Source organism: Pseudochaenichthys georgianus, chromosome 5 (genome assembly GCF_902827115.2).
Source record: "Pseudochaenichthys georgianus chromosome 5, fPseGeo1.2, whole genome shotgun sequence".
NCBI lineage: Eukaryota > Metazoa > Chordata > Actinopteri > Perciformes > Channichthyidae > Pseudochaenichthys > Pseudochaenichthys georgianus.
This window is the reverse complement of record NC_047507.1, coordinates 3,095,301-3,167,389: the sequence shown is the minus strand read 5'-3', so window position 1 is coordinate 3,167,389 and position 72,089 is coordinate 3,095,301. Positions and strand designations below refer to the sequence as shown.

The window sequence follows — 72,089 nt, the reverse complement described above, 5'->3', positions numbered from 1 at the left end:
GGTAGGGTTATTTAAAGCACAAATTAGTGGGTTGGGTTCTGGAGGTGTGGTTACAGCATTGTGCTTGGTTGGCGTGGCCTGGGCCTGGTGGTGGGCTCAATGTGATATCTTTTCATGGGGCCCAAAATCCCTGGCGGCGCCCCTGGCTGTCTCTAATCACCCGTCCTCTCCTTTTGTCTCGTCTGTTGACGTATTCCCAGTGATATCTTCTATTGTTTGCTCTGTGCTTTGTTAGACAACGGTTTGTTTACATACTTTGTTCTTGTCTGCCTGTTTGAAAGTTGACTGTAAACCCTTTTGCGTTTATTCAAGTAATTACCCACACTTCAGTGGATTTCATTTTATCAGAATCAGAACACCTTTATTAGTCCCACAGAGGGGACATGTGCAGCGTTACAGCAGGAAAGAGCCACAGACAGCTTTGCGTTGCATATCTTAAATGCGTTTAAAAAAAAGTACTAAGTTATAATATAATAAACAATATTATTACGTTCCCTACTGGGCTAGGGGAACCAAAGGGAAGCAACACAAACCAGAGTGGAATTGGTAAAAGTTATAAGTGGTTTTATTATAACTATTAGTCATGAAACAAAATAATAAGGCAAGCTTGGCACAAACAAAGGGCCAAACGCTGGTTGACAACAACCAAAATAAAGAGACTCCAAAAGAGAGTTTAACAGATGATACACAGTAATAATCCGTACCAAAGAGAAACAAAAACCTCACTAAAACTATACATGAACTGAAAAAGGCTGGAACAAAACACAGCTGATGCTAATTCACAGGCGCTAACCGCTAAACTAACCTGGATACTACTCACACAACACTAAACACAGAACACTGCTTTAACACGCGGCTACGCAGTATAACAAAACACAGAACATTCAATGGATTAACGAGCATAACAAATACGCACAACGAGTACGCACAACAGGAGGCGAGAGGCGTCTGTCTCACAACTCAGAGCCCCCTGAGTGATAATTGTTCCCAGGCGTTGTAGTCCTCTCCAGCAGGTGTGCGCTGGGCTTGCACAGCGATTGGAGAACGTCGGGCCCGGCGTGCTCCAATCAGTGTCCTCGGAAGTGGACCAGGAGATGACAGCCAATGACGTTGGGGCAACCACACAGCTCATTTACATAATCACACACACAGCTGCAGATAATCCCAGACAGGTTACCGAGCAGGCAGAAACAGCAGCCGTAACAAATATGCAACAAAAAAAAGATAAAAACTAAAAAAGTTACATCATTTTCAAAAATACAGATCAAAAACAAATCAAATCTACAAATCAAATCCTGTAGCAGTTCTTAGGATTTTAGGATTTAGCAGCCCGGTATATATTACAGTTATTAAAGATGGCATATGTATATAAAGTATATATTTCACATAAAGCACATATTTTGACGGTATTTAACAGCAGCAAGTTACACAATTTACAAAATACAACATTTATCCAGTCTTTCACGACTCCTCAAAGTGCTTTACATACATATAAGTTATCATTCACCCATTCATTCATACAGAGGCTAATCCATTCAAGGTGCGACACTCAGTTATGTTCAAGTTCTTGGGTTCAGAGGAAGTCCGGTTCGCCTTAAAGACCTCCACAGTTACAAAATGATGGCATCCACTTTTCTTTTACCTTCACCCATACTAAACTCAACACAAAAAGTAAGGAAATGTGTGTTTGGTAGATTATTTCTTTGTGGTAACAATGCTTCTTGGCAAAACATCTTCTACCGTTGGAAAGCCTGTTTTCTTACCTTTCCAATGGTACCACATGTGTGAGGAACAAGCATTTGTGGGATGAGCAGCAGAGTCCATGATAAAGGTGATAAATCTCCTCTGCCAACAGGCTTTCCAACGGTATAAGATGTATTGCCGAAAAGCATTGTTCCAACATTGAAATCGTCTCCACATACATGTCCTTACTTTTTGTGTTCATTAGCTGTTTGGAGGTCATGTACATTTGATCTCTAAACATGCGATCGAGAGCAACTAGGGGTTAAGTATCTTGCCCAGGGACACATCGACGTGTTGAGTGCAGGGGCTCGGGATGTAACTGACAACCTTGCGATTGGCAGACGCCCACACGACCTCACCTCAAATGTTTCCACATACCGCCAGTGCCAGAGAAACACTGGATACGTAACATTTTATGGTCCAATCTAATGGTCGCCTTGATTTTCAATTAACTTAAAAAATAACTTTTTATCTCCGGTGTTCAAACAGCGTCCTTGCAGTGTTAGCAACTAAAGCTCACCACCTGCTACTGTATTCAACGCAGCAGCCTCTCGTCCTTTTTACTGTGCAATAAAGCTTGAGTGTCTCTCTGTCCATCAGCGGGCAGCGAACACTTTACTGCCCTCTCCAATCCTACTCTCCTAAAGCAACGTTTCAATAACAATAATAATTCCTTACATTTATTATAGCGCTTTTTCAATGACTCAAACCGCTTTACATATACACACATTACACATATATCATACATGCAATGGTCAGATAATGTGGACAATACCCACAGGAGCAGGTTCAGGTGAAGTGTCTTGCCCAAGGACACACAAGTTTCAGCACGATGCAGAGTGTGCGATGAGGGTTAGGTAAGTTCTTCTATAACAGGGGTGTCAAACTCAATTTCATCGCGGGCCAAATCAACATTATGGTTGCCGGTTGTAACTATATAAATATACATATATAAATATATAATGTATATATAATGTATTATATCACATTATTGCCTCTGCATTGGATTATTATCGGATAGGATAATAACTTAGTAATCAACTATGTCTGAAAGCAGAAGTCCAGGTCCAAGTCTCTTCAGTGTGCATGTCACAAAACGAGATGCATTGTGGGACATGTAGTTTATGGGCAACCTGCTTCTGTAAAGCGGCATTTAACCGTATAATAAACATATTATATTCTTTGCAAGCTCTTGCGGGCCACATGAAATGAAGTCGCGGGCCGGATTTGGACCCCGGGCCTTGAGTTTGACACCCCTGTTCTATAACAGATTGGTTATCTGCAACAGCTATACGCCACATGAACCTACACACTGGTCCTTCAAGACAGACTTAATGTATTTGCATTGAGAGGAGGTTGCGATGGAGTCAGCATGGAGACAGGCACCTCATTACGCTTGTGGATGACTGTCCTTGTGTGGACGCGGCCCTGAAGTAGAGGACTGCCTGAACCGATGCTACGAGCTTTATACCTGAAGATGAATGTCACTAAAACAAATTAAGTGGTCATTGATTTGCAGAGAACATAACGGACTCCATCATCAGAGGACAAAATGTGGACGTTGTGGAAAGTTACGAGTACCATGGGAACAATCACTGACAAGGACTTGAGATTTAATATGATTATAGAGGCCATCTAAAATAAATTAAGGTTCAATGTAAAAAATAAATGAAAGAAAATTGATTATGTTTTAACCTTTGGAGTCATAGCATGGTTTAGTAAGACAGCAATAAAGTAGATAAAGGCAGCCCGGTGCAAAATGTGAAAACAATTATTTTAGTGTGTGCAACAAATAGCTTACACCCGTTCTAAAAGGACGGTCCCTTTCTTATTCTCTTCTCAAGTTCAACTTTGTCTTGTTTTGTAAATCATATATTACATTATTTTGTATTATTTTATTATTATTTATTATTATATTGTTAGCTTTATTATTATTATGATTATGAACTTAAATAGATTTGTATTTGATCTTTTTAAGGAAATGTAGGTTTACTGATTTAAAGAATTACTTCAAGAACAAATGCATCATATATAAGAAAGTAAACATATATATAAATATATATATATATATATTGTTGTAAATGAACTGTAATATTAACATCTTTAAATCATTGTATTATATTTTCTTCCGACTGTTGTATTTATGTATATCTTGAACTCATGTGCAAAGCCTTGTAAACATGCTGCTGTCCCAAAACCCTTTCCCATTGTGGTATCAACAAAGTAAATGTAATCTAATAAATCATGCCCCTGTCTGTAAGACATTTATAAATAGTGTCAGCGATCACAGAGTAACAAGGTGAGTCACCGGCTCAAGTCTGTGACAATGTCATTTAAAAGTGTGCGATTTAATCATCCAACGCTGTCACCTTGTGGCAGAAAGTACAACCTGCACTACATGTGGGAACATAAGTGTGTGTGTGTGTGTGTGGTGTTGTGTTGTGGTGTGTGTGTGTGTGTGTGTGTGTGTGTGTGTGTGTGTGTGTGTGTGTGTGTGTGTGTGTGTGTGTGTGTGTGTGTGTGTGTGTGTGTGTGTGTGTGTGTGTGTGTGTGTGTTTGCGTGCGTGCGTGCGTGCGTGTGTGTGTGTGTGTTTCAGCAGACCTGTAATGATAACTTGTTCTAGAAAAGTGCTGATATAACCCTTCTCACAGGATCAGCTGTTTTCTTTATCCTACCTACTGGTTTTTGATGTGATTTCGATACGCAGCGCATTGTGTGTGCATCGTCAATATGTATGTGTAATTGTGTTGTCTTCTGCCTGTGCGCATGCATCTGTGTTACAGCAGCAGCAGCAGCTCAAATCTCAGCTCCTTATAGCAGCATATTTCAGCGGGGGTTTTGTATGTGTGTCACAGAGCCTCCCTGTCCTCTCTTTCACCCCTAAAAACAGAAATACTCCCCGCTCTTCTTCTCACTATACACTTCCCCCCCCCCCATCTCCCTCCGCCTCCACCAGGCTTTGATCCGCCCCTGCAGCCACACTGGAAAGATGACAGAGGGAGGAAAGAGAGAGGGAGGGAGAGAGAAAGAGATGACAGCTCCTCAACAAGTGTGGAGAAAAAGGGAGTTAGAAAAAAAAAAAAGAGGAGAGTGCTATTCTGATGATGAGCTCCTCACCATGGGAGGGGGGAGGAGACACGCAGCATCAAGAGGAACCAGAGCTGGCTTACATGCTCGCTGCTCTCTTTTTACTCACACACACACACACACACACACACTGGGCTAACCGACTCTGTTTACACTCAATCTGGAATGTCAGAAGTCTCCGTTGCCATCTGCCCGGTTGACAAAGATGCTGAATTGTAACACATCCAGTAGTGATCAATCATAGAAAGGTGGATGCTATGAAGTTGTCGGCATCTGTAGACTACACACACACACACACACATTCACACGCACACACACACACAATGCTAGGTAGGCCTTCAATGGCTTAAATAATAATAATAATAATTTCTATTTATATAGCGCCTTTCACGAAACCCAAGGACGCTGGCGCAGATCAGGGGTGGGGAACCTCCGGCCCCCGGGCCGTATACGGACCGCGAGAACATTTGGTATGGCCCTGGAGGTAATTTATAAACACACGCAAAAAAGAAAAAATTAAAGGAATCTAGACCGCAAAATAATTAAACAAGCGAGCGCCTGTTTTTCCTGGCCAAGGTCCATGAACACAACACGAGCCTAACGTGTCATCACGTGGTATATGTCTCGTCTGACAGGGGTGCAGTTCTGACGGAGAGCACCAGAACGCCGCTTCACAAATTGCAGTATCCATAAGGAGCCGTACACATGCCGCAGTTTCTGCGTGGCTGTGTCTTTAGATGAAAGCCCAGTGGCGATCTGTCATACTGATCATACAGTCATAACTTTGTTGTTATTAGCATCTGGTTAGCTAGCTATGCTAACGAATATAAGAAGCTTTTCTACAACCAGTGAGGTAAAGGCACATCTTTATATGATCATTATAGTTAGAAAAAAATAAGAGAATAAAGTAAACAGGTATAAAATACTATATGACAGTAAAAAACAGTTATTAATAAACAAGAATATAGTTTGAAAGGAGAGTGATTTTTAAAATATCCATAAAGAAAAATAAAATCTGTTTACAGTTCTGTTTCATCTGGGTGTTGAGAGATGTTTCCATAGATCTCCTAATGTTGCTCTCAAAGTGCACCAGATTGATGCTTTTAACTTCAACATTTAAAAAAAAATCTTCCCGGGGGAGCATGCCCCCCGACCCCCCTAGAGGAGGTGAGGACCTAGAGGAGGTGAGGACCCCCCCTAGAGGAGGTTAGGTCCCCCCCCACCTAAATCATGTTCACATTGTGTCCATATCTTTCTGTTTTGGTGGTCATGCCACAACCGTGCACATACATGCATGGTAAGATATCTGGATTAAGAGGTTGCTTTTTCTTTGCACAGCCCTTGAGAGGAAAAAGGTTCCCCACCCCTGGCTTGAATGCATTACTGTCGATTATGAGTGTGTGATATTTGTTCTCCTTCCATGGGATAGAGCTATAAATAACAGATAAATGAGCATGGTGATGAGTTGCTTAATACACACCCACACACACACCCTGCAGTTCATTTTGACTTGATCCCACATTTAACATGCTGCCTAAATCCTCACTAAAGCTCTCAAAGTGCACTAATCCACCGCTGAAAGTAGATTCAAAGAGTTGTGCTGCCTTCTGTTTGAGTAACGTTTGCTATTGCTGGCGCAGATGTTTAGGAAATTACTCAAATGAATATTTTATTATTGCATCTTTAGTATGAGCAGAGAGGGAGTTCTCAAAGTTTGGAGAGGGACGATCAAGGCCCAGTCACAGCATGAAACGGTACAATGGAAATGTAAATCCTTTAAAAACAGAGTGGTGCAGAAACAAGCAAGGAAACCCGGGAATGAGTCAGCATCGTCATCGGTGATCGGTTTTTAGTTAGAAGCCTGAACTAAGGTTGGTTGTTAAAACACGTTGAAGAGATTTTCAGGTTGTGTTGTACTACATAAAATACATCAGTAAATACACCACTCGTGATTGTCTGAAGCTTCCATGTGTCATTAAAACAGCGGTTGCTAACAAGTGACTAAGGCTGGAGCCACACGAGGACGATAACGCAAACGGACCGCAATCGTTATCAAAAAAGTCTTCCGTCCACACGCAACAGGCACCAGAAACGTGTCCGTTCACACAAGACCGTATTACAGCGTCTCCAGCGCTTTCGAGCGGTCTCGTGCTGAAGTACAGCGCCACTTACAGGCCCGGCATATGTACTACAGCGTCTCCAGCGCTTTCGAGCGGTCTCGTGCTGAAGTACAGCGCCACTTACAGGCCCGGCATATGTACTACAGCGTCTCCAGCGCTTTCGGGCGGTCCCGTGCTGAAGTACAGCGCCACTTACAGGCCCGGCATATGTACTACAGCGTCTCCAGCGCTTTCGGGCGGTCCCGTGCTGAAGTACAGCGCCACTTACAGGCCCGGCATATGTACTACAGCGTCTCCAGCGCTTTCGAGCGGCCTCGTGTGAACAGACACGTTTCTGGTGCCTGTTGCGTGTGGACGGAAGATTTTTTTGATAACGATTGCGGTCCGTTTGCGTTATCGTCCTCGTGTGGCTCCAGCCTAAATAAACGACTAAACCGAACATTAGCCGCCTTTAGCTTAGCGGTGGTGAAACGCATGTGACTGTGATGCAGAGTCCTGCACGGGTCTGATTTTCAAGACCCGCTCCCGCCCCGCACCCGCGACGTGCAATACCGAACCCGCCCCGCTACCCGTCGGCAGAAGATCCGCAACCCGACCCGAACCCGCATATATATGAGCAGTGAAAATGTGCAATTATTAACATACACAGTGGCATATTTGTCTCAAAAAGCGTGAGATGTTGGTTATTTTCTCCATCTAGGAACCAAAAGCCTCCCAGACGTTGGATTTCGCTCTTGAGGAAGTGTTATTGAAAATGCTGTATTCTCCATAGAGAGCTTCACCTCAGCCATTTCGAATGTGGCGCACAGCAGCAGATTAATGCGCTGCAGAGGTTATGATTATGCGCGGTCCCGCGGGGGAGAGGTCTGAGGATTTAAACATTAAACTAAATTATTATTATTTTAATAAATGTATTATGCAGCACCCGCGACCCGACCCGCATCATCTTTGTTTTACCCAGAACCGAACCGTGCTGCTGTGATGTAGCTTGTTTATAGCCCTTGCTTTTTCTTTATGACAATTGCATTTAAGTGATGTTAGTACGGGGAGATTATCCTGCTGAACAAAACACTAAAATTACATAAACGTGTGATGGCCACAGAGTTTATTTTCTGCCATATTCCTAAATCCGAAGGAAAAACCCCATTCCTTTTTGTGAAAGGGAGCCCTATGCTAAAATACGGGATCTTTACCCCTCTATTCGGGCAGTGCTGAAGGGTTGTTGATATAGGGACTTTTGTAAAGGTTTACTGCATAGATGGCAAGCTAATGGCTTAAAAGCTATCATTTACAAGTATAACCAGAGAAATGTGTAAGGAGAGGAAGATCAAGAGAAGAGTAGTCATATATTTTTAAAGTTGTTAATCCTTTGGTTTTACCTTTTTATTAAGCGACCTGGAGTAAGGTGAGTGATGTGATAAAAAGATGCCCAATATCAATACATGTTTATATAAATACTGGATTACCAGTGGGCCAAATACTGCAGTTTAACGATGTACAGTAGGGGTGTAACGGTTCACAGAAGTCACGGTTCATGTGCCGAACCGTGACGTCCGAACCGTGACGGTACGGGACGAATACGGATACCGTTACACCCCTAATGTACAGTGTTTGAGTCGGGAGAGTTTTATATCAAATACATGCAAATAAGCAGCCAACAGTAGTTCCAGTCAGAAATGAAACAAAGACGAGGAACTGTCATGAAAGCTCACAAGTCCATGTCCCAGGTTGCATTTCTGTTTGACATCACCAATCCCTGGAACTGTCTTTACCTGCAACTCCAAGCTGGGGATTCATACAACGGGTAACTTCGGGACTTTTCCTGGCTGAGGGGAACACATCGAGACTTCCCCACACTGTGTGACACTATGTGCTGTCACCGTGACAGAATGGCTGAAAAATCTTGCAGACATCTTTGGTTCGGCAACTTCAAAATCTCTGGGCATGTGCTGCTGTTCATACCTGTTCACTGTCACTATGAGCAGAAACCAAATCTGTGACTGCCTGCAATCCACAAGGTCAGACTCCAGCTGTAAACCAATGATAGACATCTTCAGGGAGGAGAGCCTGTCTCAGAAACCTGACTGTAAAAGACTTGCTATATCGATTTTTGAAAATGTTGGACAATGGACAACCAACGTCAATAATTAATTGTCCTGCAGCTGATTTTTTTGCGAACTACTGACACTTTCCTTTAAGGAAGATGGAATTTGGTCTTGACAAGTCAGGAGTTGTTACCCATTTTACCATCTGCTCTCGGACAGGAAAAAGAAGGATCAATACAACCACAAGACCCACCTCAGACCCAGTCTTAAAGGGGACCTATCATGCAAAGTGCACTTTTTGATGTCTTTTATACCTAAACATGTGTCCCCGGTGTGTCGGGGAACTCACGCAGCATCAGAAAACAAAACCTTCTCTCTTTTCCTCCGTACCCAAATCTCTAAAAACGGGGGTACAACGGAGCTGATCCAGATTTGCATCCGATATGACGTAATATCGGAAATGCGGACCCACGGCCCTATCAGAAAGTTGCTATCAGAAACAATGCGCGACGTGTTTGGTAATATGGTCTTCGTTTACATTAGCAAGCATGCTAACACTCAGAGCTAACCTGTACTGGAGGGAGGATGTGTGAAGAAGCAGGATATCAAAAGGAACTCACCTTGTGGTAAACCGGCAAGGGAGAAAGCCTTTTAGCTCATTACTGTTTCAGAAATAACCCTTGATGTGGTTGGGAACATGATATGGCGTTTCATCATGGCGGTAACAGCCGGTAGAATTCTCCCGCATAAGCTCCGCCCCCTCTTTTTTTATATTATATTTTTTTTATATTTTTTTCCTTTTTTTTTATTCCTTTTTTTTTTTTTAAAGCTTTAAACTCAGAATCAATACTTTAGTAACAGGAAGTGAAATAGAGGGATATGAGGCATGGCAACAATGGGTGATCTGTTTTTATATATCTGCGACCTATGCTATTGCCTAAAAATAGCATGATAGGTGACCTTTAAGTTTAAATCATGAATCAAATCAAAATTAATAGAGAGTCTCCATCCCCAGAACTTATTCCAGTTGTCCCTCCTTTGGTCATCATACTTCTTAGTAAATGTTGTTTGTCATACCCCTAGTTTGGAGAAAGAGGAGTCACAGGAGCCATTTTAATGTAGTGCTGTAAGGGCACATGTGTTAATCACCTTAATTAACGGCTAACCTAACAAAACAAACTATATGTTTACAGCTGTTCCGTGCTGTAAGCTCTTTCCAGTTGGGAACTAAACCTGTTTGTCTACGCCCTCTTAAAAGCCACACACCAGAGTCCTTTGACAAAAACAATCCTTTCACCTCGCAGTTGGGCTGCCTCGATTTGATTACCTCAAACTAAACAAAGTCCATGCTTTGTTGTCAGATCAAGTTTGGAGTTTTTCTTCATCTCCATTTGCAACATGTTCAAATAATAAGACAACATACAAGGAACATTTAAATTTGACCAAACTTCTTTCTGCAAATTGATACGACTGCACTTAGTCCCTTGATCCTCCTAGCAACGGTCTGTTCTCCTTAGCAACGGTCTGTTCTGCTTAGCAACGGTCTGTTCTCCTTAGCAACGGTCTGTTAGCGAGAATGAACAGAACTCTGGAATGTCCAAATCGAGTATTCAACTAAGCCTTGTTATAGATGGACATAATGGCTCCATATCAGGAGACAACATGCTCTTCATGATTACTAAACTGATTTATGATGTTGTTGTTCCATTGGACCGGACATTTCTCTGCGCTGTGATTCATATCTGATCTGTTTGTTGGACCAATCCTACCAACAACACTGACGAAACGTTTTATTTTGGTGGTCTTTATTAACTAACAGAGCAGTTCATCTAGACATCACAGAGTCTCAATGTCCAGGAAGGATGCTCCAGATCCACTATTTCAAGCATACTGCGTCATCGAGTGCTGCCGAAGGACTGTTCCAATGTCCAGCATACTTGGAATTCTACCGAGCCCGGCCTACTTCGTTTGGAGAAATTTCGAGGCTGCACATGAGTAAACTCTGCGGTCTTAAAATCCCCACAATGCTTTGCGCATGGACCAATTTCCCCAAATCTGCGGCGGAAAATGTAATGTCTCATATGACGCACACCTGCACACTTTCTCGCCTGTTCCACTCTTTGTTTTCCGAATGCCAGGAAGTATTCTTGCCTCGCTTCTGAAGCAAGTGACTCGGAAGACATGTGCTACCAAGCAAGCGTCCTCGACATCGAGAAACACCCTCAGTTCATAGATTCACAAATAAAGAAAACTTTTTAACCATATCAACACTTTAAATATGGGTTGCACTATACGAAATAAGTTTGATTTCATTGTGACTTTCGAGGAGCTTTGTGAAGTTGGAGAAAACAATCTTGGCAATATCATCAGCGTGGTCTCGTCTTGAACCTGTTGAATTATCAGACGTGGAAAATAGATAAAGGGAATAAAACAAACTTTTGACTTTGTGTTTGATGAATCTGCAAAAGATCTAAATATTTTGACGCATGAACACATTCTGAAGTTTGAAGCGGTGTTGGGGCTTTGATACATTTTTCTGTTGAATTTATTTGAAGAGTTTTAAAGGATTTATAGAAGCGTTACGGATCACGTCTGGCCTTGAGCTTCAAAAAACTCCCACAACCCCCCACTCCTCCTCTTCGTTCTTCCTCACCCCTGCCAACAGGCATAAAAGGTTGCCAGATTAACACACTGGCACACATCCACGTGTGTGTGTGTGTGTGTGTGTGTGTGTGTGTGTGTGTGTGTGTGTGTGTGTGTGTGTGTGCGTGCGTGCGTGCGTGCGTGCGTGCGTGCGTGCGTGCGTGCGTGCGTGCGTGCGTGCGTGCGTGCGTGCGTGCGTGCGTGTGTGTGTGTGTGTGTGTGTTTGTGTGTGTGTGTCTGTCAGGATAATTGCCTGGATTTATGGGTGACAAGAACAGTTTAGTGTGTCATTTGGATTTTCAGGGACAAGGGTTCACCTACCGGTGAATGTGACAGACAAAGAGCCCTGGAAACACACACACACACACACACACACACACACACACACACACACACTCCTATAGCTAACTTGGGTGCGTAGGAGTTTTCACGGCTTAGTGTTTGCATGATTTCTGCTGTATTGAATGTGTGGGATGGAGAAGCGCTGTATGTAAGAAGACAGATGCTGAAGCTCCCAAACTAAAACTGCCACACGCACACACACACACACACACATACAGACACACACATATGCATGATGCCCAAAATCTGACAAACACTGCAGCGATGTGCTCAGCGCAGTGTGTCCCGCAGATGAACTCGTGCTACTGAGATTCACACTAAACCAAGGGGAGTCTGATCAAATACTGCAATTCCCAACTGTTACCCCCCCTATTTAAATACACACACACACACACACACACACACACACACACACACACACACACACACACTTGCACAGCCACAAAAACAGACTTTGGGATGAATACTAATGCTCAACCTATTTACATTTCAAGCCGCATGACTGTCAGCACATCTCTGTTCGGGGAGTTGTCAGGAACACACAGTTCTCGCTTCTTCTCTTAGTTTTACTGCAACCTTTAAACCCCCAAAACATAATGTTGGGACACAATGGTATCAATGGTAAAGACACCTCAAGTCAAACGGGGGGGGTAACTAATGTTTCATCTCTCATTTTGTTTACACGTGTTTCTCCTCTGAGAGAAAGCGGCACGAGGCTGCATGCTTTGGGTTTGTTTATGGCGGCTTCTCTGTGGAGCTTCACACTGACCCAGTAAAACTGCTGCAGCTTTACAAAGTCTAGACGCATTCAGAGCTTTTTTATTAAAGCTGTCCTTCACCGAGAAGAAAAGCTCCACCAGAGCTCTGCGGAGGGTTTTCTCTGAAGAAGGAAATCAAATCAGAAGGTAGATGTTGTGAACACTGGAGATGGCATCAAGCATCACGAGCAGCTGCAGCTGAACAGTCTGACCCAGTCAGCGAATGGGCAGAATAGATTATAATAAAGTCATATTAAATAATAAAACAGTGAATAGTGATAACAGTGAAATGTATTCATTCAATTATTATTATTTGTAATTTTTTTTATTTTCAAATGTCACAAGATAATACATAACAACACATTAGAGACAGAATTAATATAGCAAAACCCGCAAAAAAACGACAAAACAGACAATCAAAAATATAGATATCTTTAACTTAGTCTTTAGCAAATGCAAATGTGTTAAAATGAAATAAAACTCAATAACAAAGTGTATAGGGAGGTCAAGAGAGACTCAGTAAAAGACAGAAAATACAGTAATTTAGAGGCTGTGTGTGTGTGTGTGTGTGTGTGTGCGTGCGTGCGTGCGTGCGTGCGTGCGTGTGTGCGTATGCGTGTGCGTGTGTGGGATGGACGAGACTCTCTCACAGTAACACCATCACACACTCTATTAGATATATTACTAAAACTTATATAATAGTTACTAATTTAAAACTTAAATTACTTACAAAAAGCCCTCACAGCTCTTTTTTTATCATATAGATGAACGAGAGTTTTCCTGCTGCGTCGACCCACATTTAGACGGGCGGAGCGCTTCAAGTTAAAACCACACGTGTTAATCTGCTACTTTTACCCAAATTAAGTATTGAAAGCAGGACTTTTTAAAAGGGTGTTTTTGCGGTGTTGTATTAGTTTTAGTTTAGTCAATTTATTGAACATGTCAGAAACAAAAAAATATAACAATAATATATATATATATATTCTCTTTGTTTCACTCAGATTAATAATTATAACAAAGTACCAAAAAAACAAATAATAATAATAATTTTCAGATAGTGTTCAACATGATTCATGTTCAACAGGGGCAAGAAGAAGTTTAAAATAACTTTTCTGGTCCTACCCCCTCTAACATATATGTTTCTTATAAAACATTAGGTCATCGTCATCAGCGACATGTTTGTCTTGTTAATCTTTTTTTTTTTCTTTTTTTTTTTCACAAAACAATCAGAAAGAAATGACCTTAGTATGAATAGTGTTATCAGAGCTCTGTGTGCCTTATCTTTCACTTTCACTGCTAACATCTCGGTTAGAGGAAGGGTGAGGACAAGTCACAATGGAGATTTCTACATGAATGTTCTCAGATGTTTAGGACACTTAATTTTGGATTTCAAGTTGTCTGAAATGTTATGTTCAAATATGAAAATAATTCTTACATAATAATATAATAACATATCATAATAATGCGCTTAATGTATTAATTGACCTTACATTAACATGACATTTGATGGTTCATTTTTCTTTTCTTTTTCTTGCAAGAGGGCATTTTGAATATTTCACTAAATTCTCAATCAATACTTTTTAGCATGTTTTAACATTTTAAAAATCAACAACAAATATATATCTCACTACGGGTAAAGAAGGCAACATATTTAATTATAAGATAGCACCTTAAAACTTCTACTATATGATTTTGTTGTGGTTTTAAAGGGGATGTTACAGGATTGTATTCCTCACTGTTCAGATACAGAATACAGTACAGTGTCAGCCCAAATGTACAAGATAATTAAAAAGATGAAGTCGTGTGAACTTACAATTCCCCCAAAGGTTTTAGATACCTTTATTATGTTGAGTTCCTCTGAACTGTTCTTAGTTTTTTAAGTTAGATAATTTTTTTATTATTTCGCGGGATAAGTTAACACCGTTTCAAAGTTTAAATGTAACCCATCTTATTTCTTTTGGCGTCTTAATCAACTCGTGTTTTGGGTGCAGAGCGAACTGGATAACTTCACTTTGTTATCTCATTGGTCACATCCAGACTGAGGTTGTATTTACTCCCGGCAAAGGGTCAGCCGGAAAACACAGAGCGAAGGCAGAAAATCCTTAAATTCACCGTGAAATGGGGGGGGGGGGGGGTACAGTTTTATTTTGTTACGTTTTTATAAAATGTGTACAGCGGGCCGTCGCCAAATCCGATTTGCACAACACCATTATTATTATCACGGCCGAAGTAATTCACCAAAACAATATTAACTTAATCTCTATTGAGAAAGTCAAGGACAAATTAATCAGTGCTAACAATCAAATTCACATTTAACTGATTTAATTCATTTGCAAGTTAGTTACATTCAGATTAAGAAGCTCTGGATTATTTACGTGATAGTATTGAACTATTTTGCCATTTTTACGTGAATTAAATTAACTCAAAATGGGAAGAAAAGGGGGGATGTGTGTGCCAATGTATTTGAATTCACTGCACAGTAGCCCTTGATTTCCAACCTATGGGTCTCAATAACATTGTTTATTTTATGTTAATTAATGTATTAATTTGTATTAATTGTATGTGTGTGAAGTCAGAAGTCAAAGCAGATCTCTTTTCACAACGCTGACAGTTTGGTCTATGAGATAAAAAAATGAAAAACCGTTTTTAAAATGTCCAAATCAACCTTTTTTGGACTATTGATTTCCCCTTTGTTTGTAAAGAGAACTGGAGAAATGCCATTATTATCGTGTCCTTCCTCGCGCCCTTTCTCCTGCTGCGAGTGAGGGTGTGTGCCGGGGAGAAGCTCCGTGATCGGGAGGGAGAAAGTTATATAAGTGCTCTGATTCTAACGAGGGCTACTATAGGGTAACGTTGTTAACTAATAAATATCATAATTAACAAAATAGGTTTTGCATTTATACAAAATATAATAATATATAATAATTGTATTTACTTTCTCCTTACAGAAATATGACATTTAATAATTGCTTTGGTTCAAACTCTATTTGAACTTTCATGAAATTAAAGAAAATGGGGATTTTCTTTGTATCTACAGACAATTTATTTTAACGTTAGATTTGTTGTCATGTTTTAAGGCATAGAAAGTTATATCTATTAATAAACTATATAATAAAAACCTGCAGAATATAGCTAAGAATGAAAGTGGAGCAGTTTATGAGTGCTGCTGAATTGTATGCTGAATTATTGACTTAGTGTTTGGAGTACATTTAAAAAATATCCCTTTAAAAACAGGTATTGTAAAAATGCAATACATGTTTAACTCACTGCAGCTGAAGAGGACAACAGATAACATTAAAATAATTACTTTGAATTTCTCCAGTTGATTGTCTGCATTGAAAATATAATTAAAACAATTAAAAGTGGTCTAAAACTCAATGTGTAACAGGCAGAAGAGAGGCGCTCGGCAGCATCATGTCCTTCTTCTCCGACCCTATTTTCAAATCTTCAAATAAAGCTTTATTAAATGCTATAAGAACAACAAAGATGACCTTTTTTGTGTCTTTTATGGGGTTTGTTTTGGGTTCATTTAGGAGAACTTTACAGACACAAAAAGACAAAGCTAGTAACATAGACATCTTGGAGTGATGTTTTCTCTCCACTAGAACGTCGTGTTAAGGAGGCAAACTTCCAAAATGCAGCTATAATAATAATACACTTTATTTATGGAGCACCTTCCATGCAAGATGAAGAAAGTGCTTTCAAACAGAAAGAGTTATATCACAGAAACATGAACAGTGATGCCACTCAAATTGCCCCACATTGAAAGCCCAATTAAAAGGAATGGTCGTCAGGCTCTTCCATGAAAACAGAAAGCAGCCTCCCATTGGATTTTCTGTAGCTATACTTTCTGCACTTCTAAAGGAAATTCTTTGGAGGATCTGAGTGTCTTACCGGAAAACATGCCCAAAATATCATATTCTTCTTTAATGTGTTTGTTATGTTGTGGAAGCTACCGACACAAAGAGACAACGCTAGTTTTAACCCTCCTGTTCTGACCGATCCACTGCTTTCATCAGTCATAACTTTTTGTTTACATTAGATTGCATTCAGGCTTCATGGTATCCTTCACAGGAGACATTTGAACATGTGAAATGGCTGATCACCTCTTTCATTGCATTTTGGATGATTTAGTGAACTTTGTACCACCATGGTGTTCCCGGTGATATGACCGCCATGAAGAAAAGGAATTAGTAACCATCCGGATCGGATACAACCAGGGTCGGGTTGTAACGGAATACATGTCACGGCGTTACGTAATCAGAATACAAAAATCAAGTAACTGTATTCAGCTCGCGTTACATTTGAAAAACGAGTAATCTGATTACAGTTACTTTCGTAAACCTGAAGTGAATACATTTCGGATTACTTATTGGAATTATTGGTGGAAAGATTTCCTCTCAACATTTAATATTCATTACTAAAGGGACAGCCGATTCGAATCATCAGAGCCGCCGCAGATGGACCAAAAAAGCATTTGAAAAAAAATCGCGGGTCCGCTCGCTCAGTGAAACAATAACAACGAAACATGGAGGAACAAAAGTCTGCGTGTGTGTACTAGTGTGTGTGTGGTTAAAACACATCAGCCTGCGGTCGCTCTTTTAGTCTTTAGCCTTACTAATGATTATTTCTGAAGGTATACACAGTGAAGGCGGTGCGAAAGGCGGTGCGAGCTCGTCTTCTCAGAGGCTGAGTTAAACCTCCCGCTGGCGCTGCAGAGACTTCATGAAGTGAAGGAGGTGTTCCTTCTATAGAACAGCTGCGGGCAGCAGATACCGTGAGAGTCACAGACATGAATACATAGATCAAGGCAGACTGGTACCAAAACATACCAAGGAAAAAGAAAGTAATCCAAAAGTAATCTAAAAGTAATCTGATTACTTTTTTAAGACACGTAACTGTAACTGTATTCGGATTACTTTCAGAGCCATGTAATCAGTAATCAGTAACTGATTACATTTACAAAGTAACCCTCCCAACCCTGGATACAACACACACACACACCCACACACACCCACACACACACACACACACACACACACACACACACACACCATGTATACATCACTTCAGGGGACATTACATTGACTTACATGCATTTCCTGGAGACTTATCCTAACCTTAACCTTAACCAACACATGCCTAACCCTTACCAAGTCTTCACCCTAACATTAATGATCCCCTTATGGGGACCTCCATTTTGTCCCCATAAGGGGGGCGAGTCCCCACACGTGACTGTGTAAACAGATGTAGGTCCCCACAAGTATAGTAATGCTAGGCCACACACACACACACTCACGTACTCTAGATGTGTTCCCCCCCCTTATGTGCCCATCCCCCCATCCGAATCACACCCACACACACACACACAGAACCATTTGATACATTTCCCGCTCTTATGTGCCCCTCCCCCCATCCGAATCACACCCACACACACACACACAGAACCATTTGATACATTTCCCGCTCTTATGTGCCCCTCCCCCACATGGATCACACCTGGCAGTACATGTTCAGTGTCTGTTCTTTGTATATGTACTGCAGTGTTTCATGTACGCCAGTACTCTGATACGATATGCACAGTTTGAAAGGGTGTTGAATGAAATGTGGTGATGATTACTGGTTTTTGTGTAAATGCAATAGCAGTTAAAACAGGACCGGGCGCCGCGAGCACCAAAGTAAGGGGACGGGGGGACGAAGACAATAGGAGGGTTAAAAACCTCTAACAGTGTAGTTGTTATGATTTCTCTCCACTTGAGGAAGGCGTGTGTCCACATCCCACACTCTCACATTGACCGGAGCATGACGGCAAAGTAAACCGAATCAAGTGAAGCTCGTCACATGTCAAACACACTGCTCTGGATTACCCACAATCCTCCCTCTGAGCAGGAAGGACTTTCTAATGACAGCATGCTTGTGGATCATCCATGTCTGTGGACTGAGGACTGATCAGAGGAACACGTCCAGACCAGTATGTGCTGCAGTATTTTCTCCTGGTGTTTACGTATTTCAGCGAGTTAAGAATGGAGTTAAATGGATTCTATCTCTCACACACTTTGTATTTCTTGCTCCACTTCTCCAGCCTGCAGCCACTCATCTGAGGACAGAGAGGGGGGGAGGGAGGGAGGGAGCTCCAAAGTGGAGGAGGATGTGTAGGAACAAGTGTTTGTGCCAGGAGGCGCCACGAGGAGCCTTTGAATATACGAGCAGGTTCATCTTGTTCTTTTAGTCTTTATTATTTACCTACTTTTATATTCTTTTATTTATTTTATAGGTTTTAAAGGATTGGATCTTGTTTTATTAATCGAACACGCTTCAATAGCAATATTTATTTTTACGTTGGTCTTTTTTATTTCTTAGTCGTTTCACCTTTATTAGAATGATGGCATTTTTATTACTATTATCTTTTTATTTGTATTTCTGTTGAACCTATTTGCTCACTTTGTTTTATGGGGTGTTATATTTTATAGTGTTGCATCGACTCAGCTGTCTCGTGTCTTCTCTGTCCGAGAGAAACCGTTATTTAATCTATTTGTATCATCATACCTTTTATCTCCTCGTGTCTGTTAACCTGATAACATGTTATATTTTGCTGCGTGTACCTTTTAAAGTTCTTGTTGTTTATTTTGTGATGTGTCATCTTGTGAAGCCCTTTGAGCTGCACGTGTTGTATGAAAAGTGCTGTATAAATAAAGCTTTATTGTTACGGGGAGTTCTTAACGCTGTTTCTGTTTCTATTCTTGTGGTTTGTTTGCAGACCGTCAGACTGAGGGGTCAAGAGACATTTTAATCAGGCGTTCACACAGAGGCAGAGGTAGAGGCCGTTTCTCAATCGCGAGGATGCTGGCTTGGTAGTCGCGTACTTCCAAGTCACTTCCTTCAGAAACGAAACAAGTGTACTTCCAAGCCACGGCTTCGGAAAACAAAGAAGAATGGAACAGGCTAACAAGTGTGCCACTCTCTCTAACGGTTTCAACATAAACCGTACCGAAAATAAATACCTCACGATGTCTATCTAATTATGAACTTGCTTTACTTTCACGGAACACATTTATGGTGGTAACACATTTAACAAAGTAACACATTTACCAACACATGTTCTACGCCACTATACTTACATTTAAATGTGTGCTGCATCGGCTCAGTCATTCTCCGCAAGGGTTTTTGAAATTGGTCCGTGCGCAAAGCATTGTGGGGATTTTAAGGACGCGACGTCTACCCATGTGCAGCCTCGACATTTCCCCCAAACCAAGGACGCGGCCTCGGTGGAATTCCAAGTATGCTGGCGATTGGAACAGTCCTTTGGCGGGACTCGATGACGTAGCATCCTTGAAATATTGGCTTAGAAGCCAGTATCCTCAAGATTGAGAAACGGCCAGTGAGTCAAACATCTGCCAGCAGGCATCCAGCTCAACTGACTGGAATCACAATCAGCAACGTGCTCCGAAGCATTTGATAATTGCTTCGGTTCAAACTCTATTTGAACTTTCTTGAAATAAAAGAAAATGGGGATTTTTTTTTTTTTTTATCTAGACACTTTTTTTGGGTCATGTTTTAAGGCGTAGAAAGTTATATAAACTAAACTATGAATAAACTAAATAATAAAAACCTGCAGAATATAGCTACGAATGAAAGTGCTGCAGTTTCTAAATGCTGCTGAATTGTAGATTATTGTCTCAGTGTTCGATGAATAAAAGTACATCCCTTTAAAAACCAGTATTGTCCTCACTACAGGTGAAGAGGGCGAAACATAACATTAACAGAATCACCTGAAACTTCTCCAGTTGATTGTCGACGTTAGAAATGCATTGCCAGCAGGCGGATATCCAGCTGCTGACAGGAATCACAATCAGAAAAGTGCTCTGAAGCAGGCGTCCAATCATCTTGCAGTGCTGTGCTGCCCCCTACAGGAGGAAACTGGAAGTGGAGAGGACGCATTCATAATAAGGCCTTTACAGTTTTGTTCAGTTGCTAACACACAACAATCTTACATAAAGGCTAATTATTTAAACTCACACTCAAATCGCAAAACCTGAGCTCAAATCTAAAAAGAACTCCAAACACATGTTCAGCTCTGCTCCCAATTTGCAATTCAAACTTGGCACTTTTTGCAAAGACACTGCACACGGTTCTCAGGTGCCGTGTCTCATTTCTGGGATTTCCCCTCCTCGGCTCCTCCACTCGCATCTCCTGTGGGCGGGACTAAGACACGAGGATAGGAGTCGGGGATAGGAGTCGAGGAGGGGAAATCCCAGAAATGAGATACGGCCTAAGTAAGACACAGAAATCTGACATTTTCACTTGTTTGCCATTTTCAAAACACTGCTATTAAAGATGCTACACACATGAACCAATGAACAAATACACATGTCAAATGAACATAAGCACCATGCTTTGATGTTGACTCAGCAATCACATCACGAAGTGTTTGGAGAAAATGAGCCCTGTTGTCAAAAATGTGATGAAGCAATTGAAAAAAACGGTAAATCACGTTTAAAAACCCTGATTTTGTTAATTTTATGCTACTTTTTGCCTTTTTTTGTGTTTCGTTGCTGTTTTGCTGTTCACTTAAATCTCTGTTTTAATGTGTTCTGTTTTTACCTGAAAGTAGTTTTATATATTATATTTAATAGTATTTGTATTAATATTGTCATTATTCTTATCTTGTATTGGACATTTTACTTACTTTACTATTTATTGTTTATTATTGTCATTATTTGTAATATCACTATTTTTATTATTAATATTATGGTTTTATGGTTTTATGGTCCTACAATCCAACATAAAATATACTTTATCAATCCCAAATTGGGAATATGTTTCGTCGCAGCAGCGTGTAAAACAAAGTATTGCACATCATTATGAATAAAAAGTGTAGGAAATTAACAATTATACAATTTAAACATCTCAAAATTGAATGAAAATATAAAAGTGGACCGTGAAGATAAAAGTCTGTAAATTATCTGAGAAATATTACACGATTGAAGGGTTCAATTACAGCTAACACAATATAAAAGTAAGATATTATTTACATTTAGTGTGCAAGAATGGCATATTGAATTAAAGATATGAAAGTAAAAGTAATCGGTTTCATTGTTTATCTCTGAAATTAAGTAAATACATGTCTAGTGTGTGGCAGTAACACTAACCATGTTCAATGCACATAAAAACCTTCTGAATTAACTTCACAATACAATGTGTTTTTTAATGCACTGAATGGTGTGTTTATTCTCTGATAGATACCTTTCTATTCACCAGCTACCCTGCAGTCTACAAAGTACTTCAGACTAGCTGCACCTTCACCAGCTACCCTGCAGTCTACAAAGTACTTCAGACTAGCTGCACCTTCACCAGCTACCCTGCAGTCTACAAAGTACTTCAGACTAGCTGCACCTTCACCAGCTTTGAGAACACTTTCATGATCAATCATTATAAAACATATCATATATATTATTCTGAGATGGACCAATCTGCACAACGACTACTTTTACTGTCTTTCACTATATTTAGATGACAATACTTTTCTACTTTTACTTGAGGAACATTTTGAATACAGGACTTTTACTGTAACAGAGTATTCCTACACTCTGGTACTTATACTTTTACTCAAGAACAAGATCTGTGTACTTCTACTTTTACTCAAGTACAAGATCTGAATACTTCTACTTTTACTCAAGTACAAGATCTGAATACTTCTACTTTTACTCAAGTAAGATCTGAGTACTTCTACTTTTACTCAAGTACAAGAACTGTGTACTTGTACTTTTACTCAAGTAGAAGATCTGGGTACTTCTCCTTTTACTCAAGTACAAGTACAAGAACTGTGTACTTATACTTTTACTCAAGTAAGATCTGAGTACTTCTACTTTTACTCAAGTACAAGAACTGTGTACCTGTACTTTTACTCAAGTACAAGATCTGGGTACTTCTACTTTTACTCAAGTACAAGATCTGTGTACTTCTACTTTTACTCAAGTAAGATCTGAGTAGTTCTACTTTTACTCAAGTACAAGAACTGTGTACTTGTACTTTTACTCAAGTACAAGATCTGGGTACTTGTACTTTTACTCAAGTACAAGATCTGTGTACTTCTCCCACCTCTGGCTAGATAACACATGATACTACATATTAAGTAAACCATGTATTTGTATGTCCAGCTCTCATCGTGGATTTTAAAACTGAGTTGTTCTCAATCTCACACATTTGCTGAACTTCCACTCAGAACTCAAATCTGATACTAAACCTGAGTGACACGAGGTTGTGTTCGCAGGCCTTCTCCTCGCTTTAATGCAGTTTGATAATAGGACACAAGGTGGCAGTGCTGCACAGCTGAGGAAATGATCATGCCTGGCTGCAAGTGAACATTTTACAACAGGGTTAGATCACATCTTAACACCGCAGCAGACCGAGGCTAATGCGGGATTTGAGCGATACACACAGACATATATCTCGGAATTTGGTGCATGTAAAATTCTAAATAAAATATAAAATAAATATGATATATATATTCTATCGTATGTGCACATTTTTACCTGAACTTCTGATGTTGTTATAAAACTTGTATTAATATTATTTATGTATTTACATTTTGTATTGGACATTTTACTACAAATATCTTAATGTGTATATGTGTATATGAAACTTTAAAATGTATTTTCTTTCTTTAACAATAATTATTATTATTATCTTTAGATATTTTTACTCTAACCGTTTTTACATTTATATAAAAACATGTTTATTTTATTGTATCTTTTTATAGCACATACTTGCTTCAACTTTGTATTTTTATATAATGTATCTACTATTTGTATATATATTTTTGTCTTTAGCTTTGAGTTATTTCCTTCTCAAATGGGTACTGTCACAAAACCCAATTTCCCCCGATCAATTAGGTAGTCACTGTGAGTCTCCCTCTCTCTCTCAATGTAAACACAATGATGGTACACACACACACACACACACACACACACACACACACACACACACACACACACACACACACACACACACACACACACACACACACACACACTCTGTGAGTCTCTCATCAAACCCTGAGCTGGGCTGTAAAAATGTCTCTGAGCTTTCAAGGATGTTCCCATTGTGGCAGGATGAAGGGAGGCAGGAATCTAACCGGAGGAGCATCGGGAGGAAACTGTGCAGCCGTGAACAGAGAGGCGAGTCACTTTCCCTGGTTTCCATAGCAACATACCTGCTGCTCTCTTCACTCCAGCATCTTCACCGAGCTCGGAGACAGAAGTCTGTTCGATGTGGAAGAAGCAGGAGAGAGAGACACACACACACATATACACACACACCAGCACAGCATGATGGGAATAACTCACCTTCGAAACAAGCCCTCCGCAGCCTACAATTGGACAGAAACCACTCAAACTAACCACACGAGTGGGTGGACCTGGAATCCAAAAAGACAAAGGTTACCTCCACCCAGAGTGTTCACACATCAACAGGAATTTTTGTAAAAAAATGAGGCAGCATAACTACATGTTTTTGTAACAATTAATATTATTAATATCCTCCGAGAAAGTCATTATACACACACTCAAGGTTTAAAGGGGCCCTATTTCCCTAATTTCAGATCCATATCAGTGTGTAGTGTCTCTACTTTAAAGAGTCCTCTCCTGCTGATGTTCAGGTGTATATCAGTATGTAGTGTCTCTACTTTAAAGAGTCCTCTCCTGCTGATGTTCAGGTGTATATCAGTATAGTGTCTGTACTTTAAAGAGTCCTATCCTGCTGATGTTCAGGTGTATATCAGTATGTAGTGTCTCTACTTTAAAGAGTCCTCTCCTGCTGATGTTCAGGTGTATATCAGTATGTAGTGTCTCTACTTTAAAGAGTGCTCTCCTGCTGATGTTCAGGTGTATATCAGTATGTAGTTTCTCTACTTTAAAGAGTCCTCTCCTGCTGGTGTTCAGGTGTATATCAGTATGTAGTTTCTCTACTTTAAAGAGTCCTCTCCTGCTGATGTGCAGGTGTATATCAGTATGTAGTTTCTCTACTTTAAAGAGTCCTCTCCTGCTGATGTTCAGGTGTATATCAGTATGTAGTGTCTCTACTTTAAAGAGTCCTCTCCTGCTGATGTTCAGGTGTATATCAGTATGTAGTGTCTCTACTTTAAAGAGTCCTCTCCTGCTGATGTTCAGGTGTATATCAGTATGTAGTGTCTCTACTTTAAAGAGTCCTCTCCTGCTGATGTTCAGGTGTATATCAGTATGTAGTGTCTCTACTTTAAAGAGTCCTCTCCTGCTGATGTTCAGGTGTATATCAGTATGTAGTGTCTCTACTTTAAAGAGTGCTCTCCTGCTGATGTTCAGGTGTATATCAGTATGTAGTTTCTCTACTTTAAAGAGTCCTCTCCTGCTGGTGTTCAGGTGTATATCAGTATGTAGTTTCTCTACTTTAAAGAGTCCTCTCCTGCTGATGTGCAGGTGTATATCAGTATGTAGTTTCTCTACTTTAAAGAGTCCTCTCCTGCTGATGTTCAGGTGTATATCAGTATGTAGTGTCTCTACTTTAAAGAGTCCTCTCCTGCTGATGTTCAGGTGTATATCAGTATGTAGTGTCTCTACTTTAAAGGGTCCTCTCCTGCTGATGTTCAGGTGTATATCAGTATGTAGTGTCTGTACTTTAAAGAGTCCTCTCCTGCTGATGTTCAGGTGTGTATCAGTATGTAGTGTCTCTACTTTAAAGAGTCCTCTCCTGCTGATGTTCAGGTGTATATCAGTATGTAGTTTCTCTACTTTAAAGAGTCCTCTCCTTCTGATGTTCAGGTGTATATCAGTATGTAGTGTCTCTACTTTAAAGAGTCCTCTCCTGCTGATGTTCAGGTGTATATCAGTATGTAGTTTCTCTACTTTAAAGAGTCCTCTCCTGCTGATGTTCAGGTGTATATCAGTATGTAGTGTCTCTACTTTAAAGAGTCCTCTCCTGCTGATGTTCAGGTGTATATCAGTATGTAGTGTCTCTACTTTAAAGAGTCCTCTCGTGCTGATGTTCAGGTGTATATCAGTATGTAGTGTCTCTACTTTAAAGAGTCCTCTCCTGCTGATGTTCAGGTGTATATCAGTATGTAGTGTCTCTCCTTTAAAGAGTCCTCTCCTGCTGATGTTCAGGTGTATATCAGTATGTAGTGTCTCTACTTTAAAGAGTCCTCTCCTGCTGATGTTCAGGTGTATATCAGTATGTAGTGTCTGTACTTTAAAGAGTCCTCTCCTGCTGATGTTCAGGTGTGTATCAGTATGTAGTGTCTCTACTTTAAAGAGTCCTCTCCTGCTGATGTTCAGGTGTATATCAGTATGTAGTTTCTCTACTTTAAAGAGTCCTCTCCTGCTGATGTTCAGGTGTATATCAGTATGTAGTTTCTCTACTTTAAAGAGTCCTCTCCTGCTGATGTTCAGGTGTATATCAGTATGTAGTGTCTCTACTTTAAAGAGTCCTCTCCTGCTGATGTTCAGGTGTATATCAGTATGTAGTGTCTCTACTTTAAAGAGTCCTCTCGTGCTGATGTTCAGGTGTATATCAGTATGTAGTGTCTCTACTTTAAAGAGTCCTCTCCTGCTGATGTTCAGGTGTATATCAGTATGTAGTGTCTCTCCTTTAAAGAGTCCTCTCCTGCTGATGTTCAGGTGTATATCAGTATGTAGTGTCTCTACTTTAAAGAGTCCTCTCGTGCTGATGTTCAGGTGTATATCAGTATGTAGTGTCTCTACTTTAAAGAGTCCTCTCCTGCTGATGTTCAGGTGTATATCAGTATGTAGTTTCTCTACTTTAAAGAGTCCTCTCCTGTTGATGTTCAGGTGTATATCAGTATGTAGTGTCTCTACTTTAAAGAGTGCTCTCCTGCTGATGTTCAGGTGTATATCAGTATGTAGTGTCTCTACTTTAAAGAGTCCTCAAAGACCATATCAAATAAAACACACTACAGGGAAGGGAAAACCCCCAAAAGCATAATGTGGCCTCTGTGGTCCTGAACATGTATCCCCCAGTCCATTCAGATTTGTGAATAAATAGCATCCATATGAACATGGCGTACTTCCTGCTTTGAGTCTGGTGTCCTACTTAAAGAGGATTTGAGTTTGGAGGAAATGTATAAAGGTGCTGCATGTTCATCAGGCGGGTGGAAGGATGCGCCGAGGTCTGGACCACCATGAAAGGGTACACACTCCCGCCACCATGTAACAGCTAGCGTGTTGGAAACATTACTGTGTCACCGAGTCTGGGAAGAAAAAGTGCATCCTTAAGTCTAATCCGCTCACATCTGCAGCGTATGGACTCCACTGAATTAGTACTGTGTGCAATGACTCCTTCTGTAACAGAAAAAGAATACATTGTCGCAGTAATAATTCTGTCTGGATGGATAGGGTTGGAATTTCCTCCAGCATCGGTGTGTGAGTGTGTGTTAGCTTCCCTAGAGAAAGTGCTACTGCTCTGCACGAATGAAGTGAATGACACGTTGTGTGTAAAAGCGCGTTGAGGTCGAAAAAGACCTGATAAAGCGTTATTATTATTAATTATAAGTACAGTAAATGTATCATTTGTGACGAATATTTAAATAGTTTTGATACTCCAAGGCAAGGCAAGTTTATTTATAGAGCACTTTTCAACGCAAGGCAATTCAAAGTGCTTTACAAAAAAGAAAAAAAAAAATGAAAGACATTAAGCATTAAAAAAGAAAAGCTAATCAAATAAACATTAAGGAAAAATACATGGATACAAGTTACAGTGCAGTCTAAAATATAAATAGTTCAATTAAACATTACAAGAAAAAGTACATGGATAAAAGTTACAGTGCAGTTTAAGATATGAATAAAAATGTAAACACATCTAGCAGTGTAAGGTCATGTATGCACTGAAATGCATCTGTCATGTCTTTCAGATGTGAAATGTTTGATTATCCAAATCATAAAACATTTGCCCAAATAATTGCTTATTATAATAAAATCCTCAAATATGCTTTGTACTCTTAAACTGGCAATACATCATACTGAAATCCCTCTGTATTACAATTTCTTAAGAAACGTGTGTATTTATCGCATCAAAGATAAAAGATAACGCATGCACATTATCTCAAAGCCAGACACGTGTTTTGCTCCTACTTGTATCCTTCATAGCCTTGAGTAAGTGTGCAGTCATACCCTCATTCTTTATTGATGCTGTTTTTCTGACAGCCTTGAATCTTCGAGACATAAACAACCAGCTTTATCAAAGACAGGACACACGTCTTCAGTTATTTCACTCTTATTTAAGTGAAAATCTCATTTGAAAACCACAAAATAAATAAGGGATTAATACACAGAGGTCTAAAGTAACTAGATTGTCTCGAGTACTTCTGCCCCACTACAATTCAGAGGTAAATGGTGTACTTCTACTCCACCTTTAGTTACTTCACAGATGTGGATGAATGATGTGAAATCTAATCGAGTGTTAAATCAGACGTTAGTTCCACCTGGAGTAAATCCACCAGCTACCCTGCAGTCTACAAAGCCATTACAATGATCTCTTTTTCAAGGGAGACCTGAATATAATGTATCTGTAATAAATATATGGCAACAATATGTGAGTCATAGTTACTATTCCTGTCTTTTTAAATCCACTTCTCATGCTCTACTAATGTAAGGCTATACATGATTGTCCTAATATTAAACGATCATCCTAACAATGGACTTTAAACATCCAATTTTAAAAGCTTTCTGGTTTCAAGAAAAATGTTCCATAAAATGTCAATTCTAGTTATTACACAAACTCCAGTTTACCCTTTAGTTCTCCGCTCCCTGCGTTAACCCATGCAGGCCGGGAACAGAGTTTATACTGAATAGATGCTGACATGCAGTTGATCTGGATTTTAATGGGCGAGTTTATAGATCTGAAAGTGGTATAAGCAGTTTATGTAATGATTTGAGGGACTTTTGCAGGAATCCTTTCTGCATCTGACATCGGGGAGTTTCATGGCATAACAGCAGTGTCTGCAGTGCAGATTAAAGTAGAAAGATAGGCTAACATTTTATTTAAAAAGGCAAGCACACATGAATCAAATACAAATAAAAACACATGAACAATAATGGAAATGTTCCTAAGTACAAAATAAGATAAGGCAAGTTTATGTATACAGCACCTTTCAACACAAGGAAATTTCATAGTGCTTTTTTTTATTGATCACATGTTTTGATGTTGTTGTTGTTACAGTAACAGCAGCATTTTAAGACAAGGAATTGCACATCATTTGAAAATAGAAATAGCACAACAAAAATAGAAATATAAAACATACACATCTCAGAATAGAAAATAAAACTGAACTAAAAAGTCAAATATAGGCTACAAGTTGACTGAAAGATCCACATCTGTACAGTAGATTATCTGAAAAAAATGAAGGGCTAACGAAATGTAAAAGTAAGATCTTATTTACATGTGTGCTTCCCTTCTTGCGTGTGCAGCCTTTTAAAAGATGAATAACAGGCCTGATTTTGTCAAATGTAACACAGTATACCTGTAATGCTATTGCCACTGGTGTGTAGCTCACCTCCTGCTGCAGCAGTCTAGGAAGGCTAGTCTCAGTATGAGCAAGAAAACTGTCAATCATACCCTTAAAATATCTTATATTACATTATATATACATTATGTTTGAGCACGTTGTAACCCACACTTGCAATGTTGCTTTATGGTATTTAGTGACCCACTGAATTCACTGTTTGCATCCAACCTGAGGGCCTCTTTTTGTTTTCTTAAGAGTGCTAACGCAACCGAGCTTGCTAAGGGAGGCGGGGAACTGAATGCTAAAGGAGTTATAACGTGCAGCTCGATCAACCAATAGGAAAGAACCTCGTCGTTCAAACCAGCCAATCAGAGGAGCGGAATGCCGCGCTGCTCCTCTCAGAGACCAGAAGAGGGCTTGGCTTGTCTTCGAAGACCCTCCCCTTCGAGGCCGAGGGTTTGGTTGCACATAGGCTGCAGTTTCAGTTTGTTTTATTCACCATTTTGAGTAGCTGAAGGCACACAAAAAATAAGAATATTAGCGTTTGGAGGACACATCGGTGCAGTACTTTTATTTTTACGCGCTCGCTCGCACGGTGGAGTTGTGCTCCAACCTCGGGGTTTTTTTTTTGCAGAGCGGGAATCTATATTTCTTTTTTTCCCTTCTCCCCCTGTGTGCTTCTTCCCCCTTTTTTCTTACATCCTTTAACCTCTACAGTATTCCTGCAAAATGTCAAGACCAGTGAGGTAAGGTGTGCCAATTCCGTCCCGTGCTGTGGGAATGCTGTGCAGAAAACATGCACGTCTCCACACGGCGCTGTGTGTCTTTTATGAAGCTGGGAATAGTGTTTATTTCATGACAAAATTATGGGAATGTGCGTGTGTGTTGCTTCCCTTCTTGTGTGTGTGTGTGTGCACCCTCTTTCTAACATGGATCCCATCGCTGTGGCCATGCTGTGTGTCGTGTCTATCAGGCTTTTTAAAAACCAGCCCATCATGTGTGCATTGTTTCCCTGCTTATGTAGGCCATGGTGTGATTTAACCAGTTTAAAGGCTCCACTTGTGCATATATTTCCCCTCTCTTGGCTGAGAATGAGAATATGGCTACCCATTCATCCAGGGCAGGCTCTAGAACCGCTAACACCCCCCACCAAAAGGGGGGAAAAACCGACCGGGGAAGGTGGCGTTTGGCCTCGGGATTTGATCTTGTTGCCGCGCAGAATAGGCATGTCGAGGCTGTAGTCTGGTTATATCGCATTTGCATTGAATCACGTACATGTCTACCTATTCACACCGATAAAACGTGCAGTATTGGAGGATAAAATGTCGCTATTGGAGGAATAACGGAGGTATTTGAGTGTTAGCAGTAAATTAACCCTGCTGGCTGAAGTCAGAAGAAGGCGGAGAAACTACAAAAAGTCACCACACCCCCAACCCCCCAATGCATGACTCCCCCACGGTGATTATAGCACATGAGGTTACATTACAAAGGTTATTTAACTTGATTAGAATAGTGTTGGATGCCTTTAGGTCTAATTTAAAGTTAGCCCACGAAATCTCGCGGGTTTTCAAGACATCTGAATGAGTCATTTGAAAGGGAACCGTTACTCAGGACTGTTTCTGTAAACGCAAATGAGGTTTGATTAACAGATTAATTAAGTAAGAAAAAACATTAACAAAGTCTTAAATGCATATATATGATTCTGTATAGTCCATATTATTTGATATCTCAAACACACAAACCATTACCATTCTTGGTAAACCTGTTTCTGCATATTTATTTTAAATAATGTCCTTTTTTAATTGTGTTATTTCAACAGCCCCACATTAAAACTAAATAATGCACTCCATACATTACAAAGTCTTAAAGGTGATGTGTTAAACATGAGGTGTTTAATTAATTAAACAGAAATTAATTTGTATTTTTACTTGATTAGGGTTGTAGATGCTGTTAAGGTGTAATTTAAAGTTAGTCCACAAAATGCAGTCATTTGAAAGGGAATCTGTACTTTCTTAAAACAGGAATTAGGTTTGATTAAAAGATTAATTTAAAAAAAAAAAAAGGTCCTAAATGCCCATATATATATATATATATATATATATATATATATATATATATATATTTATTTTTTTAGACCTCAATTTAGAGACTAAAGCAAGTATACTTGGATATCTCAAACACATCAACAAAATACTCCAGAGTCTCGTGGTGTGCATTTACTTAGTTGTTAGTTATTCCATTGAGTAATATGCATATTCAAGTTAGTGTGTGTCTTGGAATACCTGTTCTGTTTGTCTATCTGTTTTTAATAGTGTTGCATCTGCAGCCCCACATTCAAATACAGATCTGGAAAAAATGAAGAGACCACTCAACATTTTTCTTAAATCTCAATCCCTACATGTACTGTAGCTTTTCCTTTCCTGTGTCTGTTGAATTGCAACAGAGATATATTAGTAGTCAGTAGTTTATAGAATAAAATAATTTATAAAAATAAATGTTAATATTACTAAAGTTTAAAACCTAGTTTACAGTAGGTCCATGACATTTCACAGGTGTTCAAGGCATCTGAATGTTTCATTGGAAAAGCAGTCTGTAAATTACGGATGTTTCTTTAAGCGGAGACAACGTTTGATTATTGGATTGCTGTAAATACAAAATAGTTTTTTTGTATATTTATCTTAATTTTATACTATCTTAATTGTTGTTGCATCTGCAGCCTATCAATTAAAAACCTTGATCCCCTCATACAAAGTCATAAAAACACACATCTACTTATTTTACTTAGATTTTGCCTACTTTGGCTTACTTCTATTTTAGTTTGAGGTTATTTAGGAAATCAATGGTGGTTGAACTAATTATCTCCACAAATATGAAATACATTTAAACACACATCATCTGCTGCATAGAAATACTTCTTCACACACGTTTACAGTAAGCCAGGTTCGACAACTCAACGTCTCTTCTCCATACAATCTCATTCTAGCAAATGTTCTATTGGCCAATATATTGTTGTTAAATCAACACTTATACTTATTCTCGGTTAATCGTCTCCCCAGCACAACACTTGAATAACCCACATTTTTATTTAACCATTAGTGTCCGACGCGTTCTAGCTTTAACGTCAGGGGCTATCCCTTTTGACCGATGACCAGTCGTTTTTACATCCTGGAATGACCCGTTAACTAGATTTTCTAGACCTTTCTGCTCGCTTTGAAAAACCCTTTGAGTTAGTCCAAACAAAACTACATCAATACAGAAGGCTGTAGCTTTATAAAGTGTTATCTTTAAAATAACTTAATGGGAGACCTGACTACATTGGTGCTCCACAGAATGGAGAAAGAACAGGGACCACCATTTTGTCCTTTTTTCAATTCGATCCTGAGCTATCCCGTGGCTCCTCTTCACTTTTCTCCGCTGTGTCGTTTATCTCTGCCGCTTTTCAAACACTACCTCCCGACATAAAGGAGTCGTCATCATTATTGGTAATTCATCAAGTGCCCAAAAAGCCGCAACATTGGTCGATTAGCTGCCCCCGCGGAGACGATGCAAAGTAACATAACATACCCCTAAAAAATCGATGAATGAAAAGAGTTGCCAACTATTTTGATAATCAATTTTGATGGACTTGATTAGTTGTTGCCGCCTTGCTCAGTGTACAGATTATCGAGAGCAATTAAATTAGGTAAACATTGAAATATAGTCCATATATAACAATTACCGAACCATAACTTCCTACAGCTTCTCAATTGTAAATATTTTTTAGCAGAAACAGCTTAACGAACTCTACCTATGTGACTTTACTATTTCTATACCAGGCAATTAATGGTTATCAGACAAAAGACCACCTAGGACGTAGATACATTTCCACATCACGCGTTTTATCAGCTTCCACCGTTTGGTATCTTTCTTTATTGGAGCCAATTGGAAACATGGCGTGTTTCCTTCTGATGTGAAAGAAAATGTGTGTAAAACTGCCACTGCCTATCACACATGTCTGGGGCTTACACTGTGGTCGATGTGTGTTTGCTGTAACCAAAGTAGTTCTGACAGTTACCCGTACTCCCTTCCCACCACACACACACACACACACACACACACACACACACACACACACACACACTCCAGCATAATGTGGATGGGACATACAGTAATGTAACCAAACCATTCAACTTGTAGATTTTTTTTATCACATTTTACCCGGTTTTCTTTGGTTTGTGCGCCCAGTGTTGTAAAGCACCTAAACTTGTTATACGCCGGTATTCACGGGTATTGTCAAGCATTGAGCAACCAGTCCTGCCAACAATAATGTAGTGGTGCGGCGATAACTTCATTTTGTAGGACGATCTTGAAGTGAGCATTGCAACGATTCCCTCAGTAAAAAGCTTCCATTGGATTTCCGTATTTTGCAGAAAATAAGCCGTGTTGCAAACAATCGTTAAAACCACTTCGTGATTTTAATTGCCAGAATTAAAAAGCTAATGATTGGCTATAATCAAACGCCATGAATACATAAAATATAGATATATATACATGCACAAATTGGATGATGGCGGGTTCATCTGTGGCTTTAACCTCCCCCGACGCAGCTTCTCCAGGTGTGTGTCACCTGAGCTAAAGTTGCTACTGTCACCCGAGGCTTCCTGCGTATATACTTTGCTAAATTAGCCTCGGAAACTAGCAGTATCCAGTTCACCGCCCGCAGCTTTGTGGCTTCTCAGAGAGCATTGTAAAATCCACACATGCACTCACAGCTGACTTGTTGCCGATGACTTGCTCATATTGATCATCTTTTTGCATCTGCAGCCGTGTCTAGAAGCAGACGTGACTTTGTCCCGTGTGAATGAAACGTAACACAATGTGTCATCTCTCCGCAGGAACAGGAAAGTGGTGAACTACTCACAATTCAACGAGTCTGATGCAGGTAAGAGATGTGTTTCAATAGATGTTATATCCATGGACTATATGTTGTAATTCAATGCAGTTATATATAGTGTGAGAGATTAGTGGATAAACTGTGTGTGTGCTCTCGGCTAATACGGCACCGTAACCCAGTTTCCATCCTATTGAGAGTCCGATAAAGAAAAGCCAACAGTAGTAATGTATAACTTGTGTGTGTGGTGAACAGCTAACATGTCCTTGTATGTGAAGGCCTGTAACCGTGTCCTTTCTGTGTAGATGAGGAGTATGGGGAGAACAAGCCCAAGAAGGTGCGTGCCCCCCCACGTGAGCCCAAGCACAAACGCGTAAAGAACTCACAGGATGACAGGTGAGCATCGCTGTAGATCGTGATCTGTAAACATGCAACACATCAACATATATCTAGGAACCCTGTGACATGCACCGGGTTTAACTTTAAGACACAAAGACCTCGGTAAAGAAGAGCAGAATTTAGCCTTAGCGTCTTCTGTAGCGTGGACATAGAGGCCCTGTTATGCTTTTCGGGTTGTTGTGCATCTAAATGATCTGCGAAGGCTAAAACCCCAAAGTAATGACATTACTATGTAACACTCGGCTTCTATTGGCTAGCGTTCAAACACATTTGACATTTAAAAGGGGCGGGACATCTCTAAGCGGTTGACTAATCACAATAGAGCCGGCCAGCTAATAAAATAAGATAAGAGGCACTTTATTGATCCCAATGTGGGAGATGTTTGCGTTGCAGACATTTCACATAAGTAGAAATAAACAAGACTGGAATTTAAACATCTCAAAGCAGAATTAAAAAGCAAACCTATCAGAGCAAACTTGGCTCTGGTTTCAGACAGAGGGTGAAAAGATGTGGCGCATCACAGGTAGGGTTGCCAGAAACTGACCATGATCAAAATCGATTATTCGGCAGCCCTGGCGAATAATAATCGATTATTCGACCGACCCCCCCCCCCACCGCGGGAGAGGGAAGAAAAAAAATCCGTTTTCTTTGCTGTAACATGTTTAACAGTACAAACAACAAACAAGCATGTCATCAAAAAATCAACAACCTCTTTGGCGTGCTTCGCACTCAAATGCGAACGCATTGTTGAGGTTGAGCTGTGATAGACCAACGTCTTTTCGCAGAGCTTGCATTTAACTTCCTTTGAACTTGTAAGTTCGAAGTAGTTCCACGAGGAACTCTTTTTACCTGCTGCTTTGTCGCACGCTTCCTCCAAGTTTACAGTAAAACAAACTGGTGGTGTGACCAATGACCATTTACAATTATTAATACTATTACTATTATTAGCATATATATATTTATATATATTTTGGTTGAAACTAAGCCAGAAAAAAAAAAAAAACATAAATAATGAAAAAAAAAAAAAATCGATTTTTAAAAATAATATTCGATCATGGAGACTGTAGCGAATATTCGAATAATCGAATAATCGCTGGCATCCCTAATCACAGGTAGGGTTGGGAAGCGAAATCGATGAGAACCGATAAGAAAATGCCGGGTACCCATACCAAATACACACTTTCGGTTCTGCTTAACGGGTCCTAAACGCGGTGGACCCTATGGGTAGACCCTGTATTCCACCGGGTCCGTCTGCGCTGCGGTGACCCGGTGGAATACATGGCGGACTGTCCATCTGTGTGTTCTGGAGAATCACAGAACGGCCGGTCGTCAGCGGGCCGGTGCCAGCCGTCAGCGTACCGAGCCGGCCGGCACCGCCCTTAATTTGTTTTACCGGCATCATGTAAGTTGCGCTGACAGGCGACAAAGGTCCACAGTTGCCCCGCAGCGAGGCTCCCCCGCCCTCCCGTAGACAGTTCACGAGCTCAGTCACTTCATAACACCAAGGATGGGTCGCGGTAAACGCTCTGAAGTGAGGCTCCACTACACTAAGAAAGAAAAAGACAAGGCAGAGTGTAAAGCCTGTTAGTAGCTGGCCACAGGCAGAGCTCAGTTAAAATAAAGCACAGCTATTGTGTAATACCTTTGTATTGCATGTATATTTTTTATTTATTAAAATTTCAGTTAAAGCTTAAAAGAATAAAGATATTTTTGTTATCTAAACGTTTGACCTCTTTCTTTTACATTTTTGGAATCGAAACGGGGAATCGATAGATTTCAAACGATACCCATCCCTAATCACTGGCGGTATGAGAGAAGTGATGCAACGTGCACAACAGGATGCCTTTAGACGCCATGATAACGTTTGGCGTGTGCAGTAAGGGTGGAAGGAAGTCTTCATGAGGTCAAGAGGAGAGGGCGGTTGATCTAATGCATGTTTAGCGAGGCAGGCAGCCAGGTGGCGAGAGCCGTTTCAGGCAGAGAGATATTGGATGTTGATCTGCAGAGAGAAAGAAACTCCGCTGGAGGAAACTGGGAGCAGGGCTGCGTCCGATCCATCGTGGATGCAGCTCGTTGCGTTACAGCTTTCTGAAATCGTATCGACCGAGGTCAGTTCACTTTAGCCGAGCAGGGGTGACATGCGTTTCCAGTTCAGCCTCAAACTCTGAGATGTAGCTAAACTGCCGTGTCCTGCGGCCGCTGCACTTGTGTCTGTGCTTTCGACCAGAGAGAAACATCCCCTGCGCTCAGCTGTGTGTGCTGTAACCTCTACCTCTCTGTAATCAGTACCGTACTTTTCGGACTATAAAGCGCACCGTCATATGAGCCGCAGCAGTTAAATTGTCCGTCTGTCTTGCTCTCGTTCTGTCTCTCGGTTCCACTTTTACTTTGGCGCGCGACCTGTCTCGCTCTTTTCCGGCCTCCAGCTTTTCCTGCTGGAGCCGCCTCTTAAAGGTGGCGGGCGTGGACCGGTCCTAGAGCCCGTAGAGTTAAAGGTGGTTCATTGTACCTGTACAATCCATAGATGTAGGAGGTTCCCTAGTGGCCGTTAGCTGCACAAAAAAAATGGGGAAAAAGTCGCGGCTTATAGTCCGAAAAGTACGGTAACTAATTCATCCTTAAAATGTGTAGCCTTTCCTCCACTACAACACGCAGCAAACGGCTCCATTTGAGGGCATTAATTCAATTAGGCTAGAAGTGTTTCAGTATCTCACAGTTCAAAGTAGGGCTGCTCGATTATGGCAGAAATCATAATCTCGATTATTTGGGTCAATAATTGATATCGGGGGGGGGGGGGGAGACCTTTCCTTATCTCCCTAAGACATTGTCCATTACTTTTTTTGTCTCCTCGTGTAACTTGCAGTACCGTTATTTCCCTGGTATTTATTTTTACTGACTGTTAACACGAAGAAGCATCCGTATTTTTATGTAACTTTCAGTTATTGGTCTTTGTATTTCATGACATTTCTACCCCCCCCCCCTTTATTTTTTATTGTTACTTTTTGAGTGATGTCTTGTTTATGATGGGATCATAGCCCTGAGGGGTGGGAGGGGTGGGGTAACTATTTAATTTTCCTACAGACCATCTTCTATACCTGTAAAAAAGCCAATAAAAAGATTTAAACGATTATCCATTTACTTTGAAAACATCAATTTATTGGAGGAAAAAAAGTAATAATAATCGTTTTATTTTGATTACGTTGTTTTCGTAATCGTTGAAAGCCATAATTGCGATTAAAATACGATTAATTGAGCAGCCCTAATTCAAATAGCCTTCAACAATCCAACTTTATTTATATAGCACTTTAAAAACCTCCGGACCAAAGTGCTGTACAGAAAGCTCACACAACATAATATAAATACAAGATACAAACACAATTGAATTCTGTTGACTGGACTTTCGATACCACACGTTTGGAATTCCCTGCATGTGTTAGCCTGCCTGGTAATGAACCCGTTTCTGATTTACTGTCGCTCCGGTTGAAGCCGCTCGTGTCCCGCTCTAATGCTGGAAATAGAAGCCCTTACAGAACAGCAGAGCACTGTTGTATCGATTCTGTTGCAATTAAAGTCCTTCCTTCTGACTCTCGGCCTGCATGACCTGAGCAGCTGCTTCCCGGATGCTACATGCTAGCTTAGAGTTAGCATGAGTCTCGGGTAGCTTCACCTCGAAACGGCAACTCTGCAGAGGTCTGCTCTGATTGGTTCCCGGTCCAGATGCTTCCCTGGCTCGTTTGAGTGTTTTAACTGCGGTTGACATTTCTCGTGTCTTTTTTCCAGCGAGGAGTCTGACGAGAAAGTCCCTAAACCCAAAACTGACTCAGCAGGTAAGTCAGTTTATTTATTTTTTGATTTGAGATGAGTAGTAAACGCCCGGCTCACTGACTTCTCTCTGCTGCAGATGACTTTGGCAGCAACGAGGAAGACAACGAATTCGCAGAGGAGGAAGGGTCGGATGAGGACGGAGGAAGTGACTATGAAGAAAAAAAAGGCAAAAAGGGAAAGAAAGCGAAGGTGGAGAAGCCCGCCAAGAGAGGGCCGAAGAGGAAACGGCCTGCAGGTAACGTCCCGTTCCTCTGCGTATCCACCTGAGCATCCTTACAGCTGTACGTCTACATCAACATGTGTCCCCTCTTCTTCATGTCTCTTCTACATCAGCATGTGTCCCCTCTTCTTCATGTCTCTTCTACATCAACATGTGTCCCCTCTTCTTCATGTCTCTTCTACATCAACATGTGTCCCCTCTTCTTCATGTCTCTTCTACATCAACATGTGTCCCCTCTTCTTCATGTCTCTTCTACATCAACATGTGTCCCCTCTCCTCCATGTCTCTTCTACATCAACATGTGTCCCCTCTTCTTCATGTCTCTTCTACATCAGCATGTGTCCCCTCTTCTTCATGTCTCTTCTACATCAGCATGTGTCCCCTCTTCTTCATGTCTCTTCTACATCAACATGTGTCCCCTCTTCTCCATGTCTCTTCTACATCAACATGTGTCCCCTCTTCTGCATGTCTCTTCTACATCAGCATGTGTCCCCTCTTCTTCATGTCTCTTCTACATCAGCATGTGTCCCCTCTTCTTCATGTCTCTTCTACATCAACATGTGTCCCCTCTTCTCCATGTCTCTTCTACATCAACATGTGTCCCCTCTTCTCCATGTCTCTTCTACATCAGCATGTGTCCCCTCTGTGGAAAGAGACTCTGAAAGTTTCAGGAACAAAGATTTTCTCTCTTTTTGATCCATTTCTATAAAAACCTGTCTGAAAATGAGCTGATCAGATTTTGGCCACTTGATGATGTCATAACGATGTGTTGTCTTGTGTAGCCATTAGCCAATCAGCAACAAGGTACCCCCCCCCCCCCTTATCACCTGAATCTCCTCTAGAGCACCATTGAGTTCTTTGTAACCAAATCTCTCAGAGGGGCGTGGGGAGGGGCTCCTTATTTTCATCTACAGTAACAGACATTGGCCGTTTCTCAATCGCGAAGGATGCTGGCTTGGTAGTCGCGTACTTCCAAGTCACTTCCTTCAGAAACGAAGCAAGTATGCTTCCAAGCCACGGCTTCGGAAAACAAAGAAGAATGGAACAGGCTAACAAGTGTGCCACTCTCTCTAACGGTTTCAAAATAAACTACCGAAAATAAATACCTCACGATGTCTATCTAATTATGAACTTGCTTTACTTTCACGGAACACATTTTTGTTGATAACAAATGTAACATATTTACCAACACATGTTCTACGCCACTACACACTTACATTTAAATGTGTGCTGCGTCGGCTCAGCCATTCTCCGCAAGGGTTTTTGAAATTGGTCCGTGCGCAAAGCATTGTGGGGATTTTAAAGACGCGAAGTCTACCCATGACGTGCAGCCTCGAAATTTCCCCCAAACCAAGGACGCGGCCTCGGTGGAATTCCAAGTATGCTGGAGATTGGAACAGTCCTTCGGCGGCACTCGATGACGTAGCATCCTTGAAATATTGGCTTGGAAGCCAGTATCCTCGAGATTGAGAAACGGCCAGAGAATCAGCACTTTGGAAACAGGGCTGAAACAGAGGGGATTATGGGTAATGCTGTTTTGTGTTTAGAGCCAAACACTTCAGAGACATGTTCTGTGTATATCTCAGACCTGTAATATATTGATAGGACCGTGGCTAATAAATAAAATAAGTCAAAACTTTGTGGAGGCGTTGGTTTATTTTGCAGCCCGGTGATATGTATTCTGGCTCTGGACTTTGTGAAGGCCGGAAAGGGAGTAAGGTGTGGAATGGATGCCATGGATACTGATCTTTTGAGTATCTGAGAAATACTGTATTCCTCCCACATCCACAGCTGATTGATCGGCAAGTCTGTTCCGTTCTGCTTTGATTTAATACTCAGTGGAAGTCATGGCTAATAAGGCTGATCAATCGAAAAGGCATCGACACTTTGGCATCTTTTGTGGTCAGTCGGGGTGATGGTTCAAACAGTCTTTTTATTAATATACATCTACGATCTGCTCCCCTGTCGGTGTTGGAATGATTTAAAGATGCATTCCAGAAAAGCAGCTAAAGTTGAACGGGTGGGAACTAGATGTCAAAAGTAGATCGTACTTTACTCCGGATGTGTCGTTAGTGTGAATTTAAAATCCGTGAAAAGTCCATGTAGGAAGTCTGATATGTGAGCAGGCGCAGACAGAAAATCACCCAGTAACACGTTTGACATTTGAGCACAAATGTCAAATATCTCCAGCTGTTTTAAAGTGAGAATCTGCTGCTTCTCCATCATTACGTCAGTATTTATCTGAGCAGCGTTTTGATATGGTTGGTATCCTACAGTGATGCTCGACTATGGCAAAAATCATAATCTCGATTATTTGGGTCAATAATTATTAAAAACGATTATCCATTTACTTTGAAAACATCAATTTATCGGGGGAAATGTGAACAGTGTGTTTTCAACAGTTGATTACTTTAAGAGAACTTTAAGAATAATTCAACTGAAAAACCAGTTAAAAAAATTATTTAAAATAAATAATCGTTATTATGTTTTCATAATCGTTGCAAGCCAAAATCGTAATTGCGACTAAAATACGATTACTTGAGCAGCCCTAATGGAAAGTAATCAGGTTACTTTTATATTGTAATACTCAGATTACAGGTGACATTTTTAAAGTAACCCTGAATTTAGCCCTGTATATCGAGTAGGGATGCCAGCGATTATTCGAATATTCGCTACAGTCTCCATAATCGAATTATATTTTTAAAAATCGATTTGATTTATATATGTATTTTATTATTATTTATGTTTTTTGTTTGTTTTTTTTTGGCTTAGTTTCAACCAAAATATATATAAATATATATATGCTAGTAATAGTATTAATAATTGTAAATGGTCATTGGTCACACCACCAGTTTGTTTAACTGTAAACTCGAATAATCGATTATTATTCGCCAGGGCTGCCGAATAATCGATTTTGATCATGGTCAGTTTCTGGCAACCCTAATATCGAGTCCTCTCCGTTCGCTGCCGGTCTCGTTCTGTTGTGAGTTTATTTTGAACGTGTGTGTGTTCTTTGCGTAGATGACAGTGACGATGAGAAGGAAGTGAGTCGGAAGCGTACCGTGCGCCAGGCGGCCTCCAAGGCGGTGTCCAAACAGCGGGAGATCATTCTGGGAGACGCAGGCAGCGAGGACGAGGAGAAGGAGGACCAGGAGGAGGCCTACAACGACCGTATGTACCCTGCTGTTAACACTGATGCCCCCAACTGTCACACCAGACCAGTGTGTGTTTACTGTTGGGCATGTAGCATAAGAAGTTGCGGTAACACTTTAGATTAAGGTACACTTATTCACATCAACTAGTTGTTAATTAACATGCATATTAGAGCCAAACTACTATCTTATTAGTGCATGTATTCTGAGTTAGAAAATACCACGTTTTAAGTTACTTTGACACGATTAACACTCGTAGTTTCACGTCTTGTTACATAAGAACAGGCCATATTGGTTTGGTGTTATTATGGGAGAATGACTATTGTTGTGGTTCTGCTGCCGTTAGTGCTGCGTACCTGGACTCACATTCAGGTTCAGGTCCGGACTCAAGTCCAGAGGTTCAGGTTCAGGTCCGGACTTATAAGTCCGGACCTGAACCCATGGCTTGTGTCAAGTTGCGTGAGTAACTAAAGTGAACTTATTGTGAGCTAATTATCAATTGAAAATTAACTCATAATCAACTCAACTTCAAACTCGTGAGGTTTATTGTGCTCCCTTCCAACTTGTGTCTACATTTCTCTACAAAGTACAAATGTGCCACTTAGTCTACAAATGACTTATGACAGCAACTACAGTGAACTACTACAAAGTTCAAACATTTATTTCATTTACCAAACTAAAGTAACCAAACAGTCCCTGAGCTGACTGAGCCTAAATCCCTAAAACGTTGCTGAAAGGTAGAGTGTAGAGTAGACTATACGCATTACACTGTTACACACCTACTATACAGTATAGGCTACACTGTAGTGGCTGTACAGTCAGAGTGTACTGTACTGTCTGTGCACCATGTATTTTCTACAACTCTACAATACATACTGTTAGAAATTAAAATCAATGTTGATATGGCGTAATTTTGAATTAAAAACACTAATTTAAATCACTTTTATTCTGAAAAAACCGAAAGTGCACACTATTAACTTAAAACTTTTATTCTGAAAATTCTTCACTTCCGGTTAGCATTAGCATGTGGCGAAATGCTACGTCTTCAAACCGTGAATCGAAGGTGAAATGACATGTGATGTTGTACACTGAGCACACTGGGATTAGCACTCATTTATTGACACTGAATAACGTTTATCAGGGAATGTTTAAATAACCACAGACACCAGAATATACGTAAGTGCTCGTTTTTTTGCGAGTCCAAGTACCGGTTCCCGACGTTCCGGTTTTAACCGGACTTGAACCGAAACTTTTTACAAGTCCAGTACCGGTTCGGCGTACCGGTACGCAGCACTAGCTGCCGTATTAGCTTATTACGACCAAAGCTCAACAACGTCCTTACTTACAATAAATAAACTAAGTAGAGGGTTATTGAGGAAAAACTCTTAGCTAATGGCCTAGTACTTGTAGAACAAGACATTAATAAGTGTTTTATAAGGACTAATAAAAAGTAGCGATGCGTGATATTGGTTTTTTGAAACCGATAACTTCCTGCTTCTCAAGACCAATACCGATAATAATATAATATATATATATTAAATGTACCTGTAGTTTAAAAAAGAGACGAGTAGTGAGCAAATGACATGAGCATTACTACTATGAACAAAGCAAAGCCAAGAACAGTTCTGACTTCAAAGTGACCATATTTATTTTCCCAAATAAAGTTCTTGCCTTTTTCAAAAGCCTCGTGGATAGGTGAAAGCCCCGGTGCCTTTGCAGCTGGCTTTGGATTCGCCGCTAGTTTAGCAGCGCAGGCGTCTTCGTACGCTGTTAACACACCATCGTAGCCATGGCGATGTTTCAGGCGACTCATCAGGTTGGAAGTATTATAGCTCGTTGCCTTTTTCCCTCCTCGTGGAACTTCTGCATCTGTAAATACAAATAGCAAGCGAACTATCTAACTCTGAAGCTTTGAAATAGTCCCATACTACCGACGACATGTTTGTTTCCTGTCCTGGCTTCACGGCCGCACGCCGTTTACGTCACAGCCAGGCACGAGTTAGGGAGCGCTGGCTTGGTGAAGAACTCCCCTCTTCCTAAACCACTAACACCACAGCACTGGCAACACGGGAGGAGCCGAGTGAAAAACAAGCGCCCCTCATCCCAATCCACCCACACCGCAGGATCTCTTTCTTTCTTTTACCCAAAGAATATATTGTATATTATCGGGGCTGTTAATACTTTGATCGGGATGACGTCATAATTATCGTGCACCACTCGTGTTTACTGTAGCAACCAGAACCACATGTGGTTCATGTCGGCAGATTCACACAGACATTAAAGAGGCCATGTTGTGCTTTTCCCTTCACTGAAGTGTCTTCCAGGTTTTTGTGCATGTCAATCTGCAAAGACTAAAATCCCAAATGTACTTCCAGAGGGACTTTCTCTCCCGAACACTTTTTATTCTTTCTGTGTTTTAAAGACGCTACAAGGCCGTATGTCCCCCTGCTGTTAACACTGACACGCCGGACTGTCACACTCTAGCCCAGCAGTGTGTGTTTCTTAGGAACCAAAACTAAGATGTACAATAGCTGCCAACTAACTATTGGGATGGGTTAAAAGCAGAGAACACGTCTCACTGTGCTCTGAATGTGAGACCGTTAACGAGGGTTTCATCGAACATGTACTTAATGTTGTCAGATTCATTTATATATTCAGTTTAATATGTAATATTCCATCTCTCGCATACTTATGTGTATATAATAACTTGCTTTATATCTTGTTGTTGTATATTTTCTACTTTCTTGTTTGTTTCTAGTCTTTGAATGTGTAGTGTACAGTGACTTGTCTGTTTATGCTGCTGCAACACAAACATTTCCCAAAGTGGGATCAATAAAGTTCTTATCTCTCTCTAAAGAGGCCCTATAATGCAGTGTGCTTTCTAGGTCTATGTGCTTCCAGAGGGACTTTCTCTCCCGAACACTTTTTATTCCTCGTGTTTTTAAAGAGGCTCTGTTTTCTTCCGTTAAAGCCCTTTGCGACTCGGCTTGTGCCACCAATAAAGTGTATCGTTATTATTTCTAAAACGGTGTGAGGAAAGCTCTTAAAGCAACAGCTCCATGGCATCACTTTCTCTACTCAATTTGAAATGGATCTTGACCAGCGTTTCCGCCAGGGCGCCGTCGTTTGACGCCCTTATTCAGCGCGGGGCGCCCTGAGCGCGAGCCGAGGGCGTCCAGAAAATATTGATAATTTGAGAGAAGATCGAGAGTTTTTAGCGCTTGAAATGACGAAAAGGGACAAGGACAAGGACATCCCTCAAAGGAGTCTGGTGGGATTCTTTTCGGAGTATTGAAGATCGTTTCCCGACATCGAAGGCACCTGCTACAGGACAACACGGAACGTGCGCGATTTGGACGCATGAGCGGGGGGGTTTTAGTGCAGCACGCGCGTGAGCTGTGGAAACATGAAGAGACGTTCGGGAGCCGAAACTGCCGGCGCTTTAAGAGAGCCGAGCCAAATGATCCGGCTCACTAACGTAAAAAGACGGTATCTATAAGGGACGGCCCCCCCCCCCCTCGCTCTCGGGGTGGACGCCGTCGCAGCCCTGGTCTGGCGGAAGCACTGATCTTGACGCTGAACAAACTCAAATTATTTGAACGAATTATTATTGGAAATGGTCAAAGCTTCAGTTTCACTACGGTTTAGAAATGTTTATGGCTATTTTACTTTCATCCTTCGGTTACTATCACGGCCCTACACACGGCGGCGTGCGTTAACGCTTCTGCCCATTCACTTTGAATGGGGTGACGTCACGATTCGCCGCACTGCATTGTGGGAGCAAAGCGTAGCTTCCCTCGCGGTGCTCGCTGCAAAAGTAGAGCAATGTTCTACTTTTGACGCTCCGACGGAGCCAATCGAATCATATGCCAGTACAAGCTCTAGCCCAGGGGTGTCAAACTCAAGGCCCGGGGGCCACATTCGGCCCGCGACTTCATTTTCTGCGGCCCCACAAGAGCTTGCAAAGAATATAATATGTTTATTATACGGTTACATGCTACAGAAGCACGTTGCCCATAAACTACATGTCCCACAATGCATCTCAAATATGACTTTTTTCTCAGAATTTGCATTTTTTCATAGAATTCCTTTTTCTCAGAATTAGATTTTTATTTCAAAATGTCACTTCTATTTATTTTTTCTCCAGAATTTGGCTTTTCTTTTTAAATCATTGTGAGACACACCCACTGAAAAGACTTGCAATTATTTGCCCTAGACTTCTGCTTTCAGACGTAGTTGATTATGAAGTTATTACCCTATCCGATGATAATCCAATGCAGAGGCAATGATGTAATATAATACATTATTTTATATATTCAATATTTATATATGTATTTTTATATAGTTACAACCGGCCCTTTGAGTGCAACCATAATGCTGATGTGGCCGTGATGAAATTGAATTTGACACCCCTGCTCTATCCAATCAAACCGCGTGCTTGTGTGTCTGGGGCGGGAGATTCATGTGATTGGTTGTTGGTCGAGTTTCAGACGTTTTAAGACTGCAAGTGTGAATATGCACATTGAATTGATCTCGTTGCCACCCTTATTTATTTATTTATGTTTTTACTGCGGAGAGTTTTTATGGCGTTGTACTTTGTATGATGGCACAAAGATCTATTCGACCATGTGCTATTTGCTGTGATGGTTCAACAATGGTACGGAGCTAAACCGCACATGGAGAACACATCCTTACGACGTGAACATTTCTTTGTGCAGCTGACGAGTCTGGCAGCGACGAGGACTTCACGGTGGAGGACGACGATGACAGCGATTACGGTCGCTCCAAGAAGAAGGGCAAGAAGGTGATCCGAAGGGGAAGGCCGGAGAAGAAGGAGAAGAAGAGCCCCAAACCCCGACTAAAGGCCACAGGTGAGAGGACTGCGTTGCTAAGGGGTCCGTTAGCTTATGGCGATAAGCAGTGATTCTGAGTCATGGCCTCCAGCAACACAAGAGGGAGCTTTAGAAAGACGCAGTGAAGGGTTATTTTAACTTCAGTCAGAATAATCTTTTGTCAACATTTTTTATATTCTCATTTCCACATTTGTATCTATGGTTATATTATGCTGCCACTCAAACGTCTTTATTAGATGTTTGAGTTGTTGAATGCTCTCAATGGATTTCAAACCTCAACACTTTGTTGTACTCAAAGACTCGTCACAGGAATTACAGTTCACACAATCATTGAGCTTTTTAATGTTTTTCTAGTTCTCTACCTGTGTTAGTAATTCTTGTTTTACCTTTATGTATGCACCAAGTCAAATTCCTACCTGGTAATAAACCTGTTCTGATTCTCATCTATCTATCCATCTCTCTATCTATTTATCCATCTCTCTATCTATCTATCCATCTATCTATCTAACCATCTCTCTATCTATCTAACCATCTCTCTATCTATTTATCCATCTCTCTATCTATCCATCTATCTATCTATCCATCTCTCTATCTATCCATCTATCTATCTATCCATCTCTCTATCTATCCATCTATCTATCCATCTATCTATCTATTTATCCATCTCTCTATCTATCTATTTATCCATCTCTCTATCTATCCATCTCTCTATCTCCATTATCTCTATCTATCCATCTATCTATCTATCCATCCATCTCTAACTATCCATCTCTCTAACTATCCATCTCTCTATCTCTATTATCTCTAACTATCCATCTCTCTCTCTATCTATCCATCTCTCTATCTCCATTATCTCTATCTATCCATCTATCCATCCATCTCTCTAACTATCCATCTCTCTAACTATCCATCTCTCTAATATCCATCTCTCTATCTCTATTATCTCCATCTATCCATCTCTCTCTCTATCTATCCATCTCTCTATCTCTAACTAACTATCCATCTCTCTATCTCCATTATCTCTATCTATCCATCTCTCTCTCTATCTATCCATCTCTCTATCTATCCATCTCTCTATCTCCAACTAACTATCTGTCTGTCTATCTGACTATCTAACAGTGACCCCCAGCCCGATGAAAGGAAAGGGGAAGGGGCGTCCCAGCACCAAGACCGTGGAGAAGAGCTCACCCAAAGAGGAGGAAGAGGAGGAGCCCGAGAGCCCCCTGGAGGAGGAAGAGGAGGAGGAAGAGGAAAAGAAGGAGAAGAAGGAGGAGAAGAAGGCCGCCGTGAAGAAGGAGACTTCCCCCGCCCCCAAGAAGACGAAGGAGGCCGAGGAGGAGGAAGACGAAGAGGAAGAGGACGGCTCAGAAGAGGAGGCGCCTTCCGGAGAAGACTAGACGAAGATGGTACCCCCCCCACCCCAAAAAACCTCCCCGCCAACCTGAAGCCCATCGTCTCTTTCTCCGTCTCTTCTCAAAGTTTTGTTGCTCTGCGTTTAGAGGTTGTTTTATTTTGACTTTTTTCTTTCTCTCCTGGTGGCCTGGCTCAACGGTTTGGACTTCTTTCGTGTGCTTTTTAATTTGTTTTGCTTCTCCCCCCCGCCCCCCTATTCTATCTAAGACATTGTGCTCATGTGATCATCCGCTGTGTGAAAGGAGTCACAACCTTCATGACTCTCTCTCCCCCCTCCCCCGAGCGAGCATCCGTCCTGATTGTGAAACAGATCCATTCGCTTGTTGTTAGTTCTTTTTTTCTCGCTCACTGATACCTGCGATTACTGAGCGTATTGTCACACAGCTTCTCAGCATCAGCTACTAAAGCGCTGTATTTACAAAGCTTAAGTCGACACACGCCGAGCCGGAAAGCCTTCTATTTGGTACTTGTGTGCTTTTTAAAACCAGGAGCATGTTTTAAGTTTGGTTTTAAAACCTATTTTTAATTTCAATTTTTTTTTTTTTTTTTTTTTATATAAACGTCTCCCTTCTTCTTTTCTCTTGGTGACCTTTATTTGTTGCGTGGCTGCTGCTCCATCATTTTCACCGCGTTATCTTAGACCGGCGGAGTGTTTTACTTCACACACCGTGACATGTTTCAAGCCAGCATGTGAGTTAGTGTTTTAAGTACTCGATGAAATGCTTCTTTGGGGGGGGGGGGGGGGGCTTCCTGTTCAGCTGCCAATGTTAAACGGTTGCTGTTGTTCTATGTTTGGCTTTCTAACGATGCAGCTCTTTACGTGCAGAAACCCCGCCCCCCATTAACCCCTGCATGGCTACAGCAGCTTCTCAACATTTCAGCCCCTTGTGCCAGGCACCCCCTTTTTATTTTTCATGAAATGCAAGAAGAGATGTTTGGTTTTATTTAGTTTTTTGTTTTTGAGAGATCAAAAAAATGAATGTTTTTTCTCCTGTTGTTCTAATTCTCTATTCAGATTTTTTTTTTGTAATGTTTGTTTTTTAAGAAAAGAAATAAAATGTATCTTGATTTTAAAGAAAAAAAGTCGACCCTATCCAATCTGTTGTGAACGGCCTTCCCTTTATTTCCTCCTGTATTCTCACTCGGCTTACTGTTTGTATCCTTGTGTTTTTCAGGGCATTTGTTTGCCCCCGTTACTTCACATGCGGATACATTTTTTACAGTACTAAGGCTCGGAAAAGATTTAAATAAAGGTGGCAGCTCGGTCTTTATCCAGCACTCGTTTGTCTATATTAATGCCTTAATTTCCACTGAGTTCACTTTCAGTACTTTATCATTGAAGAATGTAATCTGTCCTTAAATCTGAGGTCTTTGCTACAAGCGGTGAGTTAGTCTTAAAACCATTTTTAACCATCAAAAGCCATCTTGGAACTAGTGACGCGGAGATCAGATGCAGCATTTCTACTGCTTTGTTCCGATATGAAGTGGTTTGATCCCAAAGCGACAACAAATATGTAGATAAGAAATCTGCTATGTACGGGAGAGGCCACGTGTGACTTTCTTTTAAAGATCTGAACTGAAAAGTGATTTTATTATATATTTTTTCACTTTTGTGATTAAAGTCTGAATTCTGAGAAAACAGTTGAAATCCTGAGATAAAAGTGAGAATTCTGAGAAAACAGTCAGAATTTTTAGATTAAAGACAGAATTATAAAAAAAATCGGAATTAAAAAAAAAATTGAATTCTTAAATTAAAGTCGAAATTCTGAGAAAAAAACGGAATTTTTAGATTAAAGTCAGAATTTAACGGAAAAAAAATCGGAATCCTTAAATTTAAAGTCGGAATTCTGAGATTTTAGAATTCCTAATTTTCTCAGAACCAACTTTTCTTTTGGTCAGATATAAAAAATGACATGTGACCATATTCCTCTCCCCTGATATAACAATATTGGGGACACATGTATTATTCGTCTCCCGTCACGAAATAGTTTAGATTAGTCTCAAGGCTGCTCTTGATTCAGTCCTGCACTCGAACCTAGTCATTGGTTCAGAAGCACATACAATTATTTAATACCTGTCCTCAGCAGGTTAGTGTGTTTTCTACGTGGACGTCCTGAATGGGCACCGATCCTTAACGTCCATTTGTGATGATTGGATATACAAAAGCGTGTTTATACGAACCTAAACCCTTGAGGATCAGAAACTGTCCTGTAGTTCACAGCGCGGAGGTTTTCTCCATCACCCCTCAGGAGGCACACGGCATAAGGCTGTGAATTTCTCCTCTGTCACCCATTCTCAGATTTCTTCTGTTCTCTTTTTGATGTTTCTTTTCTATCTACCTGTCGTTGTGCTGGCTGGCAAGTTTAATGCAAGCCAGGTCGTGATTCCTACAGGAGCCCATGTTGAGGAGCTTTGGTCTGTGGAGAGGGAACGCTGAACTCTTGAATCTTTTGCATGTTGTGGAAAAAGTGTAAGATGATGATGCTGGTAATGGCAATTGTGTGGTCTTTCAAAAAAACTAAAAAGAAACGACTATGTTGATAATGTTTTGGTTTCCCAGCTTCAAATAAAGGCAACCTACTTTTTATATGGATTTAAATACTTGTTTTGTGAAGTTGAGATCTGTGAAATGTGGCTCTGGTATATATTGATCTGCACTACTCATTGAATGCCACTCTGTGGTGCTGTGTGCAAAGGTCTTCTGAAGTGACCGCTCACATACACTTTGTACAGTTTACCACACTGAAGAACCTGATTGGTGGAAATAATGTCATAAAGGTTGAAAACAGCATGTCTTAATCATTTTTGTTACATTTAATCTGACAAATTATAAATGATTAGGTCTGCTGACCCCTTCATCAGTGTATGTCCTCAAGGGATGAAAATAAAAAAAGAAAGCCATAAGAACCGGAAAGAAGGAAAAAGATGAGGTATAAAAGGTCAGTGAAAGTCAATGTCCCTTTCCGGGAAAATAGAAAATCATAGGCGCTTTCACATCGCAGTACTTTTCCCACAATTTAGTTCATGAGAACTCTTCAATTCGCGTTCACACCGGAATAAATCCCTGAGGGAGGATTACGCAAATGAAGCCGCTGACGTCACTTCTTCTGTTTTGGGTTTACTGGCAGGCCGCCAACAATTTCACGGCGCATACTGCCACCCGAAGTCCCCGGAGTTGGGGACTGGCTTCAGTAGAAGCTGCTGGGACTCCCAGCAGCTTCTACTGAAGCCTTCCGAGTAAATCGCCAGAACGCCGACTCCTCATCTCCACCGCATGTTTTCTTTTGTGTTGCCATAAATTACTCTCTCTCTGCGTTTGTGCGCTGGGCTAATAATGCTAATGCGAGGATAATAAAATGGCGGCTTCACAACACTTTTTGGTAGTTTTACGGTGCGTGGTTTGCAATCCGCCCAGCCAATCAGACATAGGAACCTTTTTCTCCCACGAAAGTCCCTGCTCTTTAGCAGGGGGTAAAAAGGTTCTCATGAACTAATTTCGGAACAGAGTCGTACTTGGTGAGAGCCGTTCTTTTTATCGTTCAATCGTTGGTCCGCACTCACATAGCCGCTTTCACACAGAGTACTTTGCCGTACTTAGTGCCGGCACTTAGTACCCCCATGGAACTAACTGGCGCAAACATGACATTTGGAGAAAATGCAAGTTAATTAAAGTCAGAACATGATTATGTAGCGCCATCGGGAATACCGGGAGTTTCCCTGGTGGGCCGGTGCTGTGTGTGGGCCGGAGGGCCAACAACAACAAAAAGTTTCTAAAAAAAAAAAAAAAAAATCTTTTTTTTTTGCCTAAATCCTACCGGCCCACATTTGTAAGTGTTCCGGCCCAGCCCAGCCCAGTGGGGTGTGGCCAGGGTTGGGTTGTAACGGAATACATGTAACGGCGTTACGTAATCAGAATACAAAAATCAAGTAACTGTATTCAGCTCGTGTTACATTTGAAAAATGAGTAATCTGATTACAGTTACTTTTGTAAACCTGAAGTGAAGACATTTTGGATTACTTATTGGAATTATTGGTGGAAAGATTTCCTCACAACATGTAATATTCATTACTAAAGGTACAGCCTTGTCTGGTTTCTTGCTCAAGGGCACCACAGCAGGGCAGGAGGTGAACTGGGACCTCTCCAAGTAGAAGTCCACACTCCAAATAGGTCTGGTCGGGGACTTGAACCGGCGACCCTACGGCTCACAGTCCAAGCCCCTACTGACTGCCATAGATTTAGTCCCTAACTTTGCTCTCAAAATGGACCAGATTGATGCATTTAACTTCAACATTTAAAAAAAATCTTCCCGGGGGAGCTTGCCCCCGGACCCCCCTAGAGGAGGTGAAGTCCACCACCTGCCCACACCCCCTGTTAAATTGGCTCACCCACATTGAGGATGCTTCGTACGTCGCCCATGTTTTATTCCATGTGTCAAATCAGGCAAATTGAGTCAAAATGTTATTGCATCAATGATCTGTTAACATTAAAATCACTAAATATATGCCGTAACTATTTTTGCTCTAGGCAACTCAAGGGCTCAATGTGATGACTATATGAATAATGGTCCAAAATAACATTAAATGCAGGGTTTTTTGTTAAGTAACATACTTTCGTCGCCGGCCGGCCGATACATGCCGCGCATTAAGTGGGCCTGTCTGTCAATTAATCCCCGGGCCACTTTTCCCCCCCAGTCCGCCCCTGAGCAACATTACCAATTTGCACATGGAAACCTTCAATTACTCTATAAGTAACAGGTGCTTTTTTGTCTCTTATAGGCCCAATATATTTACAGGAGAGAAGCGAGAGCTATACTCTCAAGAAGACGGCACGCCGGCTGAAGTTGTATACAAGTTGTTCTCTGATGGGAAGCGTTGTTTGTCCTTAAAGAAAGACTTATCTAACGCCAACAAAAATAGATAATAAAGTCTAGAAAGGTGTCGCGACACATTATGACAAAGACATCCTAAAAAAACTGTGGGAAACGTCTACGTACCGCCTCTATCGATGCAGAGAGGCGTGGAGAAACAGCACATGACCATGGTGCTCGGTAAGTGGATGAACTACACTTACAATTACTAGTTACCTGCATGCTATCCGTTACTCCCGGATCAGTAACAGATGGCAAAAGTACACACATCCTTTACTCAAGTAGAAGTACAGACACTCGTGTTTAAGTGTCAAGTACTGACTAAACTTCTTTACTCAAGTGAAAGTAAAGAGGCTTTGAAGTGTACTTCAGTAAAAAGTACCCATAGCTAGCAGCTGCTTTAAAGATTACCTGACCTCCCTTTATATTAATAGAACAATAATGTCATTGTTAGCTAATGAATGTTTCCATGCTGAACAACGGCAACATGACAACGTTTCCATTGGTCCCTCTTCTTTAGAGAAGACCAGGAAGTGATGGATACACGGATCGTGTTCCAACCAATAGGCACGCAATGACTCTAAAGAATAATGATCACGCACCAACACACATTCAGACTAAAGGAACCAGCTGTTTGGGAAATGAGAGAAGTAGAAAGTACAGGTATTTGGGTTCAACATGTAAGAAGTAGAAAGTACAGGTATTTGAGTTCAACATGTAAGAAGTAGAAAGTACAGGTATTTGAGTTCAACATGTAAGAAGTAGAAAGTATAGGTATTTGTGTTCAACATGTAAGAAGTAGAAAGTACAGGTATTTGAGTTCAACATGTAAGAAGTACAAAGTACAGGTATTTGAGTTCAACATGTAAGAAGTAGAAAGTACAGGTATTTGTGTTCAACATGTAAGAAGTAGAAAGTACAGGTATTTGGGTTCAACATGTAAGAAGTAGAAAGTACAGGTATTTGAGTTCAACATGTGAGAAGTAGAAAGTACAGGTATTTGAGTTCAACATGTAAGAAGTAGAAAGTACAGGTATTTGATGTTCAACATGTGAGAAGTAGAAAGTACAGGTATTTAATGTTCAACATGTAAGAAGTAGAAAGTACAGGTATTTGAGTTCAACATGTAAGAAGTAGAAAGTACAGGTATTTGTGTTCAACATGTAAGAAGTAGAAAGTACAGGTATTTGAGTTCAACATGTAAGAAGTAGAAAGTACAGGTATTTGAGTTCAACATGTAAGAAGTAGAAAGTACAGGTATTTGTGTTCTACATGTAAGAAGTAGAAAGTACAGGTATTTGAGTTCAACATGTAAGAAGTAGAAAGTACAGGTATTTGTGTTCAACATGTAAGAAGTAGAAAGTACAGGTATTTGAGTTCTTACATGTAAGAAGTAGAAAGTACAGGTATTTGTGTTCAACATGTAAGAAGTAGAAAGTACAGGTATTTGTGTTCTACATGTAAGAAGTAGAAAGTACAGGTATTTGTGTTCTACATGTAAGAAGTAGAAAGTACAGGTATTTGAGTTCAATATGTAAGAAGTAGAAAGTACAGGTATTTGTGTTCAACATGTAAGAAGTAGAAAGTACAGGTATTTGGGTTCAACATGTAAGAAGTAGAAAGTACAGGTATTTGAGTTCAACATGTAAGAAGTAGAAAGTACAGGTATTTGAGTTCAACATGTAAGAAGTAGAAAGTATAGGTATTTGTGTTCAACATGTAAGAAGTAGAAAGTACAGGTATTTGAGTTCAACATGTAAGAAGTAGCAAAGTACAGGTATTTGAGTTCAACATGTAAGAAGTAGAAAGTACAGGTATTTGTGTTCAACATGTAAGAAGTAGAAAGTACAGGTATTTGTGTTCAACATGTAAGAAGTACAAAGTACAGGTATTTGAGTTCAACATGTAAGAAGTAGAAAGTACAGGTATTTGTGTTCAACATGTAAGAAGTAGAAAGTACAGGTATTTGAGTTCAACATGTAAGAAGTAGAAAGTACAGGTATTTGTGTTCTACATGTAAGAAGTAGAAAGTACAGGTATTTGTGTTCTACATGTAAGAAGTAGAAAGTACAGGTATTTGAGTTCAATATGTAAGAAGTAGAAAGTACAGGTATTTGTGTTCAACATGTAAGAAGTAGAAAGTACAGGTATTTGTGTTCAACATGTAAGAAGTAGAAAGTACAGGTATTTGTGTTCAACATGTAAGAAGTAGAAAGTACAGGTATTTGAGTTCAACATGTAAGAAGTAGAAAGTACAGGTATTTGTGTTCAACATGTAACAAGTAGAAAGTACAGGTATTTGTGTTCAACATGTAAGAAGTAGAAAGTACAGGTATTTGTGTTCAACATGTAAGAAGTAGAAAGTACAGGTATTTGAGTTCAACGTGTAAGAAGTAGAAAGTACAGGTATTTGTGTTCAACATGTAAGAAGTAGAAAGTATATGTATTTGAGTTCAACATGTGAGAAGTAGAAAGTACAGGTATTTGAGTTCAACATGTAAGAAGTAGAAAGTCCAGGTATTTGGGTTCAACATGTGAGAAGTAGAAAGTACAGGTATTTGGGTACAACATGTAAGAAGTAGAAAGTACAGGTATTTGTGTTCAACATGTAAGAAGTAGAAAGTATATGTATTTGTGTTCAACATGTGAGAAGTAGAAAGTACATGTATTTGTGTTCAACATGTAAGAAGTAGAAAGTACAGGTATTTGAGTTCAACATGTGAGAAGTAGAAAGTACAGGTATTTGTGTTCAACATGTAACAAGTAGAAAGTACAGGTATTTGAGTTCAACATGTAAGAAGTAGAAAGTACAGGTATTTGTGTTCAACATGTAAGAAGTAGAAAGTACAGGTATTTGTGTTCAACATGTAAGAAGTAGAAAGTACAGGTATTTGTGTTCTACATGTAAGAAGTAGAAAGTACATGTATTTGAGTTCAACATGTAAGAAGTAGAAAGTACAGGTATTTGTGTTCAACATGTAAGAAGTAGAAAGTACAGGTATTTGTGTTCAACATGTAAGAAGTAGAAAGTACAGGTATTTGTGTTCTACATGTAAGAAGTAGAAAGTACAGGTATTTGTGTTCTACATGTAAGAAGTAGAAAGTACATTTATTTGAGTTCAACATGTAAGAAGTAGAAAGTACAGGTATTTGTGTTCAACATGTAAGAAGTAGAAAGTACAGGTATTTGTGTTCAACATGTAAGAAGTAGAAAGTACAGGTATTTGAGTTCAACATGTAAGAAGTAGAAAGTACAGGTATTTGTGTTCAACATGTCAGAAGTAGAAAGTATATGTATTTGTGTTCAACATGTGAGAAGTAGAAAGTACAGGTATTTGTGTTCAACATGTAACAAGTAGAAAGTACAGGTATTTGAGTTCAACATGTAAGAAGTAGAAAGTACAGGTATTTGTGTTCAACATGTCAGAAGTAGAAAGTATATGTATTTGTGTTCAACATGTAACAAGTAGAAAGTACAGGTATTTGAGTTCAACATGTAACAAGTAGAAAGTACAGGTATTTGTGTTCAACATGTAAGAAGTAGAAAGTACAGGTATTTGTGTTCAACATGTAAGAAGTAGAAAGTACAGGTATTTGTGTTCAACATGTAAGAAGTAGAAAGTACAGGTATTTGAGTTCAACATGTAAGAAGTAGAAAGTACAGGTATTTGGGTTCAACGTGTAAGAAGTAGAAAGTACAGGTATTTGGGTTCAACATGTAAGAAGTAGAAAGTACAGGTATTTGTGTTCAACATGTAAGAAGTAGAAAGTACAGGTATTTGTGTTCAACATGTAAGAAGTAGAAAGTACAGGTATTTGTGTTCAACATGTAAGAAGTAGAAAGTACAGGTATTTGTGTTCAACATGTAACAAGTAGAAAGTACAGGTATTTGTGTTCAACATGTAAGAAGTAGAAAGTACAGGTATTTGAGTTCAACATGTAAGAAGTAGAAAGTACAGGTATTTGGGTTCAACGTGTAAGAAGTAGAAAGTACAGGTATTTGTGTTCAACATGTAAGAAGTAGAAAGTATATGTATTAGTGTTCAACATGTAAGAAGTAGAAAGTATAGGTATTAGTGTTCAACATGTAAGAAGTAGAAAGTACAGGTATTTGGGTTCAACATGTAAGAAGTAGAAAGTACAGGTATTTGGGTTCAACATGTAAGAAGTAGAAAGTACAGGTATTTGTGTTCAACATGTGAGAAGTAGAAAGTACAGGTATTTGGGTTCAACATGTAAGAAGTAGAAAGTACAGGTATTTGTAGTTCAACATCTAAGAAGTAGAAAGTACAGGTATTTGTGTTCAACATGTAAGAAGTAGAAAGTACTAGGTATTTGTGTTCAACATGTAAGAAGTAGAAAGTACAGGTATTTGAGTTCAACATGTAAGAAGTAGAAAGTACAGGTATTTGGGTTCAACATGTAAGAAGTAGAAAGTACAGGTATTTGGGTTCAACATGTAAGAAGTAGAAAGTACAGGTATTTGTGTTCAACATGTAAGAAGTAGAAAGTATAGGTATTTGTGTTCAACATGTAGAAGTAGAAAGTACAGGTATTTGTGTTCAACATGTAAGAAGTAGAAAGTACAGGTATTTGGGTTCAACATGTAAGAAGTAGAAAGTACAGGTATTTGTGTTCAACATGTAAGAAGTAGAAAGTACAGGTATTTGTGTTCAACATGTAAGAAGTAGAAAGTACAGGTATTTGAGTTCAACATGTAAGAAGTAGAAAGTACAGGTATTTGTGTTCAACATGTAAGAAGTAGAAAGTACAGGTATTTGGTTCAACATGTAAGAAGTAGAAAGTACAGGTATTTGGTTCAACATGTAAGAAGTAGAAAGTACAGGTATTTGTGTTCAACATGTAAGAAGTAGAAAGTACAGGTATTTGTGTTCAACATGTAAGAAGTAGAAAGTACAGGTATTTGTGTTCAACATGTAAGAAGTAGAAAGTACAGGTATTTGTGTTCAACATGTAAGAAGTAGAAAGTACAGGTATTTGTGTTCAACATGTAAGAAGTAGAAAGTACAGGTATTTGGGTTCAACATGTGAAGAAGTAGAAAGTACAGGTATTTGTGTTCAACATGTAAGAAGTAGAAAGTACAGGTATTAGTGTTCAACATGTAAGAAGTAGAAAGTACAGGTATTTGGGTTCAACATGTGAGAAGTAGAAAGTACAGGTATTTGGGTTCAACATGTAAGAAGTAGAAAGTACAGGTATTTGAGTTCAACATCTAAGAAGTAGAAAGTACAGGTATTTGTGTTCAACATGTAAGAAGTAGAAAGTATATGTATTTGTGTTCAACATGTGAGAAGTAGAAAGTACAGGTATTTGAGTTCAACATGTAAGAAGTAGAAAGTCCAGGTATTTGGGTTCAACATGTGAGAAGTAGAAAGTACAGGTATTTGGGTACAACATGTAAGAAGTAGAAAGTACAGGTATTTGTGTTCAACATGTAAGAAGTAGAAAGTATATGTATTTGTGTTCAACATGTGAGAAGTAGAAAGTACATGTATTTGTGTTCAACATGTAAGAAGTAGAAAGTACAGGTATTTGAGTTCAACATGTGAGAAGTAGAAAGTACAGGTATTTGTGTTCAACATGTAACAAGTAGAAAGTACAGGTATTTGAGTTCAACATGTAAGAAGTAGAAAGTACAGGTATTTGTGTTCAACATGTAAGAAGTAGAAAGTACAGGTATTTGTGTTCAACATGTAAGAAGTAGAAAGTACAGGTATTTGTGTTCTACATGTAAGAAGTAGAAAGTACATTTATTTGAGTTCAACATGTAAGAAGTAGAAAGTACAGGTATTTGTGTTCAACATGTAAGAAGTAGAAAGTACAGGTATTTGTGTTCTACATGTAAGAAGTAGAAAGTACAGGTATTTGTGTTCTACATGTAAGAAGTAGAAAGTACAGGTATTTGAGTTCAACATGTAAGAAGTAGAAAGTACAGGTATTTGTGTTCAACATGTCAGAAGTAGAAAGTATATGTATTTGTGTTCAACATGTGAGAAGTAGAAAGTACAGGTATTTGTGTTCAACATGTAACAAGTAGAAAGTACAGGTATTTGAGTTCAACATGTAAGAAGTAGAAAGTACAGGTATTTGTGTTCAACATGTAAGAAGTAGAAAGTACAGGTATTTGTGTTCAACATGTAAGAAGTAGAAAGTACAGGTATTTGAGTTCAACATGTAAGAAGTAGAAAGTACAGGTATTTGGGTTCAACGTGTAAGAAGTAGAAAGTACAGGTATTTGTGTTCAACATGTAAGAAGTAGAAAGTACAGGTATTTGTGTTCTACATGTAAGAAGTAGAAAGTACAGGTATTTGAGTTCAACATGTAAGAAGTAGAAAGTACAGGTATTTGTGTTCAACATGTAAGAAGTAGAAAGTACAGGTATTTGAGTTCAACATGTAAGAAGTAGAAAGTCCAGGTATTTGAGTTCAACATGTAAGAAGTAGAAAGTACAGGTATTTGGGTTCAACATGTAAGAAGTATAAAGTACAGGTATTTGAGTTCAACATGTAAGAAGTAGAAAGTACAGGTATTTGTGTTCAACATGTAACAAGTAGAAAGTACAGGTATTTGTGTTCAACATGTAACAAGTAGAAAGTACAGGTATTTGAGTTCAACATGTAAGAAGTAGAAAGTACAGGTATTTGGGTTCAACGTGTAAGAAGTAGAAAGTACAGGTATTTGTGTTCAACATGTAAGAAGTAGAAAGTACAGGTATTTGTGTTCTACATGTAAGAAGTAGAAAGTACATTTATTTGAGTTCAACATGTAAGAAGTAGAAAGTACAGGTATTTGTGTTCTACATGTAAGAAGTAGAAAGTACAGGTATTTGAGTTCAACATGTAAGAAGTAGAAAGTACAGGTATTTGTGTTCTACATGTAAGAAGTAGAAAGTACAGGTATTTGAGTTCAACATGTAAGAAGTAGAAAGTACAGGTATTTGTGTTCAACATGTCAGAAGTAGAAAGTATATGTATTTGTGTTCAACATGTGAGAAGTAGAAAGTACAGGTATTTGTGTTCAACATGTAACAAGTAGAAAGTACAGGTATTTGAGTTCAACATGTAAGAAGTAGAAAGTACAGGTATTTGTGTTCAACATGTAAGAAGTAGAAAGTACAGGTATTTGAGTTCAACATGTAAGAAGTAGAAAGTCCAGGTATTTGAGTTCAACATGTAAGAAGTAGAAAGTACAGGTATTTGGGTTCAACATGTAAGAAGTATAAAGTACAGGTATTTGAGTTCAACATGTAAGAAGTAGAAAGTACAGGTATTTGAGTTCAACATGTAAGAAGTAGAAAGTACAGGTATTTGGGTTCAACATGTAAGAAGTATAAAGTACAGGTATTTGAGTTCAACATGTAAGAAGTAGAAAGTACAGGTATTTGAGTTCAACATGTAAGAAGTAGAAAGTACAGGTATTTGGGTTCAACATGTAAGAAGTAGAAAGTACAGGTATTTGTGTTCTACATGTAAGAAGTAGAAAGTACAGGTATTTGTGTTCTACATGTAAGAAGTATAAAGTACAGGTATTTGAGTTCAACATGTAAGAAGTAGAAAGTACAGGTATTTGAGTTCAACATGTAAGAAGTAGAAAGTACAGGTATTTGGGTTCAACATGTGAGAAGTAGAAAGTACAGGTATTTGGGTTCAACATGTAAGAAGTATAAAGTACAGGTATTTGAGTTCAACATGTAAGAAGTAGAAAGTACAGGTATTTGGGTTCAACATGTAAGAAGTAGAAAGTACAGGTATTTGTGTTCTACATGTAAGAAGTAGAAAGTACAGGTATTTGTGTTCAACATGTAAGAAGTAGAAAGTACAGGTATTTGTGTTCTACATGTAAGAAGTAGAAAGTACAGGTATTTGTGTTCTACATGTAAGAAGTAGAAAGTACAGGTATTTGGGTTCAACATGTAAGAAGTAGAAAGTACAGGTATTTGTGTTCTACATGTAAGAAGTAGAAAGTACAGGTATTTGTGTTCAACATGTAAGAAGTAGAAAGTACAGGTATTTGTGTTCTACATGTAAGAAGTAGAAAGTACAGGTATTTGTGTTCTACATGTAAGAAGTAGAAAGTACAGGTATTTGAGTTCAACATGTAAGAAGTAGAAAGTACAGGTATTTGTGTTCAACATGTAAGAAGTAGAAAGTATATGTATTAGTGTTCAACATGTAAGAAGTAGAAAGTACAGGTATTTGTGATCAACATGTAAGAAGTAGAAAGTACAGGTATTTGTGTTTAACATGTGAGAAGTAGTAGTTGTCAGAAAATAAAATAGTGGAGTAAAGCACTGATACCAGAAACATGTACTTAAGTACGGTAACGAGGTATTTATACTCCACCTCCTTCCCACCTCTGGTCTGTAATTAGCACAATGGCCTCATTCCTTGGCTCCAGTCAGCTGGGTCACTGTGGTTCAGTAGAGAACAGACAGACTAGTAAAACGCTAGCAGATTACATGTGAAAAGAGAAATACTTGGAGAAAGAGAAGAGAAACTCTTGTCTCACTTTTACTACAGGTGTGGAGCAGAATATGTCTTGCCTACATTTTTTCTGATGTAACCTACCAGTTTCTCACTAGTGTCCAGCAATGTATTTCATAACCAATGTAATCAGAAATGTCCTCTTTTTGCCGGCGTAGTACAAGCATTGATCTTTCTACCGGTCATTGGCGCAGCGAGCGATTCGTGGCAGGGTCATTTTGGTCGTCGCCGGCCGTTTATCTGGGTGTTCAGTCTGGGAATCATAACAGGGCTGGAGCTCATGCCAGGGGCCGCGCACCTGTCCTCAAAACCCTGGCTGATATCCGCTCTGCAGGCTGGAGCTGTGTGTCTGACAGACTTCTGTGCGCTGGTGAGTTACAACCATTCACGTCTTCATTTGTGCACAACATTAACCCTTCAATCTAGATGTGAATAAGTTAAAGGGGCCCTATAATGCTTTTTGGGGTAGTCCCTTTCCTGTAGTGTGCTATTTAGGTTTCCGTGCATGTACATGGTCTTCAAAGGCTAAAATCTCCTTCTCTATTGGACTCCTTTGTTTACTTCCTGAACATAGTGACATCACTATGTAACACTCGGGCTCCTATTGGCTCGCGCTCCAATACATTGTAAGTGATAGGCGGGACATCACAACAAAGCCGGCCAGCTAACCAATCAGAGCAGACTGGGCTCTGGTTTCAGACAGAGTAAACAGAAAGGAGGTGCTGCAGCACAGGCAGTATGAGAAAAATAAAGAGCTTTTTGAACATTAAAGCATGGAGACATGTAGAGACACTACACACTGATATACACCTGAACATCAGCAGGAGAGGACTCTTTAAAGTAGAGTCACTACATACTGATATACACCTGAACATCAGCAGGAGAGGACTCTTTAAAGTAGAGACACTACATACTGATATACACCTGAACATCAGCAGGAGAGGACTCTTTAAAGTAGAGTCACTACATACTGATATACACCTGAACATCAGCAGGAGAGGACTCTTTAAAGTAGAGACACTACATACTGATATACACCTGAACATCAGCAGGAGAGGACTCTTTAAAGTAGAGACACTACATACTGATATACACCTGAACATCAGCAGGAGAGGACTCTTTAAAGTAGAGACACTACATACTTATATACACCTGAACATCAGCAGGAGAGGACTCTTTAAAGTAGAGACACTACATACTGATATACACCTGAACATCAGCAGGAGAGGACTCTTTAAAGTAGAGACACTACGTACTGATATACACCTGAACATCAGCAGGAGAGGACTCTTTAAAGTAGAGACACTACATACTGATATACACCTGAACATCAGCAGGAGAGGACTATTTAAAGTAGAGACACTACGTACTGATATACACCTGAACATCAGCAGGAGAGGACTCTTTAAAGTAGAGACACTACATACTGATATACACCTGAACATCAGCAGGAGAGGACTCTTTAAAGTAGAGACACTACATACTGATATACACCTGAACATCAGCAGGAGAGGACTCTTTAAAGTAGAGACACTACATACTGATATACACCTGAACATCAGCAGGAGAGGACTCTTTAAAGTAGAGACACTACATACTGATATACACCTGAACATCAGCAGGAGAGGACTCTTTAAAGTAGAGACACTACACTTCTGATATACACCTGAACATCAGCAGGAGAGGACTCTTTAAAGTAGACACTACATACTGATATACACCTGAACATCAGCAGGAGAGGACTCTTTAAAGTAGAGACACTACATACTGATATACACCTGAACATCAGCAGGAGATGACTCTTTAAAGTAGAGACACTACATACTGATATACACCTGAACATCAGCAGGAGAGGACTCTTTAAAGTAGAGACACTACATACTGATATACACCTGAACATCAGCAGGAGAGGACTCTTTAAATTAGAGACACTACATACTGATATACACCTGAACATCAGCAGGAGAGGACTCTTTAAAGTAGAGACACTACATACTGATATACACCTGAACATCAGCAGGAGAGGACTCTTTAAAGTAGAGACACTACGTACTGATATACACCTGAACATCAGCAGGAGAGGACTCTTTAAAGTAGAGACACTACATACTGATATACACCTGAACATCAGCAGGAGAGGACTCTTTAAAGTAGAGACACTACATACTGATATACACCTGAACATCAGCAGGAGAGGACTCTTTAAAGTAGAGACACTACATACTGATATACACCTGAACATCAGCAGGAGAGGACTCTTTAAAGTAGAGACACTACATACTGATATACACCTGAACATCAGCAGGAGAGGACTCTTTAAAGTAGAGACACTACATACTGATATACACCTGAACATCAGCAGGAGAGGACTCTTTAAAGTAGAGACACTACACACTGATATACACCTGAACATCAGCAGGAGAGGACTCTTTAAAGACACTACATACTGATATACACCTGAACATCAGCAGGAGAGGACTCTTTAAAGTAGAGACACTACATACTGATATACACCTGAACATCAGCAGGAGAGGACTCTTTAAATTAGAGACACTACATACTGATATACACCTGAACATCAGCAGGAGAGGACTCTTTAAAGGAGAGACACTACATACTGATATACACCTGAACATCAGCAGGAGAGGACTCTTTAAAGGAGAGACACTACACACTGATATACACCTGAACATCAGCAGGAGAGGACTCTTTAAAGTAGAGACACTACATACTGATATACACCTGAACATCAGCAGGAGAGGACTCTTTAAAGACACTACATACTGATATACACCTGAACATCAGCAGGAGAGGACTCTTTAAAGTAGAGACACTACATACTGATATACACCTGAACATCAGCAGGAGAGGACTCTTTAAAGTAGAGACACTACATACTGATATACACCTGAACATCAGCAGGAGAGGACTCTTTAAAGTAGAGACACTACATACTGATATACACCTGAACATCAGCAGGAGAGGACTCTTTAAAGTAGAGACACTACATACTGATATACACCTGAACATCAGCAGGAGAGGACTCTTTAAAGTAGAGACACTACATACTGATATACACCTGAACATCAGCAGGAGAGGACTCTTTAAAGTAGAGACACTACATACTGATATACACCTGAACATCAGCAGGAGAGGACTCTTTAAAGTAGAGACACTACATACTGATATACACCTGAAAAATAGCATAATAGGGCCTCTTTAAATTGGGCCCAATGTGAATCAATCAATCTAGGCTTGGTTTTAAAGATGTATTCACCAATGCATGTTCAATTGACCAAAAATAAGTGCTAAAGAATGTGCTTTACTTCATAAAGTATAATATTGAAGACTTCTATGAGAAACAATGTGGTTTCTACAGCAACGATTACACAAAACAGGACATGCTCAAAGAAAGAATACATATTAAAATGTTTTCTATATTTATATTTCTTGTAGGCAATCTTTTGAACTGTCTTCATGATCAGTTATTATAATAGTTAAATATTTGTCTACGTTATACATTATACACATTTTCCAAATACCTAGTTTGTGTAAAGCCAGTATGCAATCAACCAGATTCTGAATCAACATTTTTTGAAACCTTTTTAGTTTTTTAGATTAGGATTTGTATTAACCCTCGTGTTGTGTTCGAAAGCTGTTACCATTCATGGTGTTCACGGGTACATTTTGACCCATGATTTATCTCAGTCCAAAACACTCACAATTCAAATAATGAGTATCATCCAATATTTTTTTAACTACATCATGACTAACTTATAATACATTCATAACCGTACATTCCTGTTGTAATTGTATTTTATGGCCCCAAAACACATTACACCACATATTTAAGTAAAACATTTGATTAAATTCACTCATTATATTCCCTATAGTGAAGACAGTGGATAATTATGTTACCTGACTTTAATAGACTAATATTAGAATACAATTTCACCCAAAAAGTTGTTACAACTTTAAATTATTAACTACAGTAACCTCTGTGGTGTTACAGGTCAAAATGGACCCATATAGATCCATGCTAGAAAAAGGTAAAAAAGCTTTTGTTGGACAATGTTGTTCATGCCACAAGATGAAGTGTGTGTGTGTGTGTGTGTGTGGTGTGTGTGTGTGTGTGTGTGTGTGGTGTGTGTGTGTGTGTGTGTGTGTGTGTGTGTGTGTGTGTGTGTGTGTGTGTGTGTGTGTGTGTGTGTGTGTGTGTGTGTGTGTGTGTGTGTGTGTGTGTGTGTGTGTGTGTGTGTGTGTGTGTGCTTGTGTGCATGTGTTCAGCATAAGTTACCATGGAGATCTAGCCTGCTCAAAAGAGAACCAGCTTCGTAGGACCGGAAAGCCGGAGTTTCCCCTGAATTTAGCCGGCTAAGCGAAAATCCTGCTTCGTAGTATACCCCCCTGGTGTATGTTGCAGTGGATGAAGGGGGGGGGGGGGGGGGGGTGGGTCAAAGATGATTCTTGATTGGGCCAAATTTGACCCCGAGTCACCCACAACAATGCTGCTGGGAACACCAAATTATACACTTTTATTTAGAGACCTTGGCTAAAATGGTCAAAATCAGTTTTTTAGTGTTTATATAGTTGTTATCATGAAGCCTTGTTGTTGAGGTTTAGGATGGCAGCTTCTTCTTACGCTGCACTCGGAGAGAAATATTGGAGATGGAGACAATGAACTGTTTAGCCCTTGAGCATGATTTATTCCTCTGCTTCACAGGTGGTTCCTTCGCTCAGCCGAGCTAACTTAGAAGAGAACACACATAGACAGTGTACACGTGCATCAGGTGAACACACCCTCATTTACATGACGCAAGACTGGTCATTACGTAGCACGTAATACTACAGTGCCTCACCAGTCATGAACCTCACTGCAGAAGCGTGTGTCTGCATCTGTAGCCTGTTATTGTCTCATACCGCACTGTGAATGAATCAAAGTAAATATATAAGTGGTCATGAACACATCTGTCCATCAGACAGAGGGCTGCTGTCCCTCCTGTCATCATTAATGGACGTCTCTTTAAAATGACCGCTCAGAGGAGAGGAGTTCTCATTTCTCTAACCGCCTGCTGCTTCCCCTCCTCTCTCCTCGGTTCCCCTCCTCGGCTCGCATCTCCTGTGGGCGGGACAAAGTCTCGAGGATAGGAGTCGAGGAGGGGAGTTAGAGAAATGAGAAAGGGCCCTTGTTTCGTCCTCAGGCGGCTGGAACCCTGCTGGGGGCCCTGCTGTCAGACCTGTTGCCCCGGAAGGAGGACAACCAATGAGCATTTGCAGTAAATTCTCTGTCGACCAACTGTGGGGGGATGCCTAAGGTGCTAATTAAACCTTTCTATATACATAGAGGTAAATCTGGGATCAAATGTGTGTAACAGGGTCTTGAGCCTGTTTCTCTTCAGCGATTGTGATGTTTTGTTAAATGTTTGTAGCTACCACAAACATTTTAGTTTTTTTGGGGACAACATTTTTGTACCCACTACCCAATATTTGTCTTAAATATTTGTCCTTGTTGATGTTGCAAATGGAGCTGCTGTGATGCAAGAACAATGTCAGACTCGATCTGACAATAAAGTCATTTTGTATCGTGATTGTGAATTGTAATTCACACAACACATCAGTTTTTCCTTAGCCCCGCCAACAAATTCCTGCTGTCGGCTCACTCAAATGAATGAATGGCATACTCCAACTTGGTGAAAACATGTGCATGGTTTACTAAAACACAACGGAAACCAGATTATAAAATAGTCTAACTGTCTGTTACTGTTGTTGGAAACGTACCTAAAATATACGTTTTATTGGCTTAACAATGTGATCGCATGATTCCTTCAGATATGATTGCAGACCTGTTGTACTGCAAGCTAGCTAACGTAGCTAACCTACTCGTTTCCTATAGCCTACACTGACACAAAACGTACACTTATCAAACAGACTCATTCTGCCAACCGTGACAGTTGGACAACTTTATAATCCCCGAACGTCACCAAGTGCTCCGGTCCCAGCTGTGTGCGTCACTTTTTAGTGTCCCCTGGTTTCCGTTGTGTTTTGGGCTTCTTGCAGGGCTTTGTATTTGCAGCGTTTGGTTTATACAGTGTGTGAAGTAAACGCTGCACATGTGTTGTCATGTTGGTGAAGATGTTTCTTCATTAGCATGTATTTTGGCTAGTGCTGTCAAAATTATCGCGTTAACGGCGGTAATGAATTTTTTGAATTAAAGGCGTTAAAATATTTAACGCATTTAACGCATGTGCAGAATGGCCCGCCCCATACGTGCCACCAGTGGCAGCGCCAGGGTATGGCTGGGGTAGGCTACACCCATACCAAGAAATGGCTTAGCCCCAAATAATGTCCGCCAACTCGCGCCGAGAATTGCACAGACAGCAGTTAGTAAGATTGATTTCAGCAGCCACTTGTCTGGAAATACCGAAGACCAGAAACGGTTTTGAAAACTTGTGTCACGTAGTGATGTCTTCTCAATAGAACATCTTTGATAATGTCTTCTGGCCAATCAGAATCAAGATAACGGCGTGGTGTTGTTGCAGGAAGTCCCGACGGAGAATACTTTTGCTGTAGTACAGGTAACAAATAACTGGTACGGAGGTTATGTAATCTGAAATGCGTCCCGTCACTTGTGTCACAAAGCGCATTTGCGTACCGACGTACTTGTGAAGCTTTTCCAGAAGGCGGTTAGATCCCCGGACGACAGAGTCGGTCTCCGTGTGCACAGACAGGCTGCTGTTAACGTCGGTCTGTACAACGGAACTGTGCCAAAACTATGCCAACCGGCTGCGGAGGTACTCCACTAGCCCCCCCCCCCCCCCCCCCCCCCCCCCTCTGTCGACTTTCCTGAAGTACTCCCCCGTTGATAGAAATCAACACGTAATGAATTAAGACCCCACGGTTTGATGATTGATAGGTGTGTGGGTTGTCTTTCATTTTGACACGCAGAACAATGTTATAATAAACATAGATACTGTGTTAAATGGATATATCCGCCTGCTTTCATTTATCTTTCCATTCCCAACAATATACATAAATAAATGGCATATTTTGGACATAGTTCGAATGGTGATTAATCATGATTAATTAATTTTTAAGCTGTGATTAATCTGATTAAAAATGTTAATCGTTTGACAGCCCTAATTTTAGCACATTTTACATTTACATCAGTTTTGAAAGTTCAGCTGGTTTCTCCTAATGTAAGTGTTGTGGGCTGTTATAACTGCTGTCAACCACTGTATATCATTTTGCCTATATATAACTCTAAATCCAGATATGTGATTTCTGCCGTGAACTGGAGCCAAGCAGACATTTCAATATACCTGGGAGGGCTGGAGAGTGGAGACCTTCATCTTATCCCTGTTACCACCCTCGTCTTCTTCAGCTGCGTTCTCACCACCGTCTTCATCCCAGAGAAGAAAGAAACCAGAGGAGGAGGGAGTACGGAGCGTCCACACTACAGCTTCAAAAAAAGCTTGGAGCTGGGCGTGTCTGAAGCTTGGGGATTTTATTCAAGCAACACGACCAACAACCAATCACATGAATCTCCCGCCCCCGACATACAAAGCAAAAACCCCCGGGGATTTTATGGGAGCAATATATATATATATATATAAACTCCCCAAACAGGCGAAAACCTACCAGTTTGCACCACACTTTATGTGCAAACCTTTTTTCACTTTATATTTTAATATCATTATCATTTATTTCTGTTCTGTTTATTGCAGCTTTAAGTTAATGCTGCGCATGTTTCATCAAGTTGGTGAAGATGTTTCTTCATTTGCATTAGTTTTGGCACGTTTGTGTTTTTATGTTTACATTGTTTTTGAAGTGCAGTGGGTTTATCCTAATGTAAGTGTTTTAGGCCGTTGAAGTGGGTTTGTGTCGGTCACCGTACTTTTTCCTTAATAATAATAATAATATATTTAATTTATATAGCGCTTCTCATCTGCCAAGACAAATCTCGAAGTGCTAAGTCCTTGGTAGTATTTCTATTCGCTTAATGCAGCTAAAGAAATTCTTGCATTTTGTACCATGTGTGGGAAAATACTGTACATTAAATACAAGGGAAGAGAAGTTAAAAAAAGTTTTTTCTTGTAAAAAAAATACTGTTAACCTTTAAAACGTATTGCGACGTTGTTGTTTTTTTATTAAGCATTTCAATGTCATTTGCATTTGAAAACTAGATAAACATAATATTTCAAAATTAAGTAAGGTTGAATGGCCAAAGTCTGGACAAATTATGTTGAATATAGCGTAAAATAATAATAATAATAATAATAATAATAGGGCCTCTTTAAATGTAACTGTGTCCCCTGCAGGTGCTGCTGTCGCTGTGCCAGGGCTATATCGTGCAGCTGGCTCGCACTGTGAGGGCCTACATGGTCTCCGGCTGCTGCTTCAGCCTGCCGGCCTTTCTCTACTCCACCAAGATGCTGACCTCCAACACTGACCGTCACTCTCCAGAAACTGCTCTCCTTGCTGTCACTGAGGAACTGCACACTGCTAAAGCAGCCTCCCTCTCCTCTGTCATCATCCTGTTGGACCTGTCTGCTGCATTCGACACGGTGAACCATGAGATCCTCCTTCACACTCTCCAAGAACTTGGAGTTTCAGGCTCTGCACTTTCCCTCCTCACCTCCTACCTCAAAGACCGCACCTACAGGGTTACTTGGAGAGGGTCCGAGTCCGACCCTTGTCAATTAACTACAGGGGTCCCTCAGGGCTCTGTCCTCGTTCCCCTCCTCTTCTCTCTGTACACAAACTCGCTCGGATCAGTCATTAGCCCGCATGGTTTTTCATATCATTGCTACGCTGACGACACTCAATTAATTTTGTCTTTTCCCCGCTCAGAGACCCAGGTCGTCGCACGCATCTCTGCTTGGCAGACATCTCTCAGTGGATGTCTGCTCATCATCTCAAGCTCAACCTTGACAAGACTGAGCTGCTTTTCCTTCCGGGAAAAGATTGTCCCACTCTTGACCTGACAATCAACATCGGCACCTCTATTGTTTCCCCGACTCAGACTGCAAGGAATCTGGGTGTGATCCTATAACAAACTGGCCTTCACTGCAAACCACTGGCGTTTTCTCCTGGAGGCCAAGGGAAGCCAGGCTTCCCCTGTTTTTTCGGATTGTAGTTATAATTTTAATAAATAAATAAAAACACTTTGTTTAGTTTTCGGAAATTCTTTGTTGTGTGTTGCTGCCGGCCCGTCTCTCCCCCATTCTCATTGAGTATTTTACAAAGAGTGAAACAGCGCCCCTGTAGATGTTATGGTGAAACAGTAGATTGCACTCTCTGTTGCGAGAGGAGGCCAGCCGAAATTGGCTTCCCTTGGTGAAAAAAAAAGGAGGGATTGAGCAATCAGACAAGGCTCACATCATGCCCCTGCCAACCTGTGATTAGGCAAGGCCATGCCAAGGGAAGCCAGAGGCGGCTGGCTTCGCATCAATTTAGTGTTGCAGTGACACGTCCTAAAACCCGGAAGTAAGCTGCGCTCGGTTTTCCTCATGTTTCCCTCAACAAAAAAGCAATGGGATTTCTCCATAGGATTTTGGAAAATAGCTCGAAATAAGGTCAGTGGAAAACCAACCTGTTAGATAAATGCACATTTTGTTCAGTCGGATAATATCCACATGTCTACTCTACTTTTTTAATTTTCGAATCATAAATCTAATCGATAGAAGATAGATAGCGTCACTGCACCACTCTCACCGCCGTTAGAAAGTAGCAAGCAACGCAAGGGCAATTATGGAGGGTGGAGATTTGGAGTATTTAATCAAAAATAATTGCACTAAACTTCCGCTACAGCAGCAACAACAACAGTCTGATGTTGGGTGTGAGAGAAACTCCTTCTGTAGGGAACGCATGTATTTTAGGCTTTGCAGACCACAAAAACCCATATAACACACTGCAGGAGAGGGAACGCCCCAAAAAGCGAAATAGGGCCTTTTTATGGAATCCTTCTATAAATTGTGCGACACACGCCGAAATGTGTAAACGGAAGCTATTTTTATATCCTTGTACAGTCAATGATAGGGACTTACATCCTGCTGTGTACTGTTGCTAAGAAACCACTGTGACACTAATGTCTGGTGCATTATGCTGCAGTCCTCTCCTTCATGCTTCATACTGTATGTGCGGTTTGTCTGTACTGTCAGTTAAAGCAAGCATGTACTGATGCTACTGAAATCAACCTTTAAAACCTGTTGTAATTACACTTAGTTAATGGCCAATGTGTGCTATCACAATGCAGATTATTTATTTATTAAAGCATTTCCCTGAGCCATTTGTCTCTTAAAAGGAGGAAACATCTCCTAATCCAGTTCTACACAGCCATCATCCAAAGCATCCTCACATCATCCATCACCGTCTGGTACAGCAGTTCAGACAACCTCTCCCGGAATAAACTTCAACGTATCGTCAATAAAGCATCAAAAATCCCCGGCAGTCCCCTTCCATCACTCGAATCACTTCACCACCAACGAACTGTCACAAGGGCAAAGAAAATCATTTCTGACCCCTCCCACCCAGGTCACCATGTCTTCCAACTTCTGCCCTCAGGGAGGCGCTACAGGTCACTGTCCACCAAAACCGCCCGCTTCAAAAACAGCTTCTTCCCCTTTGCAATACGGACACTAAATGGACTCTAAATAACCCCAATGAACAATAACAATCCACCACACCTCGAACTTTATGTTATAATATGTCTTTGCCCTGTGCTGTGTGTTGTACTGTTTATTGTCTGTTTA

General features: G+C 40.2%; 1 protein-coding gene across 1 annotated transcript; it reads left to right on the top strand.

Moving 5' to 3' along the window:
* Positions 1-29,679: 29,679 nt before the first annotated feature.
* Positions 29,680-50,550, top strand: nucks1a (nuclear casein kinase and cyclin-dependent kinase substrate 1a). The gene is made up of 8 exons (XM_034083536.2): positions 29,680-29,977; positions 34,106-34,152; positions 34,407-34,497; positions 38,281-38,327; positions 38,402-38,560; positions 41,567-41,716; positions 46,416-46,568; positions 47,670-50,550. The coding sequence occupies exons 1-8, from the start codon at positions 29,961-29,963 to the stop codon at positions 47,945-47,947; spliced, it is 942 nt and encodes a 313-aa protein (XP_033939427.1). The 5' UTR covers positions 29,680-29,960; the 3' UTR covers positions 47,948-50,550.
* The last annotated feature ends 21,539 nt before the right edge of the window (positions 50,551-72,089 follow it).

What these genes read in the sequence shown, in the direction of transcription:
- nucks1a (XM_034083536.2), top strand. An exon ending in ACCCAAAACTGACTCAGCAG is followed by an intron (nt 38,328 to 38,401) that starts GTAAGTCAGTTT and finishes TCTCTGCTGCAG; the next exon opens with ATGACTTTGGCAGCAACGAG. An exon ending in ACCCCGACTAAAGGCCACAG is followed by an intron (nt 46,569 to 47,669) that starts GTGAGAGGACTG and finishes ACTATCTAACAG; the next exon opens with TGACCCCCAGCCCGATGAAA.